A 70,876-nucleotide genomic window follows, 5' to 3' on the forward strand; every position below is an offset into this window, starting at 1 on the left:
GGGGAGGGAAGAACGTGCCGGAAGCTTAGCCAAGCCTGACGGGGTATGGTGGATCTTGATCTTTGTTCACCCCATAGTTAGATATTGTTCTATCCCTGCCCCCCCTTTAATGGAGTCATTGCCTTGTCTCTTAAAGTGATCTCATAAAGGCAGGGGACAAGACAGCGGAGGGTATGAGGACTGTAATTACAGATGGAAAGTCGATAGAAATACCGTTTCCTACACCTTGCCTTCAGTGTTTCCCCTCTGAAGGGGAGTGGTCTTCAAAAAAGCATGAACCCCTTTTGACACCTTCTCTGAACCACACCAATGGAGAATTCATGGTGGAGATGCCACAGAAAGAAACAAACAGATGAGAGATGGCATTCTTTCCTATTCTGGGGACTATCCACTGCTGGGATCTTCGTTTTCCCAGCAAATGTAGCCCCAGGCTGTGGCAGCTGTGAAGGAGTAAAGAAGATTTGCTTCTCTGTGTCAAGCTACACGTAGTCTATTACTGGAAGCAGGAATATGTTTGAGAGCAAGCTGTCATATCTAGCAGCTGGAGCAAAGAGCTTTCAGACCCTTGGACTCTCAACTGGAACCTGCTAAAGCTTTTCAGCATGCCGGCCTTCCCTCACTGTGATTGTTCTCCTGTTCTGAGAATGGCCATAATAAAATTCCCTGGTGCAAAACAATCCCTGCTTCTCAAAGTAAAAAAAAAAAAACCATGGCAGGAGGGCCTTGTGATGTCCACAGCAGCAGGCATTCACCTAATGCCCTGCACTGCTTAGCTAAGGCTCATCCTTCTCCTTTCAATGCATCCCATGCTACCTACCCTTGGAATCTGACTGCTGTGCAGCAGCTCACAACCACACCACAGCTGCTGTCTGAGGAGAAAATGATGTTTGGTTGTAGATCTGCAAAGTAAGGATTCAAGATTACTCCTGGGATGACCTGGAGTGCAACACACAAGCCAAAGAGCAGGAAATTTCAGGTATCAAAGCCTGACTGGGATTTCACCTGCTGGCAGGAGTGAAGTTCCCTGTATGTTATCTTTGCTTCTCTAAGTCACCCTGCCAAGGTCTCAAGGAGTTTGTAATTGCTTGTAGATACTGAAAATAGAGCGCTCCTAATTTTTCTTAAACTAATCTCACTGATACCTATTATGTAAAGAGAACAGAAGCATTTCCAATGCAGAAGACTACTATCCCTGCCTGGTTTGATGTAATAAAATTTCCTTTGATCCGTATGGATTTGTTCTCCGTTTAAATCACTGCCAGTGACACTGAGACGCTAATCCAGGTTTGCAGCACCACAGCTGCGTGCTACGCTTTCGCATTATGCAGAAATGACAGTGCATCAACTACCCCAAGGAAAAGATGGGTCACACTGATAGTGTGCCAAATCAGCTTCTCTGGTTAGGTAGCACTTCAAGGGGCAATACAGTGCAGAAGTGGTCTGCAGGTCTTCTCTCAATGTCCTATCGATGGTGCTTCTTCAGCACCACATAGAAAGCAAGCCGTGTTTGGTACGGTGTGTTGCTGTTCAGGAGTAAAATGCTGTTAAGGAGTGAAAACGAAACTAAAAGGTGATTTCAGGCACTGGAATTTTGACCCAGTTCCTAATGCATATCCCCTTCTACCCACCCACAGGCAAGAGCCAAGCCTTCCTCGGAAATTTCAGAAGAAAATCTCAAGGGTAAGTAATGAAAGCCATCTGAGTGTCACCCAGGGTCAGGTTGGTGCAGCTTGGCAGGGAGGCAGCTGCTGTCCAGGTATTTTCTAGGTAAACCAAAAGCTTCAGCCTCCCAATCTGTCAACACAGGGCCAGATCTAATAATGATCACAAGAGGCTCCAAAATGGAGCTTATGCAGACAACTAAAAAGTCTCTGAAATGCTGGGCCTGCTGTCTAAAATTGCATCTGATCTCACTGCTGGTTTTTGCTTTTGTGTTCAGTTATGTTCTGTTGCAGAAGCACCTCAGAACTGAGCGATCAAGATGTTTCTAAGTGCAGCTGGAGCCACAATGATGGAGCATCCCCCACATCTGCAAAGAGCAGATCCATCAGAAGTTCTAAAAGCAGGTCTAGGGAGCAGTGACAGGGCCAAGCCCCACCACAGGTGTGGTGCCTCTACACATGATGGTTTAAATAAACATGATAGCTGCAGTGACAGATCTTCCCCTAATAGACCGTGGTTCCACAGGCAGTGGACGTTTAAGGCTTGAATTCAGTCTTCTCCTGTGGAAGGGTTTCAAGTCATGCTAAGCAGGGAAGTGCTGTAACTATGTTCCTCCTTCCTAAGAAAGTTCACAGCTATTTTTGGGACCCTCAGCAGGTGAAGCCTCCTGAAACACTTTCTCATTTCCAAGTTTATACAGGGTTCCAGGGCTTCTACTAAGCCGTCGAGAATTAAAAAAGAGCATCAGCTCATTTTCTCTGCCAGGAAATCTAGACAGAAGTAAAAGCAGAGTCAAAAAACTTCTGCAAAAAAGCCCCAAAACCAAACAAAGTGAGCAAACACAGAGTGGTAATTTCTGCATCTGTCTCTCCCAGAATTTGAAGCACAAGGAAGGATGACCGCAGCCAAACTTGGTCCCCTAGCCAGGCTCCCTGAGCAGCAGAGGTCTCAGAGAGCTGCTCCCCAACTCTTCACCGAGTCCCGAATCACCAGAAGTAGTTTCCGGCAGGAGCACGAACATCTCGCACGGAACGCAAGGCGCTGAGGCTCCGGCAGCTTGGCAGCAACGGCAGGGACCGTGCCCAGCAGAAAGCGTGCGGGCGGAAAGGGAGCACCGCGGGTCCTGAGCCCGTCGGCGAGCAAAGCCCGCGGGGAACCGGCACCCGGGGGCTCCGGGCGGCCCGGAGGGGCGGCGGGCAAGGCGCCCGGGGAGCCCCGGCCTGGCGGCGGCGCCGCGCACCGCACGGGCGCCGCGGGAGGGGCGCGGGCCCCGGGGCAGGCAGGGCGAGCCCCAAGGCGAGCCCCCCGTCCCGAGATGCACCCGGCACGGCGGAAGGGCCCGCGGGCGCGACTCCCGCCCGGCCCCGGCCGCGGCCGCCGCCCCCTCCCCAGGCCCGCCCCCCGTTCACGCCCCCGTGTGCCGCGGGGCGTGGTGCCACAACGGGCTGGGCGTGGCGGTGGAGCGAGGCTCTTTATGCGGCGGGAAGCCGGCGGCCGCCGGAGCTGTGCGCGGTCGCGGCGTCGGAGAGGAACGACCCGGGCGGGGGCAGAGGGGGGCGAGGCGAAGGAGAGGAGCCGAGGAGGAGGAGGAGGAGAAAGAAGAGGAAAGCGAGCGCCGGCCGGGGTGCTCCTATTGTTCCGCACCTGCGCCGGCCGGGACACGTGGCGCCGCTGAGCCCCGCTCCTCGCCCCCCGCCACTCGACCCGCACGCAGTCGCCCGGCACCATGGGCAAGGGGGTGAGCGGCGGGGCCGGGCCGGGGCGGGAAGTGGGAAATTCGAGGAGCCGGACCGCGGCCGGTGCCCGTTTCCCTTCGACGGGGCTGCGCTTTGTCCGTGCCGGGCCGGGGCGGCCTCGTCGGGGCGGGTGCGAGGGCGGCCGCGGCCGTTGGCGAGCGGCGCCGGTGCCGCCGGCCCCGGCAACGTGCGAGGGCGGCCGCCGCCGCCCGCGGGAAGGAAGAGCCGGGCCGAGGGCGTGGCGGAGCCCGGGGCCAGGAGCCGGCGTCCCAAAGCCCCCGGCTCCTCCTTGAGGCCGTGTCTCCCCGACCGGGGGCCTCCCGGCCGCCCGCAGCCCCCGGGGCTGGTGTTATCTGGTGGCCTTGCGGAGCTGGGGAGGGAGCGCGGCTGCTCCCCGCGCTGCTGAGAGTACTTTAGACTTTTCTTGAGACACGAGGGCCCGGCGTGGGGGGGGGGGGGCGGGAGAAGGGAAGCCGTCAGCGTTGTTAGGGCTGATTTGCCTGTTGGTAGCGGCGAGGGTGTGATGGGAGGTGGTGGCAGGAGGGAGGCGGGCACCCCCGAGGTCTGCTCTTCATTGGGGTGATAAATTCTCGCAGAGGGCTGTGCCGCGGTTTCTGCCCTGGATCAGCCCCTTGTAGAGCTATAGGGAGAAGTCCTTAATTCAGATCGTATCTTTTAACTGAAGAAAAGTTATGTGAAGGCTGCTGGAGGGAAACAGTGGTGGAAGGCTGTTGGGGTATGCTGTGCTCAAGCACCCGCGTGTGGAGCAGAAACACCTCTGGGCTCGCTTTGATTTTGTTGTGTGTCAGAAAACGAGACCAGTCTCTGGGTTTTGTTGCTTGGATGTTTGTTTTTTTCCCGTCGAATGCTTCCCTGTATATCTTGCGTAGTTGGAGGTGTGTGGATTTGTGTTTGCTTTTGGTTTAGACGCATTCCAGTAAAATTCCCAGATTTCTCTGCTTCCTGAGGGGAGGGTGACCGTGCAGGGCCATGGCAGCGGTGGTAGCATGTTCCCTGCCAACAGGTGTTCTGTGCTTCCCAAGCGCTGTTCAAACATTGACTTGACTTTGCATTGTCCTCATCCGTGCGGTACAGCAGCAGCAATGTTGACATAACTGCATGAGTAGTAGGGAGAGCCGCAAGAACACGGCTGAGTGGACAGCTGCTCGGAAAAGGGGCTTGAGGAGTGTGTGGGGTGGGCTTTCAGCGTTTGTTCTTTGTATGGGGATTCTTTTTCTTTTCCTGAGGAAGTCCTTCTGTTGCTTGGCAGCCCAGGCTGTTGTATTTAAGTCCAGTAGGCAGTGGGTGATGTGGATAGTAGAAGTTCATCTAGGAGATAAAACCCTGAGGAGAGCTTTGGCCGTGTGGGCAGTATGCTGAATCTTGTTTTATCATCGGAGCAGTCTTTGCATTGCTGTGTATGTAGGACTGCGGCACAAAGAGCTTTGGGGGCTCGGCCTGCCTTGGTGCGACTAACAGAAGGTACAAATGCTTTCCAGTGCAGAAAAAGCTGTCTTGCTCCACTTCAGATTTCATAGGTTGCATGGATAATAAAGCAATTAGCCTGCAACTGAAGCGCCGCCACAAGGGATAATTCAGCAGGGATAATACGGCTGCCTCATGCTTTCTGGTAGCAAGTCACAAGATTTTCTCGTCCAGCAGTGAGAATGCATGCGGATAATTGGGGAGCCCCTGGAAAACGGGCCTGTGAGAGAGCGAGGCAGTGAAGAAGGCGGAGTGAGGATGCGACGCTGGACAGCGTGTGCCTGCCCTGACTTAGGGTGCCCAAAAAGGAAACTTCTCTCCCATAGGGTGCATGGGATGGGAGAACAAAAAAGAGCCTAAGTTGTGAGAAAACAAGTTTCTTCTCTCCGTGGCTGTGAGGAGAAGCTGAGTGGAGCGTCTGTTTTACTTTAAATGGTAACAGGGCAAGGGGAGGGCCGTCAGCTGCTGCTATGCAGCCCAAAAAGCAGATTATCCAACAGGGGGGATGTGTAGCAGTGGAAGGCACTCTGGATTTCGTTCCAGTTCAGAGCTGAGTGGAGGCTGTTCGTAGACAGCAGCCTGTTCACTCCATCTCCCTCGCTGCACAGGCTTAGCATGGAGTCGGTGGTGTGTACTTTGGGTCACTTCTGGAGGTCAGCTCTGCCTTAAAGGCCATGAGGAGGGGACGTCCTTAACTCAGATCGTATCTTCTAACTCAAGAAAAGTGTGTGTGAATGCTGTTGGAAACAGTAGTGAAGACTTTTTGAAGCTGGATCCTGTGATCAAGCACCCGTGTGTGGAGCAGAAACACCTCTTGGCTAGCTCAGATTTCCTTGAACCCTAGTTAAGGGTTTTTTCCCCCCTGTCAGAAACTAGGAAGGTTTTTTGCATAATGGAACCAGCTGAGGGGAAATCATGCAAATCAAAGCAATCCTTATCTGGTGCAATTAAAAAAAAAAAATCTTAATATATTACCTTCCCCCTCCCCCATCTTCATTCCTTTATTACTATGGCTATTTTATGACAGTTCACTTTTTATTGCTATTGCTAGAGGATAGTCCTTTTGCCAGAGAAAACCCTGGGCCTAGTCAATGGGAAAATGAGGGGACAGGGGTCTCTGGCAAGTGTGGTGAGCCGTACAACCCGCTCTGATCCTGACTTGCTGAAAACTGCAGCTCATCCTTCACCCAGGCCTTTCCAAGGGGTAGCCTTCACCAGCTCGTCTGGGCTGGGGGAAAGCTGTGTCCAGTCCACTCATCTTGATGTGGTTGTCAGCTACTAGAGATGTCTGGAGTTAGGGTGACTATTTACTGCAGGCGGAGAAGTGAGGAAGGTGAGTCTTTGTAGTTTGCGCAGCACCAAAACGCCCAGGATGAGCTGCTCAGCTGTGGAGGATGACATTTGGAAATCCCTCCCTGCTCTTGGGTCTCCATACGGCTCCAGAGCAGTAGAGATGTTTGTCCCGGAGAGGGCTTAAGGTGTGTGGGTGGTCCTTGTTTTATCCTGATGATTAAAAGCCTGATTAGGTTTACATCTCTTCTCATGGGAGAAGAGCTTGTCCTTTCATCATTTGTGGAGCAGCAGTCTGTGCACAATTAGCAATTACTAACTATTCAGTAAAAACTGCCTCGTACTGTCCTAGATGCTGAGAGTCTGATCAGTTGATGCAGCTTTAATTTTTGATTCAGGATTGGAGATTGAACACAGCTCTTGGGAGGGGGTAAGTAGGATCCAAAGAAGCCATTCCATCCTTTGCTAGGATTACATAGGGTCATGGAACAGAGTTTTCAGTCCAGTAGGCGGAGTGAGTTTTATGACTCATCTGGTTAATATATTTACTGTCTCATAAGGCAGCAGGACAGTAACTTTTCTGTTTTCTCTGCACAATTGATTATAATGACATAAGCAGTAAAACAGACCAGGCCTCCAGAGACTGCATAATTTGTTTTGGCTCTTACTTGACATTTCTTGTTGGATTAGGTGATCTTAGAACAGGGTACTTCTGAGCTTGTCTGCTCATTTGTACCCCTCCTGTTTCCTGGTCAATCATGGCTTGTATTGAGAACATCAGCCATGAATGGCTCAATTAGTCCAGAGCGGAAAATCATCAGCTGTATCTGAAAGACAATAGGATTTTCTGGGGGGATGTATAAAACTTCTTACGCTGGTGTGTACAAATGTTGTGCTTAAGCCAGTGGAAAAAAAATAAATCTTGCATGGAAAAAAAAGAAGCTGCATTGTTGTTTTGGGTGGTTTTTTTTTTTTTTTCCTGAGGCAGTTTTGATGAGTCAGTTCTTGGGCTAAGTCAAGGAACAGGGGTGACATTTCTGATGAGACAGACCTTCCTTTGTGTTCAGGCCATGTGATTAAATCGTGATAAGATGTGGATGTGGAGGACCACAGGCCACCTTCTTTTTGTACAGCAGGAAAAGAAGGGGAGAGCAGGGAAATCCTACAGCACCGAGGTGGGATGGAAACCTCTCTCCCTGGCAGCCCAGCCAGCACAAGCCTTTGTTGAACGGACTGGGCTCATCTTGCAGGAAGGGAGGCAATGGCCCTGGAGGCACAGAACAGGGGCAGGACTTGAACTCTGATGTGTATGTCAAGTTCAGATTTGAATGATGGAGCAGGAAGTTCACATTCTGCATGAAATGATCCTGTAACGAGAGCTGAAGCTGATTCTCCTGACTTTCCTACTTACCTTTTCAGTAAGGGTAGGAGGTAGTACTAAAGCAACAGAAGGGAAAGTATTGTGCTTTTTTTTTCTTTTTAAACTGAAGAATTGCTGAGCTCCTCTGTAAGATGGACTCCATCAAGACCCAAATACTTGGGTGCTTAAAGAAACAAGTAACTCTATCCACTCTTTGTTCTGACTGCAGCTGATCCCTGGGTTTTTTGGCTTTGTTTTTTTTTTTTTTAAAGCAAATCATGCTTGAACAAGGGCAATGAGCCTCTTCATGTTTGTCCACTTGTAGATTGTTTCAGCTGCAGCTGAAAAAAATGAAGCACTCCTATGTTCCTGGATTATTCACTGCCCCCAGTGAGCTGAGTAACTTTATTTCTCATGGAAGTTTCAAAGGACCTGGAGGTTTTAGATCACCCGCAAGACTTTGCCAAGCTTTTCTTGGGGAGAAGGGCTGAAGCTGAAGGTGATGGGGAGGTAGTCAGATGAGGCACTAGCTCCTTCACCCTCGTTAGGAACCATTTCTCATCTCAAGCAGTAATCAAGAGGCATGTGTTTTGCGCTGGGCCATGTTTGGACTTGTCTGCCATAGCTCCAGCAGAAGTCAAAGTTGTTTCCTTCAGAGGCTGAAGGAGAGAGATGCTTCATGGTGGCTTTTTGTGAATTGCCTTGAGGCAAATTCCTGTGATGCTGGAATGCAAGGACCTTGCCGGTTTAAGTACTGTGGCTTTCACTTTTTTAAGAAGGGAAATGGGAGTTTAGGTACAGGGGAGAGAATGTCAGGAATGCTGACAGTCTGTAGTTCTGTGTCCTTTTCCTGGATCAGTGGAGGCAAATAGCTTGGCTCTGCTCCATTTATTAAAAACTGTTTCCATTGCACAGCTCCGTAGTGGCGTGCAAAGCTTGCCTTTGCTGAGCAGGGCGAGGGGAGACTTGGGCGCGTGTGAGATGTGTGACTATGGCTGCAGAGGGTTGCACACGGAGCTTTCTCAGCACAGTAAAAACCCTTGTCTAGATGGGACTGACGGGTTCTCTCAGAAAAGTAATGATATTTCTTCTTTTTCGTGCGGTTTCACTTTTGGTTTCGGTTTCTACTTCTCTCAGAATAGATAGTAAAAATTTCCTGTGCTAGCTGCTCATCAGGATGGGTCTTGGATCCAAACAATGATTCCCGTGTCCGGATCACTCTCAGGAGTCCAGTTCATGGTTTGAGGTGTTCATGCAAAGAACAAGCAAGGCAATGCCTTTGAAACCTTTTCTTAATCTTGTTAAAGATTTGACTCTGGTGCCACTAAGTGCTGTTTCATCTTAAAGTTCTTCTCGGGGATCTTATTAGGTGAAAATCTCATCACATAAAACTTGGCAGAGTGCAGGAATGTAATGGGTTCCACACAGAAGGGAACAGAAGGTTGTCTTTTAAGTGATGTTCTTGTGCACTAATTCATGATTTGTTTCTCCTTAGATGCTTGTTTATGCCATTATGACTAGATCCAAATCTTTGCACGATTTCATGTAGAATTAACCAGAATAAAAGTGAACAAAAATCCTACTGAATAAAGAGGCTTTAAGCGAATCATCTGCTCTGTGAAGTGTAAGCAGGACTAAGCACAGACTGAATCTGCAAAAGTGTTCTGCTGCTTTGTATACCATTCTTGCCGCTCGAACTGCCATAAATTGAAAGCAGATTTCTGTTGTGTAAACTGGCCAGCTAGTTCGCCAAACTGAGAACGAAGGTGTTGGAACTTAGCCCCCAGAATCGACCAGCCAGAGGTACCACCTCTTATTTACCTTCAGCTGATAGGCTGCTCCTCCTCACCAGAGGATGTGGAAGGCTGGGAGGGGTTAATGCCTTGAAGGAAACACAGGTTTGCTCTCAGGAATTGGTTTCTTCTGCTCTTCGTCACGTTTTCAGCTTGAGCCGGGGCTCGCACGTCAAGGCTGCCAGAATAGTGTGTAGCTTGCTTTCCTCCTCGATAGGCTTGCACAATGTCTGGCTCTAATCTGTGTATTGGGGGTGATACTGAGCAGGCTTCTCTGTTCACCAGCTCATTCTTATTATTTATTGTAGTGACATAACTTTCATAGAATCATGGAGGTTGGAAAAGACCATTAGAATAATTGAGTCTGACCGCTAACCCAGCATTGCCAAGTCCACCACTAAACCATCTCTGCAAGTGCCACATCTACACATCTTTTAAATACTGCTGGGGATGGTGACTCAACCAGTTTCCTGGGCATCCTGTTCCAGGGCTTGACAACCCTTCCTGTGAAGAAATTTTTCCTAATAGCCAATCTAAACTTCTCCTGGCACAACTGGAAGTAGTTTCCTCTTGGTCTGTCGCTTCTTGGGAGAATAAACCTGCCCCCACCTGGCTACAGCCTCTTTTCAGGGAGTTGCAGAGAGCCATAAGGTCTCCCCTGAGCCTCCTTTTCTCCAGGCTCAACACCCCCAGCTCCCTCAGCTGCTCCTCATCAGACCTGTGCTCCAGACCCTTCACCAGCTCTGTTCCCTTCTCTGAGCACTCTCCAGCACCTCAATGTCCTTCTTGCAGTGAGTGCCCAGAACTGGACACAGCACTCGAGGTGTGACCTCACCAGTGCCGAGCACACAGGGACAATCCCTGCCCTGGTCCTGCTGGCCACACTATTGCTGACACGGGCCAGGTGCCATTGGCCTTCTTGGCCACCTGGGCACATGGAGGCTCATGTGCAGCTGCTGTTGACCAGCACTCCCAAGTCCTTTTCCACTGGACAGCTTTCCAGCCACTCTTCACCCAGCCCATAGCACTGCCTGGGGTTGTTGTGACCCAAGGGCAGGGCTCAGCACTTTGCCTTTTTAAACCTTGTATTGTTGGTCTTGCCCCATCAATCCAGCCTGTCCAGATCCTTCTGCAAAGCTTTCCTGCCCTCCAGCAGATCAACCCTCCTGCCCAGCTTACTGTTACCTGCACACTGACTGAGGGTGCAGTCGATCTGCTTGTCCGGATCACTGATAAAGATGTTAAACAGGACTGGCCTCAGTACTGAGGCCTGGAGAGCCCTGCTGGTGGCCAGGTGCCAGCTGGATGTAACTTTGTTCACCACCACTTTCTTGGTCCAGCCCTCTAGCTGTTTTTTTACCCAGCACACAGTGCACCTGTCCAAGCCACAAGCAGTCTGTTTCTCCAAGAGAATGCTGCTGGAAGCAGTGTCAAAGGCTTTACTTAACTTTAGGTAGACAACTTTAATAAACTGTAATAATTTTGTCTGCCTGGCAGTCTTGTGTGTGTAGTTCGTATCTACTGCTGTGGAATTTGACTGTAAGGTGTTTCTAATAACGCTGTGTCTTCCCTTGCAGGCTGGAAGAGACAAGTATGAGCCCACTGCTACATCAGAGCATGGCGGAAAGAAGAAGGGGAAGAAGGAGAGGGACATGGATGAGCTTAAAAAGGAAGTTGTTATGGTAAGAGTGTAGGGCACAGAAAGAGCAGCTTTAAGAATGTTTGCTATGCCCAGAGCCCTGTGCCTAATCTGACTAAAAGAGAAACGAGCTGGTGTGCTGACAGCCTGGTGTGACTGAAGGCACTGATCTCCCTTCTCCTCCCCTCTGTCCCCAAGCCAGATGTGCTGTAACTGTTTCAGCATCAAGACGAGCACACAATAGGCCCTGGCAGCATCACTTCTCGAAAGGCCCTTGACACAGAACCTAAGTCTGTGCTTGCCTGCATTACCCATAGCACAGTGTAGATGTATTTCCTCAGTCAGGCGAGCGCACTCTGCGTGGCAGCATTACAGCCTTTATTGTGCTGTCATGTGAGTGGGACTGCTGTTTCCATTCCAGCTGAGGAGTTGAGGCTGTACAGCTCCATTTACTGCTGGCCTCTGCTCAGACTGACCTCAGTAGTCTTCCCTCTAATCGTGTTTGAGGCTGTAGGGAGTGTCACCCATCTCCAGCTGTGAAAGCTGGATGGTGCTGTATCTGTCCATGGGCATCATCTGACTTAGATCTCCTGTCCTCAAAGGTGATGCAGATTTTGTTTCTGTTCTGTGAGTTTGAGGCTGGGCTTGAATGTTTTTGACCCCTCTGTTAGGAAGAGGGGATTCTAAAGATTGCTCCAAGATGACATTCTGTGTTCATTAGTGATGTGTACTTGAAACATCTGCTCCTCCAGTACAGCTGTTTAAGTGAAGAACTGCTCTGAACCAACTTGATCCAACTGAAAAATAGCCTGGCTGTGAATAGAAACCTCTTTGGGGAAAGAAACACTTCCCCCAAAGCAGTGCTTTATATAGCAACACTACTTAAAAATGTGTGAAATTGCAGGTTTAATCTTCTTACATTCCTACCTTCCTTCCCAACTCCTTTTCTTTCGATTCCTCTCTCAACCTCCCAAAAAACCCACCCACTGAGGTTTCACAGAATCTGCTGGGGGTGTAAGGACTGCACTGAGAGAAAGTCAGACTTTTCTGAAAAGCTTTCAAGTACCCAAATAGTCACAAGAATGCTAAAGATGAGACTGTGCTGAACTCCAGAATGAGTTTGAGATTTCTCTTCACAGACAGGATGAACTGGAGCCCTGCTCTCTCGCCAACTGTTACAGATAGGAAACCTGGGGTGGGGGGGTGGAATTGCTGAGCTGTTTTCTCAGGTTCTTCTCTCTTCCAACTATTTCTTGTCTTTCAGGATGACCACAAGCTGAGCCTTGATGAACTTCATCGTAAATATGGAACAGACTTGAGTCGGGTAGGTAGACGTCGTATTCCTTCCCTCTTTGCCCTGACCTGAAAAGAAACAGCCGCAGCTCAGAGCACTTCACAAAGGGAGATCTGGGTGGTCTGATTTTGGTATGGATTTGTTTTTTCTTTTTGTGTTTAATCTCCCCTCCTCCAGTTAAGTTTCTCAGGCTTTGGGAGAACTGTTGAATTCACAAGTACTTCTCTTTATCCTCCCACTGTCGCTGTACAACTTGACTGCAGTACTTCAGTGACTTTGCTTCTGACAAAGTCACCGTTACCTGCCTCTGAGTTGTTCAAGGTCAAGTTGATTCTTGGTGTTCTTTTTTCCCAGAGGAGCATGTAATGAAGACAAATGTTTATGTTGCAGATGTAGTCTAGAGAGTTAGCACATGCCCAGAGACTTAATGATGTCTAGTAGCAGTTAAAATTTTGCCCTTCTGCAGTAAGAGGTATTCAAATGTCCTAGGCTACCTTAGAGTCCAGTGCAGAAGCGCTGCAGTGATTTTACACTTTTGCTGTTGTTTGCTTTGCTTAATGCATTTCTTGCTTGATTGCAAATAGCATCAAGTCTGCTCTTTACAACAGTACAGAGGTTTGCATTTTTGTGTCCAAGATGTTGGCTTCTGAAAACTGAACTTCCTGAAAGGTTGTTCTAACAGGTCATCACTTTTATGGCCTCCAGCTTTCACTTGTTCCATAATTTGATAAGGGTGGATGGCTCTGTACTGTTCCTCAGAGCTCAGAGTTGGTGGCTGTAGCCTTCTTGTCCTGCCCTTCTTTAGTGTTTGTAGGCCCATGGCCTGCAGGCTCCTCCAGTAGCACTCAGCATCCTGTAGCTCCTGTTTTGGCATTCATCTGTCACATCCTGCCCTTGTGTTGTGGAACCCTGGCAGGTTTGGGCACCTCCATTGCCTGTTAGCAGCTCCTTGTTGCTGTGGTAGAGCTTGAACAAATTCAGACCTACCATCTGCAGCTGATCTTGCCACAGTGCCCAGAAAAGGAACATCTCTTGTAGGGTTTGACTTCTGCACGTGCAGCTGAGATCCTGGCTCGTGACGGCCCGAATGCCCTCACGCCCCCACCCACCACTCCGGAATGGGTGAAGTTCTGTCGGCAGCTCTTCGGAGGATTCTCGCTCCTGCTGTGGATCGGTGCTATTCTGTGTTTTCTGGCTTACGGCATCCAGGGCTTGATGGAGGGGGAGCCCAACAACGACAACGTAAGTGAAAATGTCTGGTTTACCTCAAAGGCACGCCAAGCAGCCTGTTGGGCTCAAGGCAGATTAACTTCCTTTAAGCATTCAGGCCAGAAGCTTTTCCCATGAGCACGGGAATTTCAGTGTGTGAGCGTAACACGTTTTGGAGTGCTTCCACATAATGAAAGGAACAGGCAGCTTCCTTTGTGTGGTGTTAACAACGCTAACTTGTGGACAGCTTTTGTGTTCAAAATGTACGGAGACTGCAAGTACCTTCATGCTTGTGATGGGGCACTTAAATGCCAGGCAATTTATTTTGGACAAACTGGAAGCCTTTTGGGCAGATTGTCCTCTGACTCACTTTCTCTGCTCTTTGTAGCTGTACCTGGGTATTGTGTTAGCAGCTGTGGTTATCATTACTGGCTGTTTCTCTTATTACCAAGAAGCAAAGAGTTCCAAGATCATGGAGTCCTTCAAGAACTTGGTCCCTCAGGTATGGAATAAATCATTTCCTTGAGGTCTGGCAAGCCATAGCTTGTTCAAAGGTATTAATGGTTTTAAACATCATCTCCAATTGCAAGGGCCTGGCTGTTAATGTGGGTTACTCGCTCTTAATTTTGAGGGATCTGTGAGACGGCTCCGAGTAACTACGCTAATAGGCCAAGGTAGTTCCTGAAAACCTGTGGGTTCCACCAGCTTTTTAACAATCATAGGACACTTTCTCCATAGTCTGGGCAGTTCAGTGACTGGTTTGATAAGCACTAAAATTTAGATTACTTCATGGACAATCTGGATCATACCTAACTGTCACACTGTCACCTTAGTAACAAGGAGCTTTAATATCAAGAAAAAAATAGTTGTTTTTCTTAAATAACATATATATCAGATATAAGCATCTCAGTACAAGTAGAAACCTTGTAGAAGCATGGCATAACTATTTTAAGTTTCTCAGATGTTTTGAGATCCTTGTCTTAAGAGTTGCTTTTGACACAGATTGTTTCTTCACTGTCTTTCAGCAAGCACTTGTAGTCAGAAATGGTGAGAAGATGAGCATAAATGCTGAAGGTGTTGTAGTTGGAGATCTAGTGGAGGTAAAAGGAGGAGACAGAATTCCAGCTGACCTTCGGATCATATCTGCACATGGTTGCAAGGTACAGTAGTGACAGGCTGTTGGGAAACTTCATTCTGAAGGAGGATGAATTACTCTTCTACGCTGTTAATGGGGGCTGGAGTGGAGGAGAAGGATGGGGAAGTACCTAGTAAGGCATCTGCCTGCTCGTGTATGACACAGTACTCTCTTTCATGTAGGTGGATAACTCCTCACTTACTGGTGAATCAGAGCCTCAAACCAGATCTCCAGACTTCTCCCATGAGAACCCACTAGAGACCAGGAACATTGCCTTCTTTTCCACCAACTGTGTGGAAGGTATGTGTATCTCCTACTTCCCTGAAGTATGAGCAGTGATACTGAGCTGTATAGATAAGCAGTGTGAATACACCACGAGCCTACTTCTAGGCAAGAGCAGGGTGGAAGTTCCCATCAAAGTCCTCGCCCATTCCAGCTGCAGTACTGTTGAATGGGCAAAGGCTCCACAGCACTACTGGGGTTTTTTTTGTTCTTGCTGCTTTTAGAGAAGCAGCTATGTGATGAGTCTTCTAGCCTGCCTGTTCTATTACAAGTAAAAAGTGTTGAAGTGCAGTTAACATGATGTGAGCCATGAGGCAGAGCTGCATGAAGTACTACAGCTGCTGCAGAAAGCAGGAGCCTCTGGGCTTCTGTTGCAGCTCTCAATATGGGGGTGGGCAGTCTTTGTGCTGAAGTCCACCCAGAACATCTCTTGCACACCTGCAGGATATTAAGCTGTGGCTGCTTTTGTTTTCTGAAACCTGTCCCTCCTCCAGGCACTGCCCGTGGCATTGTCATTAGCACTGGGGATCGCACTGTGATGGGCCGTATTGCCAGCTTGGCTTCTGGCCTGGAAGGGGGGAAAACTCCAATTGCCATGGAGATCGAGCACTTTATCCACCTCATCACTGGAGTGGCTGTATTCCTGGGTGTCTCCTTCTTCATCCTTTCCCTCATCCTGGAGTACACGTGGCTGGAGGCTGTGATCTTCCTCATCGGGATCATTGTGGCCAATGTCCCTGAAGGGCTGCTTGCAACGGTTACGGTGAGTGAAGTTGGAAAAAAGATGGAGTTTGCTGCATATGTGGTCCTTAAAGGAAGTGGAGGGCTTTATCTCTCTGTGAGTTCGGAGAGGTGAACACTAAAGCAATGGAAGGTGAATGTGTAGGGTTGGGCTTTATAAGTTCAGTGTATTTTAACTAATTGCCTGAATCAACATCAAGTTCTGCAGCAACTTACTCATAAAGATGGGTCCCTATGTTAGAGCTTTACAGAGATTGGCTATCATACAGCTGAAGTGAGTCCTGCCTTTTTCTGTGGCAAGAGGGGGTTTTCCTGTACAGCCATCAGGGTTTCTACACCCACATGCACACCAGCCCTTCCAACCCTTCAGGGCTGGCAGAGCATCCCGCTGGCTTCACTCCAGCCCCAGCTTTTGGTCCGGGAACTCAGATGTTTTTGTAAGTTTGGTTTCCTGGAGGGGTGGTGGGAGTATCTAGGTGTTCTCAGGTGTATGGAGAGTGGCGGTGGATAGGAGAAAATGCTTCAATGCTGCCTTAGGAAACAGTAGCAACTGAGCCAAGTTCAGGAATAAAAAGTTGGGAACTGGAACCAGGTAAGAGCCTCTAGCAAGAAAGCAAGCTGGAGCTGCTCACTTTCTACCCCAGCAACTTGCAAGCCCTATCACCAGAGCTAATTTTGGCCATCTCATATGTGGCTTGACTTCATCTATTTTGAGAGCCCCTATGATTAGGAGGTGGCAACTTTGAAATGTTAGCCTGAGGCATGTTATTTCCTTCCTAATGCGCTGAGAAGCAGGAGGCTGAAGCCTTTTCTGGAGGTTTTGTAATGAGGAAAATGTTATTTAAACCTAGCACCTGGGCTGACCTGTTGCTGTGTATTTTGCACTGGCAGGGTTAGTAAGGAGATAGGGAATCACTGCAGGGCGTGGAAGCTGGTCGTCATTCGATGTGCACGTTGAGTTGGACGGCAGCGTTATCGCTGCGCAAGTGCACCTAACCTGACATCTTCCTTCTTGTCCCCAGGTATGTCTGACACTAACAGCCAAGCGTATGGCTCGTAAGAACTGCTTGGTGAAGAACCTGGAGGCCGTGGAGACCCTGGGTTCCACCTCCACCATCTGTTCTGACAAAACAGGCACCCTGACACAGAATCGCATGACAGTTGCCCACATGTGGTTTGACAATCAGATTCATGAGGCTGATACTACAGAGAACCAGAGTGGTAAGACTTGCCTCTATGTGCTTGAGGCATCTCATTAAAAAATTGCTTTTTCTGGGCTTTCCTGGACACTGGTGCTTCTAAGAACCTGTGTTTTTAGCTCTCCAGTCCAAGTGATGTTCACGATGCAAGGACTTCTGATGTGCAGTCTAGAATGAGCATAAAAAGAAATTGAAATGACACATAGAAAGCTTTGCACTGCACCATGATTCTGTTTAATCCTTAAACTCTGCATTTGCCTGCCTTTTGTGCAGAATTACTCTATTGGAATTTGAGCCTCTCAAATGTTCAGCCCCGTTTGTTTGTCCTGTAAATAGAAATATTTGCAAAGTAGCTGATTATCTTTGCTAAAATGTATCTTGATGAAATTGCTCAATCTTAAGTCTGTTGAAAGTATGGACAGCAGAAGTGTTGGCCCCAGTAATAATTACCTGAGGCTGGATGTAGATGTAAAGTTCCCATGTGAAACTAGATGGTTGCCTTTGGACAGGGGGTTTTCCCAGAAACATCCAGGTTGTGTTTGCATAGTGCCAGCCATGAGCGTAAGACTTTAGCAGGAAGTTTCTCGTAGTTGATAAGAATCTGAAATGTGTGCTGTGCAACTGAGAGAAATGCTTATCTTTCCAGAACTGTTCAATACAACCAAACTCAGGAGTTTCCTAGCTGCCGTCTACCTTGTGAAATGCTGTGCTTGCAACACGTTATTAACATTTTTCCAGTGGTGCTGCTGCACCCTGCCCTGAACCAGTCCAAAACATTGGGCTTGTTTGCACTGCTTAAAAAAGCCACTTTATTTAACACTACTGCAAAGTAATGAGCTATAAATAGATTTTTTTTGGAAGCCCTAGGCCTGGCAATGGTTGGCTTGACGGCAGTGGAAATAAACCTAGAGGATTTCACTTCATGGAAAGTATGTTAAGTTTTCAGCTATCTGCCTCTTCAATTCATGTCCTTTAAAGCCAGCTTAAGAGCCAGAATGAGAGTGTCTTTATTTAAGCATTGTTCCTTTGGGAGCTGTTTCATCCAGTTCCTGGGTTGATGGATAAAGTGAGACAACCTGGAGGTAGAACCCAGCATCCTTTACTCAAGCCCTCTCAATGAATATTATCTGTCCAAAATTCCTTGGCTTTGTCAGTGTGTCTTCCTGTAGCTGCTGGATATGGCCATTACTGGAATCCTGAAAGCAGAGCTTTCTTTTGCACTGCTGCTGTTCCACCCTCTGGTCTTAAAATAATCAGCTGCTCGTCAAGTATCTGGGAAGGGAAGAGGAATGAAAGATGTAGTGATGTTCTGAGCATTTCCTGTTTCTGAGATAAAGGTTTCTAGCTCTTAAACCTGTGGGATTTTGAGTTTGTGACTTTTTTGAGGGGTGTTTTTTTTGACTTTCTTCCTCTGCCGTCAGGTGCTTCCTTTGACAAGAGCTCAGCCACTTGGACTGCTTTGTCCAGAATTGCAGGTCTCTGTAACCGTGCTGTGTTTCAGGCTGGCCAGGAAAATGTACCGATTCTCAAGGTGAGTTCCCAAAAAAAAACCCCAAAAAGGTGTTGGTCTTGTTCCTCAGCACCATCCCCTCATAATGGTAGTGAGATTATATCCTGTGGGTCACATGGAGCTGCAAAGTAGAGCTGGCTGCCACTCCTCATCTTCTCTACAGTCTAGCACTCTTAGTGTAAATGTGCTGCGGGCAGGGGAGATGGGATTGAAGAGACACTTTTCCCACAGCAGAATCCCTGCCATCCTCTGCCATTTACACTCAGTCTGGGAGGCCAGATATTTCAGACAGGGCTAGGAAAGGCCAGAAAGCTTTCCTAGGCTTTTCCCAGTATCTGGCTGTTTCAGGAATTGCTATCTCTGGCATTTGTACACTTCAGAGCTACAAACACCTGGTGCCGGGGGAAGTAGACATCAGAGCTGGGGGAGCAGTGGTTGTGGGAGACTGGCTAGAGACAGTCTGCTCCCACTGGCAGGTCTCCTTAAGCTTCCAGTGCTGGTGCAAGTGCTGGCACAGCACCAGTTCACATTCCTCCTTCTGAACTGTGACCCAGCCAGGGCTGAAATTAACTGTACAGTGCTTATAATCTGTCAAGTATAAGTCATGTTGCTTAGTAAACTTATTCCCAAGGGTGTTCTGATGCAATGGTAGTAGAGATGATGGAACAAACTATTTTTCCCCAGCACTCCTCTGACTGTATCTTAAGTCTACAGAATGGGAGTTCTTCCTGTTTAAGGAAGGCTTGGGAGAGGGGAGTTTTGAGAAGTCTTTAGATACCAAAAAGTAGTACAGAAATGAAAAAAAAAAAAATCTCACAAAGAGACCAGGAGAGCAAGAAATACTTGGTTTCAATTGCAACAAGGGAAACTCCATCAGGACACTGAGCACATACAGATCTCCTGGGCTGAGAATCCCCATCTCTACCAGTGCCAACCTTTATGGAGAAGGGAGACATGGGCAGATCAAATTTCTCCCAGAGGCTTGATAAACTGGTGTTATATTGGAACTGGAGAGCACATGAAAGAGTTTCTGTGTGCATGTCATCACTCTTCATCTCATATTAGCTGTTCTTCATGGCAAGCAGCTTAGAGCAGTTCTCAAAGCTTACCCTCCAGCCTCACTTGGTCTGGCTGTACCTGGCTGTGACTTTCTCTGACCCTTTAAAAGGGCTTCTTGACTTTGTCACAAGAAGGCTGCTGCTCCCTCAAGATGGGAGGCCTGGCTTTCTGAAATGCAGTGTTTGTTGGTACTAGATAACAGAACTATTTATTCTTTGCTTTCATATAATGTTATGTAGAAGCTGGGACTGGGGTGTGATGAATTCACTCTTAAAATCTGTTTTAAGTATCCAATTTTCTGTGGTTGTATGCTTTGATAGTTGTCTTTTTTCCTCAGCGAGCAGTGGCAGGAGACGCCTCTGAGTCTGCACTTCTGAAATGCATTGAGTTGTGCTGTGGTTCTGTCAAGGAGATGAGAGAAAGGTATCCCAAAGTGGTGGAAATACCATTTAACTCTACCAACAAGTACCAGGTAAGCAGGTGTCCTCTCGAAAGGAGAGCTGCTGTGTGAAGTACTTGTGTAAATTTGCACACAGTGTGCTTCAAAACTTGTTCTGGCACCCAAATCTTGTCTAGCCGTTACTTGCTTGAGGACTGCTCTATAAATCTAAGTTAAGAGCCCACTGTGCAGGAGCTGCACTGACACTAAGGTGTTAGCTGCTGACAAAGGATCAGACATGCTCTCAGCCTGTGTAGCAGCAGTGCACAGAGCGTGGAGTAGCTCAGATCTGGGAAGAGGAGTGAACTGCTGGGAAGTGGCCTTAACAGGTGGCATTTGGATGCAGAAGACGTCATTGCAACACCTGCAGTTACATGCTAATGCCAAAGAATGCAGAGATTCCTTAGTTTGTAAACCTCTTTGAAGTGTGGGTAAATGAAAACTCGAGCAGAATATCACAAATGGCCCTGAGCTGCCATAGTTGCAAAACACTGATGTTGATTACTCGTGTCCTTCACAGTACGTGTTTATAGAACAGATTCATTTCTTCCACCCTTAGCTGTCTATCCACAAGAACGCAAATCCATCAGAATCCCGTTACTTGCTGGTGATGAAGGGAGCTCCGGAGAGGATCTTGGATCGCTGCAGCACCATTCTTATTCACGGCAAAGAGCAGCCACTGGATGAGGAAATGAAGGATGCTTTTCAGAATGCCTACCTTGAGCTGGGAGGCCTCGGGGAGAGAGTGTTAGGTGAGGAAAAGGAGCCACGTTACATTGGAGAAGATTTGTCCTTCATGTTCCCGTGCAGTCCTCGCAGATTAAGTGGAGGGTCACTGTGTTCCTGCAGTGTAACCACAGTATTAAGGTCACTTCAGCAATTCGTGTAGGGACAGTCCTGCCTTCAATCTAAAAGGCAGCCTGCAGGCCTGGTCTCTCCCGGCAGCGAAGTCGCGTAGATCAAAATGCAGCAAAGCGTTTGGGACCTTCGGTGGGATCACGTGGGATTGGGTTTATTCCGCTGCACAAGAACCAGGCTGTGTCTGGGCACCTAGCAACAGCTGGTAGCTCTCAGAATAGGAGCGTGACTCCTGTCTCAGCGGCCCTGGCTAAGCCTCTGACTAAGCTGCGCTGTTATTCTTGTGTAGCTGCTTGCAGAAGCAGTAAGTGTTGGCTCTCTCTGCCTCCTGATGTGTAGGAACAGAGTCAGTGTGGGTCTGATGTGTTACAGGATTCTGCCACTTGGCTCTGCCTGATGATCAGTTCCCTGATGGCTTCCAGTTTGATACGGATGACCTGAACTTCCCCGTAGACAAACTCTGCTTTGTAGGACTGATGTCCATGATTGACCCACCTCGTGCTGCTGTGCCAGATGCTGTTGGCAAATGCAGAAGCGCTGGGATCAAGGTAATTTATCCCTGGGTTGAAAATCTCCTCGCTTCGTACCTGTGGAAATAAAAGGGCTTCCTTGGCCTCCTGTGTTACTGTAATTTGAGTGGATGAAGTAATTGATCAGGATTTAACTACTAGCGGCTTAATTTCTAAGTTAAATACAAATGATTGTGTGTTCATGAACTGAAAAATAAGTGAAACTCCAGACTGCTAGGGCACAGGCAGGTGCTGAGAGCACGGTGTCCCAAAGCACATGATTTGGCTCAGGGTGAGTTCTGCATGTGCCACAGTACTGACTAAAATGATAGGGAAGTGCAGGCTGGAAACAGCTGGCTCCATTAGCTCAACATGAGCAATTTTTGTCTTCCATCCACCTCAAATCCCTCGCATACTGGTTGGTAGCAGGTTACTGCTTGTACCTCAGGCTTGCTCTGTTCTAGGGCTCACGAGGAGAACAAAAGACATGTAGCCTTTTCAGTGTAAGGGACCATGCCTTTTTAGCAGTGTTGCTCTTTGGTCCAGGCAAGGCTGTCATGGCAGTCTGTTTGCATTTCAGGTCATCATGGTTACTGGAGACCATCCCATCACAGCCAAAGCCATTGCCAAGGGTGTCGGCATCATCTCCGAGGGCAATGAAACCGTAGAAGATATTGCTGCTCGACTCAACATTCCTGTCAGCCAGGTCAACCCCAGGTAATGTCTGCTGGGATAGGCCAGAGCTGTTCAAAGAATTCAGCATTTGCCTCTCTCCTTGCCTTGGATAAATCCTCATCATCTCCCCCCTGGATACGAAAAGCTTGGCATTTGCTTAGCTCAGCATATCGTGGCTCTTCAATGTGTATCAAGAATTATGTGAAGAATGCACAGGACTGTCTTAAATGTGCATGTCTTGTGTGTGGGAAGTACTTAGGAGTAAGACTGTAGGAGAGCAGAATGAGCAGGACTTCTGCCAGCTACAGGAGTTGACACTAGTGCATCGCTCCAAGCAGAATAAATGTAAGAAGGGAATTCCTTCCTCTTAAGGGTTAATGCTTGCCTTCATAGCCTAGCTGGGAGGCATCCTCAGAAAATGTGCTTTGGCATAAGCAGGCTGTTTGCAGAATGGCTGGGCTGTCTGCATTGCTTAGCTTGACCCAGCCTGTGTTTGGGCTGGAGGACAGCCATGTAGCTTATGAACTGTGAATAGAGACACCCTGTGAAATGAAATTGCTCGGGGGATTTTTTTGGTTAGGATTTTTTTTTTTTTTTCTTTTTAGGATTTGAGAGTAACTTCAAAACCCAGCGATTCAGGCTGGGGTTGGCTGGGCTGTATGACTGGGCAGGTCAGCAGCTGGCTCTGAGGGTGGGGAAGGAATTTCCCTGTCTAAACTGGGTGATGTCAAGAGCTGTGTGGATAGTCCCCTAGACCTATAAGGGATGGTATGCTGGGCTGGAGAGATGGTATTTTGCTGCAGCATGTAGGGTACCAAACCAGTCTAAATATAACACTGCATGCTTTTGTGGCCCAAGGGTGTAAATTAGTTGGAGCTGGCATGGTGTGAACACCCTGTGAGGAGCCATGTGTCATCAGTCCCATGGTCATCAGTCTATTGCAAAAAGGATTGCCTGCGGAAGACAGAAGCATCTCTTGAAACCTTGGAAGCTAACTACCTGAGCCAGGGGTTCCTTTTTTTTTTTCAGAGAGGCCAACAACTAGTCTTTGCCTTGATGCACTTTAGAAAGCTATGGAGATGATTAATCTGCTCATGAGGTTTTTTGTCTGTTGCGTGATTCTGTTCAGTTGTCTTTTTCTTGGTGTTCCCCATCTCCCTTTCAACCTTTGAGCATCAGACCTCTGTGCAGAGGCTGCCTGGATTAGTATTTAGTCATAGCAGATGTTGGTCTTTCCCAGGAGCACTGAAGAGCCCTATTTTTATGGGGCAAGTACAGCTAACAAGAAATTTATTGTGAAGTAAAGCATACTTTCTCTCGCTTGCAGGGATGCCAAAGCTTGTGTGGTTCATGGCTCAGATTTGAAGGACATGACCAGCGAGCAACTGGATGACATCCTGCTTCACCATACAGAAATTGTCTTTGCCAGGACATCTCCTCAGCAGAAGCTTATCATTGTGGAAGGCTGTCAGCGGCAGGTAAAGAGAGGGAGAATAAGGATGTCAGATTAGAGAAATGCCCAGACAAATGTATATAAACTACCAGGCAGCTCTGCTGTTGAAGTGGTAGGGCTGAGTCTCCTCAGTGCCCTCATCTAAAGGGCCAGATTAAATCTGTCAGCAGCCTTCAGCTGCTGCTGTCAGGCTGCTCTACTATACATAAATCCAAGGGTCTGACAGGAAAACATCTTCAGTTTGTACTGAGGCTTTCTTCTGATCCTAGGATGTTCATTAGTAAACCTTATTCCTACATGCTCTGGATATGCTTGGGAGGGGAGGATCCAACATGTTCATGTATTATCCAGTGTCTCCTTTGGAGAGAGCAGCATGGTTCTCTGGATGAGCCTGACCAGAACAGGGAAAGGGTGAGGGGAGGGCAAAGGAGGAAGTGAGGTTTCTTTACAACAAAGTGAAATAGTTTTCTGTGCTTCATCTGAAAAGTAGGAGAAAGCTTTTCTGCCCAAAACATCTTACATGATGACTTCAGTCTTGCTGTTCCTCTCTTTGTGACTAGGGTGCCATTGTAGCAGTGACGGGTGATGGTGTGAATGATTCCCCAGCCCTGAAGAAGGCTGACATTGGTGTTGCTATGGGTATTGCTGGCTCAGATGTCTCCAAGCAGGCAGCTGACATGATTCTTCTGGATGACAACTTTGCCTCCATTGTCACTGGGGTTGAAGAAGGTGAGTCTATAACTTGTGTGCAGTGGTTGTAAAGTACCATGCTTCAGCATCCCCTCTGAAATAGAGGCATCTGGGAGGCTCTTCTTTGAGCTTGCCTCCATGACGAGAGTTTCCAAGAGTTCCAGCACTTTTCCTCTTACCTTCAAAGTTTTGTTCCTTCCTTTGTTCCCATGGGTGTTCAGCATGACCCTTTGGGATGGGTAAGAGGAGGAAGCAGCTGAGTAACAAAAGCTGCTTTGTGCTGTTGCCTAACACGTGACCTTACAGTCATCTTTGCCAGCTGAGTGTGACATTTTCCTCCCTGATGGAGAAGTAGCTCTCAAACAGGAGCACAACAGAGGGTCCCTCCAGGGGCTCTTGATGATGTGCAGAAACCGTGGTTTAGTATCCTGGTGCTGTATGCAGTGAGCCCTGATTGCTGTGACCAGAAGTGTCACTCTCACAGGTGTTGCTGTGCATGGAGCAGTCTCACCCGTACATACAACAGAGCCCCTTCACAGTGAGGCTGCCTGTAAGCTGCTTGGCTGCCTTCTGCTGACAAGTGAGAGTTACCCTGTCCTCTCTTCCTTGCCCCAGGCCGTCTGATCTTCGATAACCTGAAGAAGTCTATTGCCTACACCCTGACCAGTAACATTCCTGAAATCACGCCGTTCCTGATCTTCATCATTGCAAACATACCCCTTCCTCTGGGAACAGTCACCATCCTCTGCATTGACTTGGGCACTGACATGGTAATGTGGCTTTTTTGTCTCAAAGAAAAAATGTGGATGTTCTTAGGTACCCTAAAGAAAGGACAGGGGGAAGGAAAATGCTTAAATACATTTCTCTAGTGTTCTGATTTAAAGTAAACCACCATCTGATACTCCGTTTATTCACGTTCATCTCATGGCTCTGGAGTCTGAGGATCTTTCAGCTCCCTGTAAGGATGGGGAGGGGGTAAGATCCTTTTGGAATATCACAGCTAGGGCTTTTGGGGAGTGCTGTTTCTACCACTGAATACAGGGGACAGGGAAGGCTCTGTACAGGGGAGAATTGAAACTCTTCTAACAGCAGTCCTGCCACCCTCAGGTCCCTGCTATCTCCCTGGCATATGAGCAGGCAGAGAGTGACATCATGAAGAGGCAGCCCAGAAATCCCAAAACAGACAAGCTGGTGAACGAGCGGCTGATCAGCATGGCCTATGGGCAGATTGGTAAGCTGCTCTGTTTTCTCTGGCACCAGTTTGAACGTGGTGGTAGCAGGGCTGCTACCCTTATCTTGAGTCAGTGACTTGAGTCAGTAACCCTACCTGCTTATTTTGGTAGGGTTGAGGTTTGGGGTGTGTAAACCAGAACCTCAAGGCTGTAAAGAACCTGCCACGATCCTTTCCCCGTGGCTTATAGCGGTGGCTTGTGCAGCTTGATCCATTGAATCGCTTTCACAGTAATTTTGTTTAATTGCACAGCGCTGTAAAGGAGCTGGCTGACAACCAGCTCTCCTCTGGTTCGGACTTGTTCAGCAAGAACATAGATCCCATTGTTGGTTTAATTAGAAGTAAAGGATTCTCTCCAGCGTATCCCTAAATGCACAGCATTAGGAGCCTTGATTAAAGGCAGCTACGGAGACGTGCCCAGTTCACAGGATGGGAGCTCGTGCTTAATTGCAGCAGACCTTGGGAATCTTCTTGACTGTATTTTGCAAGGGTTGGGGGGGGTGGGCAAGGCATAATGAGAATACAAAGGGAGTTTTATCTTGTGTCCTTGAGTCCAGTGCCATCACAGCACAGGGCAGAACTGAAGTAACCCTGTACAAAGTTGGGGGCAGAAGCTGTTAAGCAAAAGGGTTGCAGCTGCATTTGATGTTAGTGTGAACTATTTCTACAGCTGCTGCTTGGGACACTGAGCCTTCCAAGGAGCAATTTTAAAGGTGGTTAGGGTTTCCTGCGAACTGTTGTTCTCTGTTATAATTGCTCTGCACAGAAGCTTTATCACTTTTGCCATCCTTTCTTACCTGATCAGGTATGATCCAGGCCCTTGGAGGCTTCTTCACCTATTTTGTAATCATGGCGGAGAACGGGTTCTGGCCTTCCGGCTTGCTGGGGATCAGGGTTCAGTGGGATGACCGATGGATTAACGATGTGGAAGACAGCTATGGGCAGCAATGGGTAAGTTTTGAGGCCCAGCTTAGAGGCTGCCAGCCAAAACATTGACGCCTGCTGAGCTTGGTGCGAGCACCAGAGAGCAAAGGCAGCAGGTCTGAACGAATGCCCTCTGCTTTGTCTGCTTCCTAGACGTACGAGCAGAGGAAAATCGTGGAGTTCACCTGCCATACAGCCTTCTTTGTCAGCATCGTGGTCGTGCAGTGGGCAGACTTGATCATTTGTAAGACCCGAAGAAACTCTGTCTTCCAGCAGGGGATGAAGTAAGTCAGGTGTCCGTGGAGGATGTAGATGTGGACTCGGTGTTCTCCAGCACACAGCGTCCTAGTCCTTTGTCCCAGCAGGTGTTTTGGCAAAAGTCTTGACCAGACTGCCTTGGTAGTGGGTAAAAGAAGGCTGGGTGCTCTCTTCCTTGTACTTGCTTGTAGACTTGCAGTTGTCAGGCTGAGACACAGAAGTGGTGGCTTCTGTTGGCATTGTCTGTGGGAGCTAGCCCACCTCAAAGGAGACTGACACTCCAGCACACAGCCTTGATCTCTTGACCCTGTACATCAAGAGATATCATGGCATGAACCCCAGCCACCTCCTGAATTTGTGATGAAAGCAATTGCTGGTTGATTTGATCATTAACTGTCTCTGGAGAGACTTAAAATGCCATCCTGGCAGCTCTGCTGTCACCTTGGGTGGATGGCCTGGTAGCCCCCACCTGATGAACTTGTGGGCTGGACTAGAATGTCTGTTTGCATTCCCTCCCATGTGTGGCAGCTAGGTGTTTTTTAGGATGTCATCTCTGAAAGTACTTTGTTCCTGACTTTTTTTCCTGTCTCTTCTAGGAACAAGATCTTAATATTTGGTCTCTTTGAGGAGACTGCTCTGGCTGCCTTCCTGTCCTACTGCCCTGGGATGGATGTTGCTCTAAGGATGTATCCTCTGAAGTAAGTTGCATCATGCTTTTTGTGTAAAAGATTGTACCACAGAACAAGAGTGCTTGGGTGGGGAGATGGACAAAAGTAGTTGTGAACTAGTGGAGCATCAAACCTAGTGTTAAGAGTTCAGGCTAGGGATTGTCTGTGATCTGTTGCTGTCCTGTGGCACACCAGGGTTTTTCTTCAGTGCTTATGAGGAGCCTCCTGTTCAGTGCCTCCCTACAAATCAGCGGTACAACTTCAGCACCAGTGTGCTCTAGTGCATCTGCCGCTCACACTTATTTGCATGGAGTGTTTTTATGGGTAGGGTACTACACCTCTAAAGAAAGCCCGTTGTATTGCTGTAAAGCATAGGCCAGATGAGTCTTGGGTGCTAAAGAACTGCTGATGACGTCTTGTGCCTTTTTCCTGCATTTCTTGGGAAAAGAACAAGTAATAAAGTCTTTTAAAAGCTGCTATGTAGATGCAGATGACCAGTTGATGCACAGTAACTTTCCTAATGGTTGGGAAGGTGCCAACATCTTAACTGTTGCTCAACAGCATTGCAACACTTCATGGCAGGCTTTAGTCTTAAGCCAGAGGACTATTCAAAGTTTAAGTGTCATGAAATCTTCATGGAAAAAAGAGAAATCCTGGTACGTCGTCTTGCATTCCATTCAAAGCGTTGCCTGGAGTTGGGTGCTGAAGTGTGAGCATTTCCTTACAAGAGAGCTGGCCTCTGCCCAGTGCCTGCAGGCAGCTGGATGTTAGTAAATCACGAGGGAAACAATACAGTTCCAGCGAGCAAGGCTCTGGGCACAAAGGTTGTGTACTTAGAGGAAATATTGCTTGATTGGTAGGTGGGGAGGAGCTGCTAGAGAGATGAGCAAAGGTGCTATGACACACCTTGTGTTGGAATTAACGATCCAAAAGTTTATTAATCTATTGTAGCAGAAAACCTGGTAGTAGTTCTTGGCTTGGAGGATTCTTTGCTGAACCCCAGCCAATCAGAACTGGCAAGCTGGGTCACGCCAGCCTTCTTGCATTTGAGTGTGCCATCCAGTCTGAGATGTGCCAGGCAAAGAGCGTCTCCACAGCCTGTGTTCTCACTGTCTCCTCTCCCAAACAGGCCAACCTGGTGGTTCTGTGCTTTCCCATACTCCCTCCTCATATTCGTGTATGATGAAGTCAGAAAGCTCATTATCAGACGCAACCCTGGCGGTAAGAACATGCTGCTCACCTCTGCGTTTTCTTCCCCACCTCTTCGTGCTGCTGAGTTCTCCAGAAGCCCCAGCAAAGCTTGGGGACCCCTAAGCACTATTTGGGGCTTTTGTATTTTTGTTTCCCCCTTCTTCGACATTAATTGGGCAGTTAGTTCAAATTAAGGACTTCTTGCTATCCCTACATTCTCTCCCATTATTTAAAAATACAGATACACTGAAGTAGATGAAAAAGACTGATTAATGCTTGGATAGTTCTAGAAAGCTGGAAGAGGTCCTGAAAGCTGGCGAACATCAATTTGGCACGATGTTCCCATTGTGACAAGTCACTTATTAGCTCAGGTGCTAAGTGCAACTTTTCAAGAACCTAAAAGGAACTCTCAGGAACCTCATGTTTGGTTTGCCTTGAGACTAATTCTGCTTTGTCCCTTCTTTTCCTTTAGGCTGGGTGGAAAGAGAGACCTACTACTAAAGAGTACCTGTAAAACATTCCACGCACAGCCCATGCCACCTCTCCACCATCTCCCCCGTGTGCATACTTCATCTTTGTGAGAGCAGAACTGTGCCTGAGCAGAAGTGAGCTGAAACTTAAAGGAAACATGAAGAAACATGGACTGGAGGAAAAAGCAAGAAGGGGGAGGTTGGGGTGGGGGGAGTGTCCGACCATCAGTCCAGGGGGATGAGAGTTTGAGTAGTTTTATGTGCCTTTATGTTTTTGTAAAAGGAAACCGAAGATTTTATATGTGGATTTTTACAAATAAAGATGGATTATAAGAGGATGCCCCCACATGGTCTTAGGTGGATGTTTTTCTCAAGGCAAAAAACTGGTTCAGGGCAGTGTCCCCACCCTGGCTTAGGGTGTGGTGGTGAGTGCAAGGGTTAGTGTCTGGCTTCCTGTTTTTGTGATAGGGAAGCAGAGCTGCTTGACCCACAGACAACAGCGTGCGTAGAAGCCCCGGTGCGCCGTACTCTAGCTCCAGTGCTTAATGGAACAAACTGTTTGCCAGCACTTGCATCTCACAGCCTAAAGCTCAGGAGCCTTCCTGGCCTCTGAGTGTGCATCTTGGCTTCTTTGAGCAAACGGAGCGTTGAGTGAAGAGCTGGCCTGCCTTAAGGGGCTCTTTGCTGGGTTCTGAGTGAGAGCAGGCTTCCACTCACTGGCACTTGGAATCCAGGCAGCCTGGTTCTCAAAATTGACACTGATTTTCCTGCTTGCTTAGCCAAGCAAGGGATAGTGTTTCCTGGTGTCCTCTGTGCATGGCACTTGCCCCATCCTGATACTGGCTCCTGTGGAATGAGGGCAAGGGCTGATCGTGGATTTCGCATCCTCCATTTTTGAGGAAGGTGTTGCTGTTGTCTGGGGTCTGAGCTGTCTCTGTGAGCTGAAGTGAGTCATGCTGCTTCCCTCTGAGTATCTAACCTTTTTCTGTATGCTTTGACTTACTGTTAATGCCTGTATGGCTCACTTCTGTGAGAACTCTGTGAGAGAGCTGGCCTTTTGCATGTGGGCAGTCACCATGAAGTTAACTATTCATTGCTCCTAGTGCTGTTACGCTAAAGCAAGCTGGAGATGCTTCAAGCCCTGTTCCTGAACTACTGGTCTGTGCCCCTCTTGGATATGTGTCTACCTCTGCAAAGGATCACTAAACCACAGCACGTAAATGCTCTGCAATTAAAACTCCACGTTGTCATCCCTTCTTCCTCATAACTTTTTGGTTTTTTAAGGTGGTGTTTTAAAGCTGGGTCGCTTACCTCATGTACTGAACAATATAAACTCGGAGAGCACTAGGGAGGGGAAAAAAATGAGAAGTTGAGGGTGATGGCAACTGTTTCAATTTGTCTTGGACTCTACTGTGGAACCCCCAGTTGGAGACGATTAAAAATAATAATAAAGTCTTCCAATTGTTGGAGTCTGCCCATGCTAACAGTTGAATTCATGCAACTAGGCGTGAGGTGATCCCAGTTGGGAAGGGGAGATGATGAGCTGCACTAAGGGGGGAAGAAAAAAAAGGTGGGATGTGTGTTACTGGATCTGATGATGACTGAGAAGTGATGCAGAAGTGACACTCAGTCCACCCAGGCGTGACACTTCCTTGACTCGGGCATTACACTTCCTTAAACATTTTGGTCAGTGCCTGAGAACCCACTGTGGTGAAGTTGCAAAATCAGTGTTGGCTGTCAGATGCTGTCAAAAAAGAGAAAAGGTCCTGTTACTCTGCCTGACATTTCAGCTTTTAACAGCCGTAGCAGTGAGCTTCTCACTGAGACTCCAAGGTGTAGGTGAGGAGGGACCCCACTCAGATCATTGAGGCCACAGCTGCCCCCCTGCCCTGTGGCTCCCAGAGCTCTTTGTGGGGCTGTCCTTGTGCTACACTGCAGTTGAGGCTCCTTTCCAGACAGGTCCAACCGCATCTTGCAGGAATGCTTTCTGGCTGCAGTGGCTGCTCAGGAGTTCCACTTCACCTGGACAATCTCACACCAGTCCAGGAGAATTTCGTGCACTTCAGGCTGTTACTCACCAGTTTAGTTGCCAATTTCCAAAAGAAAACTACTCTGAGGCCAAGTCTGGACAAGCACTGACTCAAGTTAAAGGAAAACCTCACCCCCCTGTGGCTCTGACCTCCTTGCCTGGATAAAGGGGCTGAGGGAGCTGTGACTGGGGTGAATGGGACTCCAAAGCTTGGGGAAGGGAGCAGGTAACCATCACCAGGGTTATAGAGAAGGCAATGGAGGATGCTTTGTCAACATTCAAGTATTGAGCAGTAATTAGAGACAGCATTTACAGCGGCCTCCCTTTAGCACACTGAGCTCTCGTCACATGGCTGAGCTCACCCTGACTTTTCCCACCCTCAAAGGGCAGGATGTGCTTATGATGGCAACACCATCTCCTTTAGCCTAAAGTGACATGGAAGATTGTGCATGAGATGCCCATGACTCACCACCCAGCAAAGGAACCTGAAATAGTATCAGTGCCTGAGAGGATGGACACCAGATGTCCGTGTCAGAGTCATGCATAGCCTTTGCTGGGGGTGGGGGCCTGAGGCAGAAGGATGAGGGCAGGGCACAGGGCCAGCTGGGAATGGTACCCACCAGGGTGTGGGAGCCTCAGCAGACCTCTACAGAGCAGTTACCTCGCTCAGTGTTAAGCTCTTGCAGAGGTGGGTTTTTTCCCCCAGTAATCCTTTGTTTTCACAAGATCTGCCAATTAGCAAGAAGAAAGGCACTAGTCCCTCCTGGGGGACCTGCTCCCCAGCATCATTCCTCAAGGGATAAAGCACTTTTCTGGCAGACTTGAAAGCAGGCAGTTCTGAGCCCCTCCACAGTGCTTGCTTGCCCCTGACTCCATGGCCTTGAAAACAGAAGGAGGGTGAGACATCTCCCTCCAACCCATTAGGCCTCTGAACCAGCTGATTAGCCATAGTAGAAAGCAGATTAACCCCAATTACGTGAAAATGTATAAACAATTATATTCAGTCAAGCTCTGTGGATAGGCTTCCCAGGAGTCTGGCTTTGATCATGCATCCCGAGGACCTTCCATAGCTCACGGTCACAGCTCTAAGACTCCATCAGCTCCCAAATTGTACCGATGCTTGGAGCCCCTTCTGTGCTCTCCCACGGTTCCCTGCTGCAGGCTTGCTCAGATCCTGCCTGCACTTGCTTCAGATGCTGCTTTGTGCCTCTGCCTCTCCTCCAACCTCTGCGGCCCTCCTCTTTCCCCATCGCTCTTTAAGCGCTCTCACCCCTCAGAAGGCTGGAAAGAAAATATGGCTGATTTGCCCAGCTCTGACAATAGCAGCTGTAGAATCTTGCATTTATGTGCTTCCTTTCTCTTTAGGAGGCCCCACCTTGTCCTGCATGGTACACAGACCTTTCCCTCTGTCTCTGGGTGGCTTATGCTGCTGTCCGGCAAACAGCCAGCTCAAACAGCCCGGAGGGGAGATCTGATCAGGAAGGAGATACTGAAAAACCCTCCAGGGAAATGCCACCAGAACTTTCCAACCCTAGCTGGAAAGCAGCTGTGCTTCTTAAGCATGCCTGGGAAGGCCGGTGTCACCTCCCAGAGGTTTGCCCAGCCAGCAGCCCCATGTCCTATGGGCTTGCTTAACTGGATCCCTGATGTGCTGAAATAAGCCAGAAAGGCAGGGATGGTCAGGAATTTGTCAGTCCTGAGGAACGGAAAACCTCTCCACAGACACAGCAGCTCGGCTTTTCCCTTTACTGTGGCAGAGGACATTGAACAGCCAGCAGAAGAAAACCCCACAGCTGTTTTTTGAATGTTAAAGGGTAAAAAGAAGGGATTCTTGACAGCGTGTCACATTCATGGACTGGGACCCACAGCTGACAGGAATCAGGGCTAAAAATAGACATCAGTGCTAATGGGCTCGGAGCAGCCTTCGGCGAAGGAGTCCCAAGGTGAATTATGAAATCTAACACGTGTTCTGTCCCAGCAAGTGCGGTTTCTGTTGAGGCTTATTTACTTTGGTCTTCATACCTGCTGGACATAGGATATGAGCGTCGGGTTTCACAACTAAACAGAGCTGGGCCCGATGGGGGGACGGCCAAGAAGTCAACAGGAGCGCTGCTGTGGAGGATGCAGCAGCTCTCAGCAGCAGCACTGGCCAAAGGAGTTCTGGTGGTGGCCCTCGCCCAGACAAACTGACCCAGCTCAGTTGTGACTCCCCTGGGTGACCTGGCTTTCACACAACCCCCTGAAACCCTTCATCCATACAACACCTGCCAGCCTATCCGCAGGGATCTTTGGTGATAGGTATTCCGTGGTGCCGGTCTGAGAGTTTTCATCCGACCACCGCCCTCCTGCCTTACCCATCCCCGTAAATCCGCTCTGGCTGGGGCTGGGTGACAGGGCTCCTTTCTGCTGTGCCGTGCTCTCGACGGCTTCGTCCCGTGTGTGGGAGAATGAGCGGCCCCTGATCCAGGGCAAAAACCAGCAGCACAGGCATGAAACTTGGCAGTGCAAGAGCTATTGTCTCAAAAAGTCAAAAAGGATTTCGAACCAACAAGTTTATACTTATCTGCCCTGCGTATGGCATGGCTGGGGTGTGTTTGATTTGATGGCAGGAGGTTTACCACATCGTCAAGCTACAACCTGAAATGGCTGAGAATAGTCTTCCCACAGCCCCGTGCTGCCCCAGCAGACAAAGCTGGGCCCACGGGCAGAGGAGAAGGGAAAGGGAGTGCTCAGCAGACAGATGGGCTTTTTCTTTCCAGTAGGGTATTTTCTGCTGGGTTTTTTTAAGTTGCGTCTATAGCTAATAATCCGGGGATGATTTTCTGTTCCTTTTCAATGTTTTTTCCCTTTTACAAAATGCTTTCTGAAAGCAAATCTGTGTAACAGCCAGACTGAAACAAGGTTGTCCCCAGCCTATACTTATCACACGTGCTTGCCTGCATGCTCTTAACTTCTCTGCTCTTCCAGGTTTTTTTTTTTTTTAGGAGGCAATTAATCCCCAGAGAGATTAAAATAGAAATGAAGGGAGTTTTTCCTTGGAGCGAACATTTCCGAGTGACCTTCCTTCTCCTCCAGAGTGAAAATTGACCATCTTGGACAAATCACTCCCAAAGCAACAGACACCACTTGAAGGCTTCCGGCAAAGCCTTCTAATCACCTTAGGCCAGGGGTCATGAACAGCTCAGCTGCGCTGCTGGCAGTCAGGGCAAGCTACGGGGAACAGCGTGATCACCTGGAAATAATGAAGGTATGATAGGAAAGAAAACTTAATACTGGGATGACCACCCTTAGGATCTGCTGGGGAAGGTCTATTTTGATCACAGTCAGAGCAGTCAGGGCAGAGTCCTCACCACCTCCTCTGGAAGCAGTCAGATAGCTACAGTTTGCACGAGCCTTCCTCTTTTTCATTCTGGGTTTCAGTGTGTTTTTGTAATCAGCTGCCTGAACTCATACACGTCTCTAAACCCCCGCGCTGGAACCAAGGAACTTGCACTGGTTCCCTTGTCATGCCATGGGTGAGATCCCCAAATTACAACCAAATTTGGGAGAAGCACCCACAACCCCTTCCTGTTCTCTGTGCCTTATCCTTGAGTTACCCCCCACGTGAAGCTCTCTACTCAGTGCTGCATGCACGTGGCTGCTGGATTCTCTGCCAACATCCATGCACCCCCCTCCCCAGAACAGGCACATGTGGTGTGAAACAGCCATGTCAGGACTCTTCTGCTCTTTTCTGTTGTCCTTAAGGATTGTCCTGTATTCACTCCTACTGGAGGAATATTAACACCTGAACACTCAGGCAAGATCTAGCAGCATAAATACATGCCCATAGATGTCTTACAGCTACAGCTGTATAAATACAGCCATATAAATTCTCTTTTGCCTGACCACCTTTCAGGCTTGAATAGGCTTGTCCTGCTGTCTAGGGAGAGCTCACCAACGCTATTGCTCCCAGGGTGTCACTGGGGCTTACACCCCAGCAGCTCAGCATCCCAGCTGTGCCCTAAGGAGGATCAGGGAGCTGGCTCTGGATACGCTCCAGCAGCAGGCTGGGAAGGGTGCAGCAGTCCCCAGGGACAGGGATTGCACTGTATGCCCAGCAACACAGGGAGAGAGATGTATTCTACCCAGAGTTTCACAGAAATTCACTGAATTGCCAGCAGATCTGAGCAGCAGTTTAGGACGTGCCTTTTTGGGCCGTAAGTATGTGATGGTTCACAAGGGGTGGGGGAAGCAAAGCCTCCCAAGCCAGTCTTGAGAAAGACACCCTGCTACAGTCAAGCTTGAGAAAGGAAGGAGTAAAGAAAAGCCTTTTCTTTCACAGCTTCATGCCTATCAAATCTTGAGCAGGAAAAGGGACATCGGTCCCTCTTTGAATTTCAGGCTAACACCAGTGATTTCACCCTAACAAGGCCTGTCCCACCTTCCTGAGGAACAAAAGTGTCTTCAGATGCCATGTGTGTGTGACTGTTAGAAAAACAGCTCTTCACACGTCTGTGGGATGAGCTTCTGCACCCACTGAGTGTGCTGGTGACACAGCTCTCCAGTCCTGCAGAGGTGAGGGTAGGTTTGATGGAAGGAGATGTGGCACGGGCAGGAGAAGAAAAGCCCTTGAGCTTCTGTACAGTGTGTCCCACCTCGGTCCATTGGTTCCCCCTTGAAGCTGTTCCTCCTCCTGGTGCCTGTTCCTGACATCTCCTGTGTACCCTGGACAGTCATGGTGTAGGCTGAGGCTGTTCAACAACCCACAACAATCAACATTCCCCTTTCTTACCAAAAGAAGTGAGGAAGGGGATTTCTGCTTTGCTTTGCTGTGAAGCACTTGGGAGCAGATAGATTTTGCCGTAAATGGCGACCTTGTTCTGCTCTGCGGGGAAAGCTATGTCACCCTTGGCACAGCAGTACACAGCTAGCCAAATTAGAGGTATTCCTCTGTACTCACATCATTCCCAGCTCCCCGGACCTCCCATCGCCAGCCAAGGCCATGCATTAGGGAACGCAGGCCGGGGGGTGAGAGGCAGGAGGGGAAGGGCTCTTAGAAGAAGATCAAATCTCAAAACATCATATTTGCATTCATTAGGAGGCAGTAAAGAAGCTCGACAAGCAGAGCAATTAAAGTTAAGGGTGAGCAACACAGTGTTCCCAGACCAATGTCCTGCCTGCTGGTAAAAGTGGGGGTGCAGTGCGATGCATTCTTGACATTTTGTTCTCCCAACTGATGCCAGCCGAGTTCTTATCAGATATCTCCACGGCCAATGATTTTTCACAGTGGATAACACAACTGAGCTGCATAGGGAATAATCATAAACCTCTGTCCAGGCAACTGAGCAGAATGTTCTCTTCCTGGCCTTTAAATATTTGTGGCTTTACCTTTTCCACTCTTCCTCACTTAATCTCTCTCCTGCCCTGCACATTCAAGGCTCTGACCCGCCCTGAGTTACATGAAGGTAATGAACTTCAGACCAGATCTTTCCTCCACTGCTTGGATCCAGTCTGACCTCCTCTTCCACAAACAATACAGATTTGTCTTTATCTTGAACACGCTCTTTGGTGGTTCCCTGCTGGTCAAACAAACCTTAAATTGCAGGGATGGTACAGCCAGCATGCAGACTTGGGGCTGGGCCAGAGGGGCACAGCCAGAGCAAGGCTGCCATCAGCCACCAGCAAGGCAGCGGGAGAGGCCTTGTTTTCCTCCCGACTCCCCAACTCTCCACAGCAAGAGGATGCCCCCATCCACCTTCTCTACTGAGGAAAGCTGTCTCCAAGTTCAAGGATGCTCCCAGCTTGATGGTTTCCATGAGAAAAAATTCCACGGTTTTGGCGGTGCTGCCCACCACCACCATTTCAGACTCAACGTGGAGATCATCTTGCAGCCAGCAGGGATGCCTCTGACAGGAATCTGACCTTGAGCATGCTGGCCTGACCTCCCAGCAGATGTGGCACCTGAAGCTCCCTCTCAGATGGATTTTGGCTGAGGCTCAAGGCTGCTTTTGCTGCTATTCTTCCTTTATTCTTCCTTTTGAACTTCATGAAGCCGGGTTTGGTGTCCCCGCGCCGTGCAAGAGAGACGCCCTCCTTGTTCTGCTCTGTGTCCAGCTCTCTGCTAAAGCAATGGGGAGCTCAGTTACATGTGCCAAAGCCAGGGGAGCTGAGGATGCAATCCAACTGCTTCCCATTAGATTCTGCACTCCAGGATAAGGAAGCTTTCCAGTAAGCACTCACACCCTGGTGATAACGGTGACAGGAGCGCGCTCCTGCCTGGGTTAACACGTGATGGTACTGTTAACTCAAGCAAGGCACTGCTCTGCCTTCCACACGTGCATACCACAGCTCGAGATTTTTTCAGAACTCCCTGGGAAGAGTCCTACAGATTAGGCAACGAGCAGCATGTTAATTTTGGCCAGGCAGTGCTGGCTTCAACTTACCTTGGGCTGCTCTGCCCTTGGCTATGCGCCCCAGGGGCTCCCCTTTTGCAGAGCCCTCACTGCCAGGGCACAGAGCACACCCCTCTGGGGCTATCAGTGATTCTGGGGCGGTCCAGAGCCTGAGGCTCTGAGATGTCTGTGTGCCACACATACATGCAAGCATTTGCAAACATACACATTCAGACAGACATACCTAAATCTCTGCAATCTGTGCCTGTATTCACGCACAGGACATTACACCGTCACATCGTAGTTGCCCTGCATTGGAAAGCTTCTTGACACTGTGATAGCAGGGTTTCTGGGAGAAGAGCTGTGTAGCAAGTTTCTGAGCCAGCCTAGGCCCTTTCTGGGGTCTTTTTCAGAATAAGTAGGATAATTTCCCATTTTGTCCATTCCTCCATTTTACTGGGAGTGATAGGCATCAGCAGCCACAAACCGAATCTCTTCTGTGCTGCGTGCTCTCCCACAGCCCCGCTAAACTGGAGCCAGTCTCATGCACTATCATATTACAGCATCAGCTGTATCCAGCCATGTTCAGATTTTTGTGGCTTGTGCAGGGCCCACAGGTCTGTGTGCAGTCGTCCTTCATCCACACACACTGCTCTGCAAGTCCCAGCTCCCTTTCTCGCAGTGCTGTGGATTCCCAGCTCTGCAAACAGTTTCAGGACACTGTTCACCCCGGCACAGCCATGTTTTTTGCGGGGATGCACTGTGTTGCTTGGCGCAGCCGGGGTTAGTTCTGGCTCTCCGGCAGTCCTTGTTTTCAGTTCCAGCCATGGGCTGGTCTCCTGTAAGGGAGCTGGCTATGCTCCTCTTTTCCTTTCTCCTCCCCTAAAACTACCAAACCTATCAAGCACATCAGAGCCAGCCACTGTAGGATATAGGACTATTTCTTGAAATATTTTTATTTGCTCACACTTTGTGCAGGCACTGAGTGAAACAGTCTTTGACCTTCCTCTGCTGCTTCCCATAGCCCCAGAGCTCCTCTGAGGCCTCCAGCCTTCTGCTCTGACATTTTCTTGGTATGTCTGGCCATCAGAGATTACTCAATAATTCAGTTATTAATTATTCAGTTATTAATTGCAGGACAGAGGCCTGCCTGTGGTCAATAAGGGGGCACCTTCGTGTTTATGACATGCAAACTCTGCCCCTTCTCTGTCCCAAGAAATCCTTCCCAGCACCTCTAACTGATGGGAACTCTTCCAAACAAAAGCCTGTAAACACAGGAGTGCCAGTTCCCAGCTCCTTGCAATAGCAGGACTATATCTGCCGGATGAAATCCTGGGCAACCAAGTCACATTCCCACAATTCTTCCCTACCTGACCAGAACAAAGATTTTTTTTTTTTTTTTTCCCTGGCTTCTCTCTGGACACTGGTTTACCCTTGAATTCATGCACAAGAGAGATCCTTGAGAGGTTTCTCAGCTCAAGCTGTGCACATCCCAGCTTGTCTCTCTATCTGTGGCCGATCTCTCGAACCTCAGAGAGTCAGCCAGAACTGCCCTGATTTTACAGGAACATGCACCAATGGGAAGGAGCTAACCAAGCAGCTCGCAGGCAGAGACAAAATCTAGGCCAACAGCACGCCTTCCTCTGGGCCATGCAGGCAGCAGGCACATCTGTGATGGAGAGGAGACTTCAGAGAGTGATCTTCACACCTGGATTGCAGCTGAAGAGAAAAGGGAAGCTGTAGCTCAGCACCTGCTTCTGCGCACCAAGCGTGCACTGCTACAGGGGCCACAAGGACACCGGCACTCGCACGACCCTGTGACCTGTCCCCTCTCCCTCACTCCACCAGCTGCCTGGGGCCCTGCAAGTGGGAGCCATAGGATCAGGACTGTGTTTTTCATCCCTTTTGCCCAGTGTGGATGGGTGGCGAGGGCAGGGACAGCTCCCCTCAGCTAGCTCCTGCACATGGAGCTCCTGGCTGGCTCTTGTTCCAGGGGTTATCTAATGGCAACACAAGGTCACCAGCCAGCAACCAAGCGTCACTCCGCAGCCTGGCTTCGTTGCTTGTGTCCCCTGCCAAGACCAGCCCCTGGCAGGGACCGGCCGTGGCCTCTCTCCCAACCCCTGAAGAAACTTACTGGAAGACCCTGATCCAGTGTCTACCCAAGATCCTGGCAGCCTGAAAGAGCACGGTGCACTGTCCCACTCATTTGGGTGGGCGAGACACAGCCGATGCACATCAGTGGTGGTTTAGGTGGTTAACATTGTTTGTTCCTCTGAGAGCTGTGTTGGCAAAAACACTTGATCTCTCTAGCAATATAAATAGGCAGCTGTTTCCTCCAAAACAGGAGGTAAATGGAAGGGAGAGGAGTGAAAGCGCGTGCGTGCATTTGTGGCGCTTGTGCTACGAGAGAAAAAGGGAGAGGAAATGAGGCTTAGCGCAAAGTACAGGAAGTGGAAGAAAAACAGCACAAAGCAAACGTTGCATCCATTGAACGGGGACTTGAATTGGTATCTTGGCTGCTGTTTGACTAACTTATGGTATCACTAAATCCCATTCTCCTCACAGGGAAAGAAGCCCTGCGACTGTGCATTGTCAGTGTGACGGAAGAAACAGCGGCAGCTGATGCCGGTTGGGTCAGCATTCCCCTCGGGCTCACAGAGCAGCCTTTGTTCCCGGCGCCGTGACAAAGGGCTCCCTTCTTTCCTTCGCCTCCCGCAAGTTGTTCACAGGCGTGTTGGAACAGCGCACCTTCTAAGACTATATCGGCTATGGCCGGCATGCCTGGGCCACCCCTGCCCCGTGGGAGGTGTCCCTCTCGTGCGCCGGAGCCTCCGTGGAGGCTGCAGCCCAAGGCTCATCTCCTTATCGCTTGGTGGAGCTGCGTGCTCCCAGGAGTCTGTTGGTAATAAACACGACCACAAGCCCTGAGCCAGCAGGTCCACGGGATACCAGGGACACAGGGAGTGTTCCTATTGCTTTCTTGCTCACCTCTCCAGTTACCCTCAGCACCCCTAGGCTTGTCCCTTGGGCGCTCTGCTCCCCCATCTTTCTTGGCAGATGAGCACTGGGGAAAGGGGGCCGGTGTTGGTGAGTCTTGGCTGGCGTTCATCAGGGTGACCTCCTTCTCCTTCCACATGGAAGAAGAGACTTTGGAAGGCTTGGCCAGTGCCTGAAAAGGGACAAGTTCTGGCTGTTGGTGTAACACCAGCTTGTGGTGCATGCTTTTTCTAGAAGAGGTAGCCTCTCAGCCAGTGATTTTTGGCAAGTGGCTGTGCCCGACATCTGGCAGAAGCAAGGATGCAAGGCACTGTGCTGGCTCTTCCAGGCAAGGAAACCGAGCTGGAAAACACACTTCCCACGTTCAGCCACCCTCTGACTGGTGGGCTCTCTGCCACCCCACTGCCAGGGTGTGAAGGTCTCCACTCCCAGCATCGGCCTGTTGCAGAGGGAGAGCATGCACAGTGGTGCAACATCTGAAGACCTGAGATGTGCTCTCGCACTTGCAGGACCGTTCGATGTGATCCCGGCATGTCCCGTCTGTGCACTCTGAACGGCTCTAGTCTGAGCTATTAGAGTGGCAGGGTTATTCCAGTCACATTTCTCGCGCTCTTTAACTTGTCAGCATAAGGATTTCACCCTCATTATCGTTCCCATGTCCTTGGTACAGAGGATCGAACCTGAGCAGAGACAGACAGAGACACAAAGCAGGACCCATGCCCTGATGCACACAGGCCCTGACAGGCAAAAGGACACATTTAGAGGCAGATACACAGACAGCCTCTTGCAAAGTGATTCTGTGATCTTGCATGGACAAGCAGGATAGTACATGGAAATAAAGACACAGGCAGCCATGTTCTAGTGCTCCACAAGAAACCCAAAGTGTCATTGTCCCCTGAGGGAACCTGGACAAAGCAGTATAGTATATTTAGTTTAGAAGCTGATGTTTCAGTGTCTCCCTTTCAGAAAATGGAAATAATTCTCAGCTTCTGAGAGCATCAAAGAGCAGCGTATGGAGAAGTCCACACAGGAGCCGCTGCTTCAGCTGTAGTTTTGGTGCAAGGAAAGGCCTCAGCAGGAACACCACATGCTGGCCACTGTGTCTGCACACAGGTCATGCCACTGGGAGATGCCTGCAGTCAAGTGATTCCAAATAATTTTTTGGAAGTTTGTGTTTCCAGACCACGTTTATACAAGCTAGCATAACCACAAGGAGCAGAACAAAAGAACATTTCTGAGTGGAAGCTGAACAGGTGGAGTTGACCACATCAGTCACATCAAGGGGCTTGTGACCAATGTTCTCCTCTATCCTTATCCTTCCTGGGAGCTTGCTTTTCTCCTTAGGGCTTTGTCTGATGCCAGGCAACAGAACTCTGTCGTGAGGCCTCCACAGGCAGCACAGAAACACAGCTCAGACTCTCCTCAGGGGCCAGGATCCTGAGGTGCTGGTTTTTGACAGCAGGGGTGAGCCAGCTGATTCCCTATATAGGTAGTGTAAGTTCAGGAGAAAAATGAAAAGGGAAAGGGAAGATAAAAGACATTCTGGGGTGCAAGATATCCTGCTTAACCCATATGTGTTTATTTCCCTCACCCCATGTAATACCGTCTGGAGGAGCTGTGGTAACATCCCCATCTGCATCAGGGAGTGCACAGTGGTGAAAGCTGTGACAGATATGCACATTTTTGGGAAAGTCAGCACAGAAGCTTCAGTATGCTAACAGGAGCCACCCATGCTCAAATCCCAGGAGTAATGAGACCAGGGACTGTACTTCATGGCTCATGTGAAGCTGGGCAAAAAACCATGACCTTGAATCCGTGATGTTTGCAGAGGAGGCGGGGATTGACCTGCAGCAGGAATTATGAGTTGCCTACAGCTTGGCTTGGCTTACATTTCCCACAACAGAGCAGAGGGAAGGGCTTAAGTTTGTTTGAGATTGTTCAAGGGAGAGGGAGAGAGCTTGTCTCCAGAGCTGTTTTTTATGGCATACGTCTGAAAACAGTTTACACGTGGCTAGAAGGAAACTTCTTTGTTATTGTGGTTCAAATGACCTCTTAGTATCTAGCCTCTATTTTAAGCAGGTGATGCATATATGTTCTCATGCCAGTACTCCTCAGCCTTTTAGCTGAAATAGCAGTTCCCTTTCATTGGGGTTTACCCATCTGATGTATTAATAGGCAGCAATCATATGCCCTCTTAACATTCCTTTTGCTAGGCTAAAAAAAGCAAAGGCCCTCTAGACTTCTACCATCACCTCTCTTTTTGTGCCGATCACGCTAGTGCCATTCTTTCCACTTGTTAGAAATTTCTCTCTCCTTTTCCAACTCTTTTGGAAGGTATTTTTCCCTTTCTCCATATCAGCGATGCTTCTTTGTTTTGTCTCTTCAGCTAACATTTACGTTTTTTATCCAAGGTCATCAGTGAAGATATGAAATTAGCTGGTGCCAAACCCAGTCCCTAAGGAATTTCATTAGCAATTGCCCACAACTTTTATGTTTCAGGATCTCTTCATTAAGCAATTTGTTGCCCTCTTTTGAGTTCAAGCGGGTATCCCTGCACTCCACTGCTTTCACAGCTTCCCAAACACCCTCTGTGAAACCCAGATATCTTTCATATACCACATAATCAGTGTTTTAAAAATTATTTATTCTCCTATCCAAATATAAAAATAATAAAAAATACTCTACCTTTCATATAGCCGTGTCAAATTTTGTCTCATTGTATGTGCACTTCCATGTCTTTAATTATTCCTATTTTATTCTAGGATAAAAAGAAAAGATGTTCTAAGCCCTTGGGTCTGTAAGTAACTACCTCCCTTTTTTTGGTCCCTAATTAAATTTAGGTAAAATTGTTGATACTAGGCAACTCTCTGGTCCCCATCCAACCTCCATCTGCACAGGCTGATTGTATATCAGTGCTATCAGATTTACTACTTGATCTGTCTCCAGGATCTTTCTGATCTGAACAAACCTTGCAAATTTTGCCTTGACCTCTGATGAGATTGTTTGTGTTCCCAGAAACTTTTAACCATCAGCTTGTAATCCCCTTCTTCTGCACCATCTTTCCAGCAAAATGAGGCAAAATTTGTGGTTTCTGAAGCATGCCTTGATCTTATCTGCGCTGTACAGAGATCTGATGCCTTGCCTGTTCTTTCTGCCTCTACAAAGAACTTCATTCAACAAATCTGCCAGGTATATCTCACCTGGATTTCTGCTGACTGACGTGTCTTTTTCTCTAAACTTTGTGACCTCTGCAATGTAGATTTCTTTGCTGACCACTCCCATTTTTCACTGAGGAAGTTTTTTCCCCCAGTCAGCCACATTTTCTATCGAGTCTCCTCCTGCTCGTTGTTTGGGAAAGTTAGCTATTGCCATCGTGAGCCTGAATGCCTTCCACATACAAATACTTATGAATTTTAACTCAAATTGCTTCATCACTTCAGTCTTATAACTCCTCTGACCATTCATGTTTGGAGGCTGAAAAATCTTAGCTGTGGCCCCATGATATTTACTCTTCCATTTAAGTGAAATAGAATCAGCCTGTGCACAGTCAAGGTTAAAAGTTATCTTCTGCCACATTGTTCTGCAATGTCTCACTGGCTGTCAAGACCAGGTCAAACACAACAGCAGCTGTGGTTAGTTTGCTGCCTGTTTAGTGAAGGAATGTCAGGCAGTGCATCCTAGAAATCCAAGGCCCAGCCTATGTTAGTAGGATTTTTTTTTCTCCATGTATGAAGTTAAAACTTGTAGTAATGGCAATCCCTGGTTCTGCATATCATTCTAAAAACATAAGAGACCATCATCAATATCCTGACACAACCTTGGATAACAGCAGCAGAACTACAGCTCTTTCTTCAAGGTGATTTGAACCCAGACAAAATCAGTATCATGCACAGGCACTACTGCCACAGGCTCCACTGGCCTTTACTCCTCTGAGCAGCACAAATCTTTCAGACTCAGAGGTCCAGCCATGCCAGCTGTCCATCCAGCCCCTGAAAGTCCTGGCATCCACAGTCTGCATATTGCTCATGAGGTCCTTGGCTCAGCATTCAGGCACTTCCATCGTTTCTCCTCTTTTCCCATATACATTATATAATCTTGGCTAGAGTATAGGTTTCCTGCTCAAATTAGTATTACACTCCTGCTCTCATATGTTCCTTTAGTTGTCACCGTATCTTAATATCTATGCTCTTCCTTCAACTAAACATTGAAAGCCAGGACAGAAACCACAAAATTCCCAACTAAAAAGCCCAGACAAAATCCCTCCTCCTTATGTCTTAGTCTAAAGCCTGTCTCAGGTGTCTCGCTCCCGGTGGTCTGTGGTCTTCCACATGCACACAAGGCCTGCCAAGGAGGGTCCTCTTTCTCTGGATGGCTTCAAAGAGGAAACACACTGCTGGCAGGAGTTCCCAAAGAATCTGTAGTGTCTGGGCTATGGATTTGCCCTTCTTCTCTTAGGACATGGTTCACTGAGGTATGTAAAGTGCCTTGAACAGTATCTGCAGTCATCCTTCTTCCATTTCATTGGGAATCTACCTCCCTCATTTGTCTCAAGATGAAAGGAATCACTGGGTTATTCGCTTTTCCTGACAAATGCCTTTTCAATTCCAGATCCCCTTTGTAACAGGATTTCTCTTAAAGTAGTCCCACTCACACAGGCCTATTTTCTCTGGTGCTTCTGCTGGTCTCTATAGCTTTGTTTTGTCTCTTCCCCTTGCCCTTTGCAGTGGTTCCTGCATCCTCTTCTTCTTTCCTGGTTTATGGACCCATGCTTCCCTGCCATCTGACCTCAATCCATGCCTACCTCTTCTTTTAATTTTCTTTTAGGTTCAATTTTTCTTTCCTTCTTGCTGCTATTCCAGAAGCTTTTTCTTGAACTCCAAATGAAGCAGTTGCAGGGAAGAACTTGCATGTGCCTGATAAACTCTGCTCTGTTTGCTCAGAAGGTATGGTAGGGATGACCTGAGTGCATTCCTCTCTACACTGAAAACCTGAAATCCCCAAAAGAGATCTGATATTTCAGCATCACAGAAGCTGTAATCCTAATTTAGATTTACCCATATCCCAGCTCTGAAGGGGCCTGCTGATCTAAAGCAGCAAAGCAGGCTGTAGCAGCACGAGGCCTGAACACACAGCAGCCTTTACTTCAAGGCAGCAATTACGAGTTTGAATTAAGAATCTGATTTCTCCAGGAAGCAGGCAGCTACTACTGCTTGCATCGTACATCACAGGGACAGAGGTTAAATAACCTCTTCTTCTTGTTGACAGCAGCCAGCTCCAGACACCTCTGTTGCCTGCCGCTTGGTACCACGTGAGAGATGCCAGGAAGGTGGGGAGCTCAGTCAGTGTGCCTCCATTGTAGATGTCTCAGCCTGGCTGTGCTGCCTTAGACAACACAGGTGGAGGCCGAAATGATGGACGTATCTTCAGCGCTTTCATCCAAGTGTTGGAGCCTCCCATCTGAACCACAGCTCGGGCACAGCACTCCTCAGCACAGCCCCATTGGGTAGCGTTCCTTAGGTGGAAAATGTGTGCTTCCTGCACAAAGCTTCCATCCCAGACAGACAGGGTTGTGTTGTCTAAGGTGAGAGACACGATGCTCCCTCTTGCTGAGCCGAGGAGCGAATTGCCACAGCGCAGCGAAGGACATTATTGTCACGGGACCATCTCCCCTCGCCTCCCTCGGCCTTGCTCAAGGTCACGCTGCGTGGCAGCAGCAGGAATAGAGCTTGTGAATTCCAGCTCCTTATCCCACTTGACCCGGAGCCAGGCTCAGCTGGGAAAAAGCAATATCCGTCCAAGCGTGGCGGCGGTGCCCGGCTGTTGCTGCGCGGCTCGGGAGCGGGTTGACATTCGTGCCGAGACCCCCGGCCGCGCACACAATGGGCAGCGAGAGGTGCCAGCTCTGGGAGCCGGAGACCTGGGGACACGCTGTGCTGGAAGCGCTGGGGCCCCATCCAGCTGCACCAGCACTCCCTCGCCCGTGGGACCGCCAGTTCCTCCCTGGGAAAGCAGCAACGCCCAGCTGACTGCGCTCCAGCCCTGGCAGGAAAAGGCCGATTCCGCGGACAATGCCCAGATGGGGTGATTAAACCCGTCCAGCAATGCACGGCCCCACGGGCGAGCGGTGTGCGCGCCTCGAGCACACCTGCGCTCCGGGATGCTTTTTTGTGCTTCTTTTTCGCTACGTTCTCTGCGCTAGGGATGCTTTTTCCTAGAGAGGGAAGGCAGCAGCAGAGTGGTTCCCTCCCATTACCCACCAAGCAGCTTCAGCTCTGCCCCAGAGGCCTCCTGGAGGAGGGTGCGGGGTTGTTTACCCTCAATGAGAGCTCTCAAATCTGTTAGCATGGACCTTGGAGAGCCTGAAGGATTTGGGCACCCAACCACTAGGGAGTAAAATGTGCTGCTGCAACTTCGGTGGAAAAGGTCACGCATCGCAGGCTGCTGCCAGCTAATGAGAAATGAGTCTGGACAATTAATCAATACACCATCTCCTCCGCTAATCATATTGATGGAAGATGAGCTCCATCCCCCAGGAAGGGCAAAGGCCATTGAGCTAAGCCATTTAGCAGCATTTATTTATATCCTTGGTGGTTCAATAATTTGAGTCTTGCCCAATAGCATCAGGCCCCCAAGGGCTGGGTAGAATCGTTCAGTTGGAAAAAAAACCACAACACAACAGGTATTATTAGGCAGAAAAATAGCCTTTTAATGGAAATGAACACTTTTAAGGGAAAACATATTCCTTTTCTCTACATTTCAACCACACATGTACATACAAAAGAAATTCTGAAATATTCCATGTAAATTATCATAAAAATATTTTCTAGGGGGACTACTTAAAATAGTTGTCAAGATCTCAGAACATATATTACTCTCAGTTGCATCAAAATGCCTTTCTGTGGAAGCCTACCTATTCTACTAAAATGGAATTTGTCCCCACTCATTCATCCTAAAACCATGCCCTTCCTCTGGCAGGCACAACCCATTTTGTAAGAATGCTGGCCCCGTAGGTAAGGTGAGTTCACACTTGTGTAATTAAAGCCTGTGTTGAAACACATACACACCAAGGGACAAAGATGATATCATAGCACAGCTGTTTGTGCGACACAGCTGGTTTCCCGGCTTCCTGATACAAATCCTGCTCTTTCTGAGCCGCAGCGAAGCGGGTGGTAAAACTGTCAATTGGAAGTTGCAGATTGTCCCTGCCTGGTGTGTGGTGCTTAGGCTGTCCCTGCAAAAGCTAACAGAGCCCTTCCACTGCACTACGTAAACTGTGGAGAAAGGCACTGGTGCTCCCAAAGAAGCTGTTTACTTACACAGTTGCCTGCTGGTACTTATTTACAGAGTACTACTGACAGCCACCAAATCTGCTTGTATAGCTCTGGAGACAGTTCAAACTCTCTGTTCCCAGACAAGTGATTAATGGTCTATGGAGAGAAGTTGGGACCGAGGATAAAACCGAGCTTTCAAAACAAGAGCCTCTGATCTCAAACTGAACAAACATTTCCCCTTGCCTGTGTCAGCTAGTTTGATTTCCAACAAAAGAGCAGATTGCTTGGGAAACCACAGTCACGCCAATGAATTACTTTCCTACTAGCCAGAGAGAGCCCTCCCAAGCACCCTGTCCGGCTCTCTCGAATCAGGTTGAAGGCAGAGCTCCCTCTGCAAGCAGCTAGTGCAAATGAAGCTCAGAGGTGGGTGTCCCAGCCTCAGACCTTGTAAGGAACAAGAAAAAACTCTTCAGAACCCCACCTCCTTATTAACCCTTATAAATAGCCATGGGGCCAACTTGTGCTCAGAAGATGCACCCAGTCCTGCCTGCAGCAGATCCAAACATGAAGGCATCAAGGGAACAGTTAACTCACCCTTTTGAAAGGATTACAGAAGCCAGAACAGTATTTTCTCACAGTTTGAAAGCAACTCTGAACAGGAAGGAATTAACGGCATTGGCAAAGAGGTGCTCCCTGCAAACAGATCCGTGGCAGCAACACAGTGAGCTCTGCGATAGCAGCAGCCCAAGGCACAGTGTCTGGGTGGTGTGGTCAGGCAAGGCCACCCTTCCCCAGTGCCCTGTTCAAAGAAGGGTGAAATGAAATGTGCTGGGTGATTGTTGACAGCTCTGAAAGCCCGTGGGTTTCAGCCTACATGCACAGAACACACGTGCAAGTATAGACATGCACACACACTCCATATGTGCATGCACACACACTCCATTGTTCACACACTCATGCTGTGGAAAGTGCATCCAGCCCGAAGCCGTTGCCTCAGGCTCTGCCAATAACTGATGGGACCTTGCTGAAAAGTGCTCTAAGCACAGGTTTAACTCTGTGTGAGCCTCTTCCAGCTGAGCCCATGGAGAACGCTGCTATTGTGAGGGCCAGAGCCCTCCTGCCATGCCAGCACACGCAAAGGCTGACGTTTCATAAGCTGCCTGCCATCGGGAGGACAAAGTCCCGTTGAGTGGGCATTGGCTCTGCCTTCCCTTGCAGATAGCAAGGGATCAGCTGAACTCGAGTTTGGCAGCCTCCCATGGTATGGCACAAGGCTAGCCAAGCATGTGAGGCAGGGCCATTATCAGTGCCCTGCTCCTAACAAAGGGAAGACATTCTCTTTCATCTCAAACTAATATTTGTCCCTGTTCTTTCCAAGTAGAGGAAAAAAGACGCACACGGTGCCAGATCTCCTGCTGTGATACGTGCCTCCTAATCTCTGGCTTGTATGGTTACAGGGAGGCTGCAGGCATGGGAAAACACTTAAACATCCGAATCCAGGATAACATCCTGAAATCAAGGTGTAAAGCAGAAAACAATAAATAAAAGTTCTTTGGGAAGGAGGGAAGACAAAATTTCTTCATTCCATGTGTTTTCCCACCACAATGGCTAAGGAAACTAAGGTTTACAGAGGGAAAGTAAAGAAGGCTGGTCCAGTCTCTTTTGGGAGAGAGGTGCTGACAGCCCAGATTCCACATCCTGTTATCTCCTCCATTGCCTTTATCACCAGAGGAAGGAAAGATCAAGTTCTAGGACTTTTCTCAGCACCTTAGTCCTGATTTAGGGCACAGACAAGTCAGCCTCATAAGTTAGCCAAGATACTGAGCACTGAAGGAACTTCTTTCTGCAGAGAGTAATCCTAATTCTGCATGATCTTTGTGTATTTTCTTTATAATTTGAACCTATCCATGAACTAGATTCACTTGCATTTCTACTTAAAAACATTCCACCTGTAAACACTGACAGAGCTAAACTGATCCTAAGTGACGTGATGTATTGGAGACACCCTGCTCCTGCTAGGATGCTGAATATTTTACACAGAGCTGTTCTGGAAAGCTGCTTGCATGTCTATTGGCCATGATGTAGTGGAGATGCTGAGAGTCCTCAAAGCACTGAGCTGCAAGGTTCTGGTTCTAGGCAGGCAAAACAGGATGCCTGGTTACAGAGGGGTTCCTGTTCCTCTGCAAAAGTTAGACCAAGACTCTAATGAGCAGGGAGGCAGGGGAGAGACACAGCTCAGGGGCTCACTGGGAACCGGTACAGAATGACCTGAAGACCACCAGATTGCCCTCATATCTTCAGTCATGTGAACTCTCAAGAAATCTCAGGGTTTTGCTGTGTGTGCTTGCAGCTCCCTGAGTCAGCCAGTTTTGGAAATAGAGGACTAACATTCATTTAACACATTTTGCAGTTAGCTCTTGCCCATAACCAGTTGATGACACATGGCCTCTGAACTGCTCAGAAAGGCAGAGAGGAAAAAGAGAAGAAAGCTCCTGTGTGACTCATGCCAGCAATAAACACAGAGAAGTGGAAAGCAGGTGGACTACAGATACCAAGATGTAGGTTTCAAATCAGTCACAGGTCTTTTGCAACTGTGTCTCCCCTGAACTGGAGCTATTTCACATCCAACCAACTCAGAGCACAGGCAAGGCGGTGGGCTGTGCCCCCACTCCCTGTGGAAGGATGTGCCCTTGCTTGCTTCAGGAGGGAGTAAAAGAGTGCAGGGAGCCTGAAGCAGGCCAGACTTTCAGCTGTGCCTTCTATTCATGTCCAGGCTTTCCCCAGTCTTTGCAGATAGGGGTCCCCTCATATCATCTCCCTGTGGTGCTGTCTGGAGGAGGGGACAGAGTGAAGGAGAGCCGGTGATAAAATGGACCACACAGCCCTGGAGTGCCGGGTGTCCTTTAGCCACTGGCTTTCCTCTCCCTTAGCAGCCTGCTGACCACTCTACAGGTTACTACAGTCCTCTGACACAGCACCTGCACCCCTGAAGCAAAGGCAGTGTTTGGCTGGGTGATCCTGGAGGTGTGAGCAGGTGCCTTGTCAAAGGGATAGGTCAGGAATGCAGAGATACCCAGCAGCACACAGGGGATGAGCCCAGCATCACAGCCAAGAGGTTACGGGGCAGGCTGGGCAGGTGTGTGCAGCCCGTGGGGTCACAGGTGAGGGAGGTGACCACAGCACAGCCCTGCTGTGGTGTGTGAGACATGACAGGGGGTGGGACAGGCCCTCATCACATGCCTCACATCCACCTATGGCTGGGCATCAGCAGACCTGCAAAACACGGCTAGCCAGCCTTGGAGCATGCACATTTCTTGACTCCTCAGTCCATTCCAGGCACTTCTTCTGCCTCCAGGGGACAAGGGTCACTGCAGTCCTTTCACAGGGTGCCAGTGAAGCAGTAGGGAAAGAGCCAAGCTAAACTCTTGAAGAAAAGCAAGAGCCACCACAAACACAACTGACTGAGCCCAGCAGGAGCAGGCGTGTGCTCTGTGTTGTCCCTTTAAATAACATTCAGAGAAGTAGTATTATAAGCCAGTGCCTGCCTCCCAGGAAGCAGGAGACCTGGCTGCCATGGCCAGCCCTGCCAGCTCCTTTGCTTTTTGGCTTTGCCTAGGCCACACGACCTCTATGTTTCTCTTTCCCTGCTATTACAGCATGTGGCAAATTGGAGGGACTCCTTCCAAAACCTGTGCCCTCTTTGAGAGGGCAGCAAAGGACCAACTCAGCTTGGCACTGGCCAGCAAGAACAGGGACAGAAAAAAGCCTGAGTCAAGTGCACAGGCTGCCTGCAGGAGTGCTTGGAGCACAGATCCTCAGGAATTAAATCCCCAGGGAAACAACCACTGTTGCCCATCTATTTACTTCCACTCTGCCTCCACAGGGCCACTGTGCTGAGTGGTGAAAGGCAGAGACTTGGGCATCTGTCTCTACATGGTACCTGGACATTATGGACACAAGCCAAACATCTAAGATACACCTGAGTCCCTGGCCTGACCCATCCCCTGCCAGTATCTCAGCTCCTACCCCTCAGCTCTCCTGCAGCCAGTGGATCCCCATCTGCTGGGGTCTCAGCCCATGCACCCTTTTTACCACAGCACATGCCCTTCATGGGCCTCCCGTGCCTGCCAGGCTGAGCAGCCACAGAGGAGACACGCTTTCCCCTCTGTGTGAGAGAAAAGGCTTCAGAAAGGCTTCACAGCAGAAGGCTTCACACAGACTGGCTCTCTTCTATCCCCTCCCAGAGCTGAGATGACCGGCTCTTTCAGCTAAGGGGACCCTTCCCTGGGTGGCTGGCATTTGGGAATCTCACCTGTAAGTCTTCATTTTTTCCTGTGCGTCAGTCAAACTAATCCCAGTGAAACTAATCACAGATGCTTTTTAAAGTACTGGATGCTATCTCACCAGAGAGTGTCTCCTTAATTGTGTTGCTGTTTGACAGCCTGCCAGGGCCTCGTCCAGGAGTTAATATTTTATCTAGAGGTTCAAGGGAAGCTCAGTGGAAATTGTGCTAGCCTTGAAATGCCAAAGGTAACTTGTAAATATTTCCTTCCGGACCCTGCAATGTTGCTAGTAGAAATGTATTTTCTGAAAGGAAATGGCTCCAGACATAGGCTAACAGCTGGGGAGATTATTCATGGAAATCAGTGCCCCGAGGTTCTGTATCACTTTCATCTGTCTTTCCAAAGCCCCCCACCTTTATGGAGACCAAATGCATCACTCTTCCAGGGAGGTGAAGCGAGAGCAGCTCTCCAGCAGAGGAAAATGTGCTCATCCTGAAAAGGTTTCTTTGTTCTCATTGCACGGGATCGTTTTTCTACTGTGCAGGAGATTTATGTGAGGAACAGCAGTGGCACACAGGGCATAATGACTCCATTTTGTTTAATAATTAACTCACGTGGTCTCTGGGTGCCACGCGTTCCAGCAGACGCTGCAAGGCAGTGAGAGAGCAAAGCAGCAGGTGGGCAAAAAAGAAAAAACCATTTCTCCTCCTGCTCACTGATGTCGTGCTCTGAGCAGTTCTGCAGCCTTCTTACCTGAAGTGTGCTGTCCCAACAGCTCTTAGAATTCTGCAGGCTCAGAGGATTTTACCAAAACATCTGATACTGCGGTGAATTTTTTTAAATGGGGAGCATATAGCAACTATTTCAAAGAGCAAAGCCAAACTATGCAGCAAGGGTGAACAGAAGCCAAAATTCATCTCACTGCGTTTTCCAGCTGCCATTGAGAAACTCTGTCTTTCAACCCATCACTGCTTGGTTTGCAGATGGCCAGGGAATGCTTTATAGTGCAAAGATACATGCTTCAGGAGGATTTGCTGGAAACTTTTCACCAAACCTTTTTCAAATTTATTGCTGGTTCCTCAGAAGCAGATAATTCTTGGAGAAAAGATGTTTTCAAAGAACTTGTCAGCTTGGAATACTGCTGAGGGAATCCCTTTTCTAGGTATCATAACATTTAGACATTTTTTTAAAGAAAAAACAATTCACTGCAGATATACAATACTTAGTCATTAAAACCCAGAAGGCTAGATATAGTAAAATGGTTCTAAGAAGACCATTTTAAGGTTACTGAAATAAAATATTTCAAAAAAGGCTTCCTTTCCCATAGTAAAATATCAATTATTTGAAAGGTTAGAGATTTTAAATTTTTCTCCAAATATGAGATGAACCTCTTTTCACGATATCTCAAACCTTTGGGAAATGGGAAATTATTTCCCACTCAGCCTGGCTTTTAGAAAAGCAGAAAATAGTAAAGTGGAATGGAATTTGGCTGAAAAAAAAAACCACCCAGAAATCCTTTCCTTGAGTGAAAACAACCCTAAGGTGATCAGAAACACTTGCAGTCAAGGCTGAGGCAGCTGTAGTTTGAGCAGCACTTCCCTTCCTGACCAAACGCCTGAGATGCCATCAAGTCCACATTTGCCTGGGACCTGAATTCTGTCCCTATATCTCTGTCTATTTTAAGGCATATCCCGTACATGGTCCTTTCAGCTCCTCACAGTCGGGAATGTGGCTCTTCCTGGAAACCACCTGCTCAGGGAGACAGCTGGGCTTTTACTGAGGGCCGGATCTACGCTGCAGCCCCTCCCAGATGGGTTAAGGTGTCCTCCTCGCAGGGTTTCACAACCTCAGCACTCGGGAGGCACTTTGGTTTGCACAAATTACAACTTATTATCAGCCCTCAGGCATCAGATCATGGTTCAGGTACAACCTGACACCCACATTCTCCCCACCTGCCCAACACGTGTTTCCTTTGCAGGTCTCCTCTGCCCTCTGCACTCATCAGGCCCTGAGCCCTGCTGATAGCTGGTGCCAGGTGACTGCTGCTCCATGTCCTGCGGTGGCTGCCAGCCAAGCTTTGGCACCCTGCCTCTCCAGTGGTCTGAAATGACCTTCAAGACATAGGCTGCAAGGTGAAAGTACACTAGCAGGTTGAAGCTGGTCACTCAACATCCAGGGATTACAGCAAATGAGCAAACAAAGCTGGCTTGATTTGTCCGCAAGACATCCTTGTCTTAAAATCAGATCTGCAAGCCCCAGAGCAGAAGCTAAGAAGAGCCAAGGGCCAAGGCAACCCAAATTCAGAGGGCTGGAGGACTCTCGACTGGGCCACCTGGGACAAGCATGAGAGCTGGTGAGAAGCAGGAGAGTATTATTGCAGACCATGTCTCACTGGAACTAAAGCGTGGATGCCAGTCAGCGCCCTATCTTCTCTCCTACAGTCACTCCCACGGGAATTCTGTATGATGGCATCATCCTTGGTTCAAAGAGGGAGAGAAAATTCCAAACTACTTCGGTTATGGACAGAAGAGATCCTTAAAAATCCTCCCCCAGCTGAATGTCCTAGTAATGTTCTAGTGGTTCCTGAGAGCCCTAATACAGGTTATATGTGCCCCGTGACTGCTGAATTGTATCCTGTTCTTTTACTTACCCTCTGAGCACCTGGAGAACAGACTGGCTGGGGGGATGCACAACTACACATTGGCACCCCAAGATCATCAGGTGGTTGCTTAATTCCTTCAGAGGAGGGTTGAGTGATCTGGGAAGAGGAAAGTGTGGAGGATCTCAACAGACCTCAGGTCCCTGCTTTTTTGCTTAGCAGCGCCACGTGCCTCCTGCAATGCCAGGTCTGTAAAGGTGGTGCCCAAGCCCAGGGCATAGTGAGGAATTATAGCTGAAGTTCTCCCTCTTCAGTCCTTGAACGTGCAAAGGGTGGCTCCACAATTCCTCCCAGGGCCATCCAGCTCAATGATGTGTGACTAACTCTTTCATTGACCAAAGACCAACCACTTCCCTCATGTGACCTTACATAACTGTTCATCTATTCCGTTAATGAATGGAGCTTGAGAAAATTTCCATTGCCTAAGGCCCTTAGGGGAAAATGCGCGAGCACCGTCTCCACCTTTTGTGCGCCGTTGTGGGATTTTCCTATGGATTAACTGAGTACAGTAGTATTATTTCTTGGTTGCTGTCATTGGTGACTGAAATGGTAAGCTAACTGTCGGGTGCCAAGGGGATGGGGAAAAAAAAAAGAAAAAAAAAAAAAAAAAAGAGAGAATCTCTGCCTGAGCCAGATGAAACAGGAGACTCCCCCTGCCAGGAGGAGCAACAGGGACGTCATTGCGTCACCAGTGTGGTCAGGGACTGCACCTATTCCCAAGCAAAAGTTGCTCTGTTTACTCAGCCCTGAGTGGAGCCAAAACACTTCCCAGCTTCTCCTCACTCCCTGCACAGATCCAGCAGTGCCAGCCTGATGGTATCCCAGGGGCCAGACCCAGTCCTGGAGCTGGCAAACAGCTCTCTCAGGCCTGCCATGGTCAGGATGGAGCAGTCTGATGCTGGGCAGCAGCAGAGAGGGGTGATATGCTCCTCTTGGGTATACTGGCATGTCAGAGGTACTCACCCCAGCATTTACAGCAGGCAGGAACTGGAAGGAAGATGGGAATACCCCAGTATTTCTAAAAGCCCCTACCAACGCTTCAGATTTTCCCATTTTTACCACTTCACTGTGGCGCTGCCTAAGATAGAAACTTCTATCGTAAAAGTCCTTCTGCCAGTGGAAGACTGGGTAGGGGAGAGCTCAACCTCTCCCCAAGCAATATCATGAAAAGGTGCTTGCAGGTGCTAGAGATCCACGATTTTGAGAAATAGGATTCATGTTGTTCTCTGAGGATGTACTTTGGAACCGAGGAATAATTTGGATGTGCAACCTGGCCACCTGATAGTGTGGGCTACATATCTCATGGTTTAGGAATGTAGCTGAAGCTAGTAAGACAGCTAGGTTCAACAAGACATGACTGGATTACCATGATGGATGGAAGTGACAGCACTGAAATAATGGAGGATGCTCCTTCTTCAGTTTATGGGGAGAAAATGCAAATGTTTCCCAGGCTTCTGTAATGCCTGGTCTGTGCACATTGATAAGTAAATATTTAACTGCGTAAAGAACATTCCCTTCCAGAGACTGAAGCGGCCAAGTTAATCAGTTCCAGACTATATTCAAGTCATGGGTGTCAAGAGGACAATGCAAGTTCAAAAACCTTGAGGATGTTCAAAGTCTGCTATTACGCCTCAGCAGTTGCTGTGTCTTGCCTGGGATGCTAAAAAGGAGGATATTTTCACCTGCTGAGAAAGCAGGATGATGAACTCGCTCAACATGCTTCATAGGGTGGGGGAAGGGCTGAAGATGTGGCAAACAGGAGTTTGAAGATCCTCTTGTTGCATGCAGATGGTACTTCAGAAACTTGGGAGAGGAGGCTGCTGCAGCAGCTGGACTGGGAGAGCCCTCAGGCGAGTCTGGAGACATTCCCTGCCCTGGCAGCCCATGGGATGCTCACTATCAGGGCTGATGACAGAAGTTGCTGCTGGTAGGAGTTCTCAGGCTTTGGAAAGTGCTCAGTTTCTGCCAGACCTTCCTCTTACACAACATATTTCCAGTTGTTCTTTTATCCAAGTATAGTTTGTCCTCATCTGTCTTTCCCTTACAAAGCCAGTTTGTTTCCTTCAGAGATCATGTAGAGAAGATCGTTAGTACTTACGTCTCTAATAAAACAAGTTCCTACAGATATGATGTGGTTCATATTTTCACATACTGTCTGTAGGGCCTGTGCTGCACTCCTGGAGCATTGGAAAGAGGTTTGGCTTTCAGCACACTTTCTCCCACCAATATGAGCAGTTGAGGAGCTGGGGTCTTGGCTGTTCTTAGCTGCTAATTCACCTCTGACTTCTGCTGCTGCTTTGGAGTTGAGACATCTCTCTGTGGAGAAAAAAAAACACTCCAAGAATATATTTATCTTTAGGTCCATCTGTCCTCTGATATCTTCCCCACAAAACCCCCTGAGGTTCAAGGCACATATTTTCAGTTCCCTGCTGCAGACACTATTCTCTAGAGCCCATTTTGCTTTAAAGGGCCTCATTTAAAGTTGGGAGGAGAAGGGAGGGAAGGGATTCAGTGTCTTAGTCCGTTTGGATTACGGAACCTCTCTGAAGTGCTTCAGCCAAAGCACTCAACATTTACTATTTGGGGTGCTTTTTTGTTAACAGTCAAGTATTTTATCATGAAATTGCACTCTTCGTGTATTGTTCAAAGCTCAACTCCTCCTAGAGAAATGACAAATCAGAATAAAAGTAAATGGCTACAAAATAAAAAAAAAAGCAAAAGTCTGTGTTGCTATTTCTCACTTGGGATTTAAATCCTCTAGACTGAACAGCCCTTACCAGGCACTGTGTAAAGTTTATTCCTAAAATAAGATGACAGGGGTCAGAGGCCCAAGTTAAGCCGATTAGCCCAGCTAAAGCCGTATCACATTGCTACAATGGGGTCATATGATTGTTCACTGGGATAAATATTTAGGAAGCTTCCCAAGGGACAGGGAATAGATGGGACTGGCCACAGAAACCAGGCAAAACGGGCACCTGGATTGTAGCTAACAATGGGTCTGATACCATTCACCTGTCGTAACCCAGGTCAAAAAAAGCAGGGGTGGCTCTGCGATGGGCATTACCTCTGCCGTCAGCTCCCCCTCAGGACTCCGCATCACCTCTGCTGACAGGCAGGTTTTTCAGCAGGCGGGACAGAGAGCTGTCCCTCTGCAGCCACACATCCCCGTCCTGCCGGGCTTTGCCCCCCTTTCCCCGCGGCCAGGGACGGCGCCGTGCCCGCTGCGGAGGGGCAGCGCGCTCGTCAGCAGGTCCTACGGCCTTCCCGTGGGCTTTGACTTTGCCAGGACACCCCGCGAAGGGCGGGAGGCCCAGGAGGTTTTTGGGGGCCCTGACAGCCCCCAAACCGTGACAGTGTGTGGGCAGTATGTGGGGGAGAGTGGTGCTCAGCTCGACTCAGCCCCGGGTCCTCCTCTAGGGCCAGCTTGTACCCTTCCTGTGCTGGGCCTCAGGGACCAGAGAGCCTCCGGGCCCCCTCTCTCAACCATGAACGATGGACAACATCCTGGCCTGAGCCCAGGCCTTCATGAGCACGGCCAGGCTCTGACTCGGCCATCGACTCTCTCACCATGAGGCACTCAGAGCCATGACATGAAGAGTTTCCGAGCTCCCTGCATAACTCAGTGACCAAAATGGTCCCCGGGAGGGCTGAAAGGCAGGAGGGAGGGAGACACTGCCCCAGGGACCACCTTGGAGCCCTGCTGCAGCCCTCAGGGAGGCTCCTTCATCCTGCTGAGACCTAGGTACCGAAAAGCCACAGGAGCAAAGGCAAGGCATGGGAATTTAGAAGGATAAAAATGAAGACAAGGAGGTTGTGGACAATGGAAAACGAGCACACAGCCGTGCTGGAGAACCTGTATTATTAAACAGGTGTGAATGCCAGCTGCCAGCTGCCCTGGAGGGGATGGAGGGTGTTTGTTTTCCACACATGTAAAAAAAAAAAAACCTTCTCAAAAGGTTTTTATAAAACCTTCTCAAAAGGTTTTTACAAAACCTTTCCCCCATCAAACTTTAAAAAAACAAAGCCATCAGAAGTTAACTTTCTCCTCTAACCCCAGTTTTACCAGCTCTCATTTCTTCACTCTTTGCCTTTCCTGCCTTGTTGCAGACTGAGGTTGTTTGCCAGAAAATAAGACAAAGGCTCGTTGCTGCCAGAATCTGCCCTTCCAACAACAAGGAATAGCAGTAAATGAGCAAGTAGGAACACACAGAGCTGTACAGAGAGCAGAAGAGAATGGCTCCTATTATTTTGGGAAGTTGCTGTTGACTTTGAGGCAGGACTCTCAGGGAAAGGTAACAGCTGGTGTTAGACAAATGATACAGCTAGAAAAAACAGAGGAGCTTTTAGACACACAAATCCTTCTCCTGAGCTGAAGCAAAAGGCTGTAAACGTCAGCCTAAGCACAGATTGGAAAAGTTTCCTCTAAGTGTATCTCTCTGGGGAAAAAGGAGGTTTCACAGGGAAAGAACTTGCCTTCCTTCAGGGAGCAAAATGGACTGGATCCTCGATCCCAGCTCTTCTGCATTGGGATGGTGCTTCCCCACCTGTAGAAACCATGGCTGTTGCTGAATCCACCAAACAAAACCTGCTACTGCAATAGCACTCCCACTACTTGTGAAGCATTGGCACATGCTCTGCCCCACTGCATCGCTGCACACGAGCAGTTTGCAAGTGCCACTCAGACACAGACTTGTGAAGTTGAGCTGTGATTTACATTGGCCCCAGAGATTTCAGGTCAGCTTATGCAATTGCTTAATTCAGTCTTAGATGCAAACACTCATTGTATTCTACACACACACACACACACAAAAAAAAAAAAAAGAGCAGTAGGGAGAAGCATCAGGGTTAAGCAGAGCTCAGGAATATTATTAGCGCTAGAACTAGAAGCGGGTGAATTAGAGGAGGCACAGCATGAAAATGCTTTTGAGCTGAGACATGGTAATGGTCAATGAAGCAAACTATGCTCTGCCAGGTTGCAGTATGTTGACTAATGATATCAACATGGCCAAAGGACTGGTCTCATGTACAGCAGACAGTTCTGGGATCTGTACATCTACCTGATTTCAACTGCAGCACCATTTGTCCTTGGGCATGTGTCTTGGCTTTGGTGTAGAGCAGTGGGGCTCACACAGGAGAATGCGCTCAAGTATAATCACGTTGCATGTCACAGAAGGAACCTACCAGCCTGTGGGTGGCAAAATCTGTCACACAATTTTCCTATTGCACAGCACAGACACTTTCTGACTTGCTTTCTCAGACCTGTCTCACCCTCTGCCTTCCCTCTGTCATGAAACTCTAGAGGTGCTTCTCCAGCAGCAACACTGTTTTGTTCAGGAGGGAAAAACCCAGGGCTGATCCACCCTGCTATCAACAAGCAGGTGTCTTGGATAGTAACAAAAGAACCAGCATCAATAATGGAGAGGGGAGAGAGAGATAGAGGTGCAATGAAGTGGAGGGAGAGAAGCCAATCAACCTAATGAAATAAGGTACAAGGTTAGCGAAGGGCTATTTATAGACTCCAACTGGTTCAGCCTTGTGCACTTAGAGGCTGGTTCAAACTGGCTCCTTAACAGCAGTAATAATCATTACCGAAAAGAAAGAGAAAAAAAAAAGTGAAAGCTTGGAAAATTCACTGCCGGAGGTAAAGCTTTAGAGCTGGGTCTGGCTGGAGTCAGAAGTAACTGCATTACTGAGAGATTGAAAGGTTAATAGGAAACCAGCTGACACTGAAAGGGAACAATTAGAGAGGTTAAGGGGCTTAATATTAGATTAATGGTTGCCTGGAGGAGCAAAAGCAGAGATTTCAGGAAAATGGGAGAATGGTGTGCAGAAGACTGTTTTTTTCACGGATGAAGAGTCCCAGGTCTGCTCCTGCCACTCCCTGGATAAACTGGAAGAAGGTGTCTCTGTCATTCCTTGCCTGTCTTGCTCAGTCTCCTGTTTTCATCCTTCTTCCTCTTCTATCTATTTGTCTCTTGAAGTCTCTTTGGGTTTGTTCTCCTCAACATAAGCACTGTATGTGTGGTCTTACCATAGCATTTTCCTTGTGTTCCTCCTCCATCCTCCCACTGTCTCCATAATAAAATAATGCTTAGTATTCCCATGACCCTTCTCATTCCTTTCCAGTGTGCTGCTCTCCAGAGGCAGGGGTGGTGGGAATGGACATTTTTATCTGCATTGCCTGTAACCAGGACTCAATGCTTCATAAGAGGAAAAAAAAAAAAATTGATGAAGATCAGGTGATATATCTGTTCCCCAGCATATTCTCCACAACTAGATGGACAATAATGACACTGGTGAGGTCTGTGACTACATAAGATAAGCTGTTCTCCCTTCCCTCACATTATGAGATGAGTAGCAAAGGATTTGGGATAGACTCATTGCATCTGTTCGGTGCAGACTCCCCAGCATGTCCTGCCCCATTTCCCCATGGTCGCTGCAGGGACACAGTCAGACCCCTGACAGTCCCTGTGCCTCGGTGCCACGAGAGCTTTGTTACATAGCACCACCAGCTGCTGCTTAGGACCATGAACTCCCTGCACCACCCTGAAGGACTCCTGAGACCCAGGGAGAGATTCTTCCCTCCTGCACCTTCGGTGGCTGCTGCACTCAAGGAGCTTCCCAAATGCATGTGCTCCTCCCGCAGGACAGGGGGAATTTTCCCCAAGTGCCTGGCCCTTGATGGCTGCCTCTGTGGTCAAACAAGTGCAAACAGGCTGGATCCATTTTAATCTTACACTGCTTCCCAGAGTACAGCCTACCCTTTGAAAATCTCCACTGCAAGATTAGAAAGCAATGCTCTCAGCATTTCCTTCTAGGGCTGTAAAAGCCAGGCTGGCACTCCAACACTTTGCAAGCGCCCAACAGAAAAGTCTCCTCGTTTGTGATAACGACAGAAAATGTCCCAGCCTAGAGAAGTCGTGGTCATTCATGGAATATTAGCCCCAAAAACTTGAAATGCAGTGTTCTGGCTTAATGCAAACCTCACCCATGGAGTCCTGAGGAAAAAAGACCAAGGAAGCACTGTCTGGCATCAGAAGGCAATTCGAGCTGTTTTTTTCTTCTATCCATGACATCTGAGCACTGAATTCTTACCAGCTGGGACACTGCTAATCAAAAGGAAGATGAGAAAGATGGCTAGAGAAGCATTCTCTGGATGTATTTATCCTCTAGTCTTCTCTTTCAAGCAGCCTTATCTGTTTAAAAGAAATGAGCCTGAAGGGACAGGTCCTCCCTGTCACCTTCCCATTCCACATTGGAGCACTTCCCAGATCTAAAATAAACCTCCCCTATGAGCCTGGTCAGTCACATCCCTGGAGCTGCATGTCTGCTTCAAAAGTCCTGATATACTCTGAGTATTGGCCTCTGCCAGAGCCTGGGGGTACCCATCACCTGCAGCCTGAAACGCCCCAGAGTTCAAAGCAGATTTCAGCAAAGGATCTTGAAGTGCTGTACAAACAGCCATTAATCCTCAAACCATCCCTGGGAGCCAGGCCTGTAATTATTTAGCTCACCATTTATCTCTGGAACTCTCTGTGCCCAGTTCTCCCAGCCTGGGGATGAAGAGAGGTAAAACAATACCCACCGTTTCATAACAAACTGCAAATTAAATCGACTGCAGCTCAGCCGTTAAGGGAAATGTTACCTTTTCCATAATCACCTCCTGCAGGCAAGTGCAACAGCTATTCCTTAACAGTAACAGCTAGGTAAACTTTGACCAAAAAAAAAAAAAAAAAAAAAAAAAAAAATTACAAGCTCTGAGTGAGACAGCCAACAAGTGGCAAAAGATTTCCAAGAGCAGAAATCAGGAATTCTATCTCTTGGTTTCTTGATTTATCAACTGAATTGTCTTTGCTCCACCCTTCACCTCCCTTAAAGATGACCGCCAAAGAAAAAGAAATGCCGCCTGTGCCCTTGATGTGACTTTGTAATAGATTAAGGAGCCTGTAGGATTTCAGGCCAATGGAAAAAGATTAAGCGTTTTTCCACTTGTTTTCTTACATTAGAAATGCAGGTCTTCTGGAGCCTAGAAGTCTCCAGTCTGTCTAGATCATGACAAAACCAGGACCAAAGAAAGACAAGAGGGCAAGAATGGGGTGGAGGAGAGGAGAGGGGAGAGGAGATGGAGCCAGACCCACAACGTGCTGTTTGCAAGCAACAACTGCATAAACACAGTAACAAAATGACGCACAAAATATCAGTACAAAATTATGTGCTATTTAAGAGTTTATTTTCCTGCCGCTCCAGCCAGGGTGTGAGAATCCACAGAGGTCAAACTCTGAGTACCCCAGGAGATCTGCAGAGTAAGAAGAAGAGGAAAAAAGAAAGAAATCCTCATACCTTTTTTTTTCTTTTTTTTTTTTCCTTCTCAAACAGAAGCTTTAACTGGTGTGAGATATCAAAGAAGACAGACCCAACATACAGGAATGAGGAGAACTAGGTAATAAAAGCAGAGCAATAGCTGGCCTTTCTCTGCCTCCTGTGCTGGCCAGATTCATGCTGAGGAATCCCTCGAGGGGAGACGTTGAAGGGAAGGAGCATGGGGATGGGTGGAGTAAACCAGTAAAACAAAAGGCAGTTACAAAGTAAAGCGGAGATGAAGAAAGCGACAGAAGGACAGGGCTGGAGCAAATGTCAGCACACAGAGGAAATGGTCCCACTTCAGTCCAAAAAGCTGAAAGGTCACTCAGATGGTGACAACACTGTCCCTTCTCTGCCCTCTTCCACCTCCCTCCCCTATCTGTTCCAGGGAGGCAGCAGGATCCCTGCTCTGGTCTAAGCCCAGAAGGCAGTAAAGGAGAAATTCAGTCAGTTCCAACTATACCTGTTTAAACTACCTCTGTGGCTGGGAGGTTTAATTAGAGCTGGTCTGCAATATTCAGGCTTCGCACTGCTTTAATAGCCTGGGATCAAAATCTGTATGACCAGAGGATGGAGGGAAGGGCAGCGAGGGGCAGGGGGGGGACAGGGGGGCAGGGGGTGTTGCAGCTGTATTGAAAGAAGTGCAGCTGAACACGTCCTGCCTAGATGGGGCTGAGGAGCACACAAACCACGTTTGCACAAGGGCATTTGATTGCAAGTCACTGAGTACTTCAAGGGCTAAAATCCAATTCAGTATGCAGAAGCCTTTCCTCAGGAAATTTGTTTTCTCAGTTTTTCGCAGGTAGCTCCTCCAGAAACCTCTAAGTACGGAGCATTAAATAATCATCTGCTAAAATTACCTCCCTCCTGTCCAACTACCTGCCAGCAACGCTTCATTGCTATCTCGGTGTATCCTGAAACCAGGAGAAGTCCAAGAACTGCCTGCAGTAACCAAGTGTAAATCTTGTGGCAGCCCCTTCCCTGTGTCAGGACGCAGGTAAATACACTCCAAACTGGTGCCTTGAGCTGTAAGGACACCATTCCCCCATAAAGGAAACTGGAAGGGGTTGTGAGGAGCTCTTTGTCAAACGCCACAGCAGCCAAGGAATTGCTGATCTTAGAGCGGTGCCTGCTGGCCAGTCGTGTCAGAAGCACTTTCCACAGTGGACCAAGTTGCCGTCAAGTCCAGGAAAACATTTCTAGGGAAGAGGTGTATCTCCAGCTCTGCTGTGCTTCTGCCAGAATTCTGCCATACCAAGTTCCCACCTGCTGCAAACGAGCTGTCCTAATTTTGTGAATCAGTCTGGTATTCACTTCTATCAGATTTCCAGCCCCACACCGTTTCTTGTCTTTACTCATTGAGGTTTTATGATTTTCAAGCCAATCACAAGGTAAGTGATGACGTCATTATTTTGGTATAACAGATGTTGTCTTCATAATGCAATTCCCTGTCAAAATTACGGCTTCTCAACAGTGTCATCCTAACAAGATTCTTAATCTGTTAGATATTGTATACCGAGAACATAAGGCACTTCACGTCCCTTAGGGCTTTTGAAAAGGCTGACATTTTACATACCTTTGCCATACAGAAACATGCTCAAAACAGCAAAAATGCCGCTTGTGCAGGCTGGGTGAAACAGCTGCCGAAGCCACTGCTCTTTTACTGTCCTTACCACATGCTGGGCAAAGAAAGGATATAATGGGTGAAACAGCTCTGATCACAGAGGCAGTGTCATGCATCTCGCATGCTTACAAATAGAAAAATACAAAAAAGATGAAATTACAAAGTAATTATCTCCAGAGATACAATGTAGCACTCTTGTGCCAGTATAAAACATGTATATCAAGGTATTACACTGGAATTCATCCTCACCCTGAGGATCTGGAGACAATTTAGACATGAAAAAAAGAATTCCTGAACGTATATTATGAGGGGAAACAGAGTTCTATCAGAAGGTTGGGATTATGTCCCCCTAAGCCCATAGTTCTTCTAGGTGATGACACACACCTCTCCATACACAAACACACACCGACACGGAGCTCTACTCCTAAGGCAGGAATTTAAAATGGCTAAGCCTGGTAATAGCAGAGGGTTGCATCCATCTTCATGGATCTTCCAGGGGCTGAGACAGTACAGCAAACTCTCTCTCAGACCCATGTTTTCTCACTGATGGCAGGTGGGGCAGCCTCTGGTAGAGATTTCCCATTACTCACATTTGTTTGCTGCTTAGTTGCGCTTGAACTGTCAGTCTGACATTTTATATCCTCAACGTGAGCAGGGCAGATGTAGGTGGGAGGTGGGCAGGCAGACAAAAACAACAACGAGGCTGCTAAATGCCTTTCTGAAGAAATGGATATTATCTGTACATCTGTTTGAGCTCCCCCATGCTGTACATAAACCAAAACATTCAGCTGAATATGTATTTAAGGTAAATGCCCAGCAAATGTCTGTGTTGGACTGGCAACTGCACAGATTTCGACTGTCCTTCTGCTTCAGAAGATGAAAGGACCCTCTCACCACATCCACTCCAGCTTGGGAAATGGTCAGATGCTATGATGTGAACATTATAAATCAAAAACATCTGAAAGAAAGTGAATGACTTAAGAGTACATCTCGGGTTATGCACAAAAGCCTATGGGCTACACAAAGTTAATGCAAAAAATCAAATTAAATGTCGAAGCAGATAACTTTTCTACCAAGAACAGGAATCTGCTGAAAATAAAAGTCTATTTTCAGAACAGGGGGATAAAGGGAAGTCTGCAGAAAATACTGAATTCAGCAATCTCTAGTGTTTCAGTGTTTGACTTTGCCACTGCAATGAACTTCTGTCCTAATTTATTTGGTTTCAGAAAGACAGAACAGAAAAACAACCAGATGATAAATAATTATTAATGTGGAGCACATTACTAGTCATTACAATGTTTCGAATCGCCGTATGCATGACACCACTGTGATATCGTAGTGATTAGAAAAAGCATATTATGAGTTCTGGTTAATATATTCCAGAGTTGACCAGAGGACTTTATATTTGAGCAGTGCTGTTCAGCAAGACTCATGATTCAGAGCCATGACGGAGCCTGAGAATTGTAGTCTGGCTGCACTCCATACAGTTATTTATTGGAGATCATGTAACAGTGATCCCAAATTAGGTATTGTTTCCTGTGACCTTTTCACCTGCTAGGTTGGCCATAGGACTCAATCAGGTCCACACCACTGGAAGCCAGTGTAACTTTTCTCAGGATCCTGGCACACTTCAGAGTGGATGTAAAGGGAGATATGATATGCAACATCCCTGGGTTTTTTGTTTACCTTTTCACAGGGAACAAGTGCCCCACCCCATGGGCTGGCCCTCAATCACAAAGACCTTCAACCTCAAAGTCCCACAGCCAGTTCCTTATAGCTTTCTTATTAAATCCAAGTTTTGGTCCATCCTGCCTGCTGGCTTTGCATTACCCTAAATCCTAATGATATTGGTGAGATCATTTCCCCAAGGGTCCACGCCCCTCTTTCAGATGTCCTAAAAGTAAGTTAAAATATTGAATGTCTTCACCAATTTCTAATTTCTCTAGGAGAAAACAACTACACTGGCCCTTGGAAACATCTACAACAAACCATCCCAGATGGCAAATCACCCCCACACTCACCACATGCCCATTGAATAAGTGCCTCCTCCAGCTCTTAATGCAAAGCAGCTAATACGTAGGTGATTAATCTCAAGGAGCCTTTTTCTCTCCCTCCAAATCAATGGACTTCCTTGGGAAGCTTTGCATTCCACACAGCAGAGGGAAACTGGGAATAATTTCCTACACTGCTGGATCTACGTCCTTGCCCATCAGAGCAATGCCACTCAGACACACAGAGCTTCAGGCTGCCTCTTTTTCAAGTGTTGTCTCTCTGAGACAATGCTCTGGCTTAAATGAGAGACACCAGCATCATCAAGGTGATTAGTTTAGTTAAATTAGTTTTTTTGTTTAGCTTGACATTTACCTAAAACGGAGAATTTGCAGCTGGAAGTGAAACATCTGAAAATATAATTTTCTATCAAACCTAGAGGGAAAATGCTGATATCAGCGGAAAGGCATGGCTCCTTTGTTGTCAGGACTGCAAGACACAGCTCACTGCAGTATAAGGCCAGCATTTCAAAAGGTTATTCTGGGATTAATTTATCTTTGTAGCCCTAAAATAGTCTGTTTTGCAGTACTCTTCACAGAACTTCTGGACCTTCTTTGCACTTACCCTCACCAATCACTGATTGTTCTATTCCCTTATGTTCCATCTTCCTGGTCCAACTTTACACTCTCTTCTCCCCTCTCTTCCCCGGGAAGCAAAAAAGGATCCAAACTGCATACCTGAAGCGCACCCAGTGAAAAGGAATGGTAAACAAATATAACTGGATATGATAGAAGAGGAAAACACGTTCTAAATTGGAAAGAAACTTGCAATTCATAAGGCTAGGAATGACTTTTTTTCTAGGTAGAGAGGCACAGCTGCTAGAAAAAATTGATAAGCTTTGTGACCCTCAAGCGTATCCTCAGATATCCAACAGGGAGGAAGAAGCAGCTGCATTTTACCCAAGGTTTATATTTGGGTGATGTAAAACTTCACAGATTAGAAACTTAAACGCGTCCTTGAGCACAGGATACACTGATTTCCCCCACGACTGCACTTGTTAAGCCACATGGGTCAACATGCTGCCCCAAAATCAACTCTACTCACCACCTTTTAAGGAGGAAAATTCCCTTGAGGGCAAAGTTCCTCATTTTGCTACATGCTCATTAGGGTCCCTAGAAATGTTTGATGTCCTTGTACCTACCCCACAGTTCAAACTGGACCCAGAGATGGTTGAGCAGACCCCCTCACCTCGCCCTTTTGCTTTGGGTGTCCCTAAATTACGCTGCTGCTGCTTGAAGAGGATTGCAAACCTGTGTCCCAGCAGTAGGTTGCCACACAGCGTGTGTGTCACCTCCTTGTAGTCTGCCAAGCATAATCAGTCCCTGGTTTTAAGGCACAGATACAAGTCTGCTCATAAGGCAACAATGCTGCCTGCTGGTGTTCCTGCTGTCCCGAGCTTTTGCTGCAGTCCTGCTCCTGGAAGAAAATCCTCTCACCTCTGCTCATGTAACTCCATATGAAGCTAGCTCTTAGGCACTGATGAAGGCTGTCTCACCTCACAGGACTGCTTTCACGCTGGAATCTGTTAGAGATTGTTCCCAACAGTTGCACAGCCAATGCCAGTGTGTGGAAGATGCAGCTCTTCAACCAGCACAGGGACATCCAGCACAGTTGTGTTTGCAAACTGAAAGCTGGGCATGCCAGCACGACACAAAGCTGCACAATTGTGGGTTGAGTTTCATGAAAAAAAAAGGCACACTTTCACATCTACAGCAGATATCTAACTCTGATCTCATTTATTCTGGGATTAATTAGGAGCAACATCTCCTGTGGACATTGCTTTCATAAGTTAAAGCTAGTATAAAGCAAGGAGAGTCAGGACCAAGGAATCAGTGAGGCTGTGTCTTGTGAGCACAAGTACTCAGCAGCAGCTTCTACTCACTGTAAGTTTACTTATTAGCAAAACAAGGTCTTAGACAAGCATGAGGGATGCTGGAGGGCAGGCTCACTACCTGGAATACAGTCAGCATTTCCTGGATTCAAGTTGTTCACAGGTCAAAAATAACTGCATTTTGAGTGAGCTTCTACTCCCTGCTGTTGAAAACTGCCTATTTTTCCATTCACTGCAAAGTAAGATTGGACAAAATCTTTTCACAGAAAAAAAAAAAAAATACTATTCTTTAGTTACTGAGGAGACATATGAAGAGAAGGACATAGGGAATGACACTGCAAATACTGTTGCCAAAACTGGCAGGAAGACAGGTGAATTTATTCTCCTGAATGTCTGACTTCACATCTTTATAGGAAAAAAACCCCAAATCTCCCCCTCATAAAACCCAAAGAAACAACAGCACCAATAAAAGAAAAGCTTCACTGATGTTTTGAAAACTGCAGCTTGCATTTCTACCAGAAATTTCTCATGCACAGAAGAAACTGTGCAAAGTAAAAGGGTAAAAGCCAGCAGTGAGAGACTGTAGAGCCTGTAGTTCTTGGTCTTATGTCAGCCTGCCATGAAAATGGGTTCTTCTACTTCTGATCAAGCTTCAAAACTCCACAAACTATTCGGAAGTCTTCAGGCAAATTGTGGTTATTTAACCACAACTGCTTACTATTTTTGAAGACTGTTGCTTCTTGCTTTGGAAACAATGTCAGTTAGACCAGGTGTCAAAGAATTTTCAAAACCACACTATATGAGAGGTCTCTGTATTGTTTAGTATTGAATTGCATGAGATGAATGGAGACCATTACACAAAGTGGTATCGTCTCTGAGAGCAATTTCAGCCAGTTCCACCAATTATTTTTACACATTATTTTTCACATTGATAACAGAAAACAAGACTTTGCCCAAGCAGGTAAACAAGCTACAGGTTTACTTTTACCACAATAACCATGACAAAGGATATCTTTGTGTGGAGGGTTGTTAAAAAGTTATTAAGAAGCAGACAGCATTACCCTGATAAATTAATTGAAAGTGGAATGAAGGAGGACACTTGGGTCAGGAATACTGACCCCCGAAAAACAACAAATAAACAAAACAAACAAATAAAAAACCCCATATAAAACACATCACTTTGGGTTAAGATCATTTTGAGAGTCAGTTAGTAACTTTTAAGGTTAAATAAAAGTTGCATGTATACATTACAAAAAGGTATGGCAAAGTTTTTTACATCTTGAGTATTTTTAAAATAAAAGTCCTGGTTTAGGGACAAATTTGGGAGAAAATCCCTGAATGGGGTCCCTCTGGGGAGCAAACCCAAACGGCCCCTCCTCCCAACCAGTCTGGCAAAGAACTTCCTCGGAGAAAAGTGGAAAAAACTATTTTACTTAACAAACAAAGTACATACAAGTATAAAGAATGAATAATACGAAACAATAAAACCTCTCGTTCTGGAGTGAGATGGCAAATTGAGAAAGTTCTTCCTGTGGATGTAGGTCGGCTCTCTCTCAGTCTCTCATTAGTTTCAGTTCTTCTGGTGCTGCTGGAAAATGCCGAGCTCCAGGCCCTGGTGGGCCGCAGGTGTAAGCCCCGAGTGATCCCCTGGGTTTTCAGTCCAGAGCAGATTTAAACAGTCCCAAGAAAAAAGGGGAAAACAAATAGTCCAGGGAACTTCTTTGGTCTAGCTAGCTGAAACTAACTAAAAGCAAAAAGATCTCTGTCCTGCAGTCTCTCTCTGCTGAACACCGCTTCTGGAGAAGAATGTGGAGGAGTCCGGCAGTTTTCCCAAAACAAACTCCGCGCTTCTTCTTGCTCTTAGAACCAGTCTTAAAGGTATAGAACTTAACATACAGCACGAACAGAACAGACAGTTGGGGATATAAGCATCATAAAGTCACCTTAGGACATTCCACCCCTTATCCCCATATTGTCAACTTACTAAAACTAATATATATATTTTAGCTTTACACACACATACATCTATATAAAAACAATATGCAATATAGAGCTGCGTACAAACAGTGGTAGTAATATTCAGTGGTAGTAGTATTCAGCACACAGTGATAATTATACACGGTTCTTACCTAACAATCAGATCTCCCTGGGGTACACATTGTGTGGCTCTATCTTTCTGTATTACCTACTATGTGCAACCTGGTCTTTGAGCAAAGACAATCCCACAGATGGGTTTGTCTGTACTTGAAGCTGAATTGATTTAAACTGTCTTCTTTCACAAACTTCTTATATGTACTACTGGGACTTTCTTTTTATCTACTGTATGTAGGGGCTCAGACTGAACAGGGCTTGCTCTGTTGGTGGAATCTCGGGTGTTAACTAACTAACTAGGTGGCTTTCGTTAGATGCTGCTCCTAATTTTTGAATTATGTACTTAGTACTTTTAGGGTGGTTTTTAACAGTCTATTGTATCTTTCTGCTTTCTTTGAAGCTGGTGCATGATAGGGGATATGGTACACCTACTCAATGCCGTGTTTTCTAGTTCAGTTGTTGGTGAGGTTGTTCTTGAAATGAGTTCCATTGTCTGACTTAATCTTCTCAGGGGTACTATGCTCTTAAAGGACTTGTTTTTTAAGGC

At 47.8% G+C, this 70,876-nt stretch overlaps 1 protein-coding gene across 1 annotated transcript; it reads left to right on the plus strand.

Moving 5' to 3' along the window:
- The first annotated feature begins 3,156 nt into the window (after nt 1-3,156).
- On the plus strand, nt 3,157-30,229 carry ATP1A1 (ATPase Na+/K+ transporting subunit alpha 1). Its single transcript, XM_040056474.2, has 23 exons — nt 3,157-3,400; nt 10,904-11,008; nt 12,230-12,289; nt 13,298-13,501; nt 13,857-13,970; nt 14,494-14,628; nt 14,786-14,903; nt 15,380-15,648; nt 16,649-16,847; nt 18,247-18,356; nt 19,732-19,866; nt 20,393-20,585; nt 21,064-21,239; nt 21,781-21,917; nt 23,203-23,353; nt 23,889-24,057; nt 24,634-24,788; nt 25,126-25,249; nt 26,055-26,200; nt 26,327-26,457; nt 27,028-27,129; nt 28,229-28,320; nt 28,763-30,229. Exons 1-23 carry the CDS (start codon nt 3,389-3,391, stop codon nt 28,789-28,791), a joined length of 3,066 nt encoding a protein of 1,021 aa, XP_039912408.1. The 5' UTR covers nt 3,157-3,388; the 3' UTR covers nt 28,792-30,229.
- The last annotated feature ends 40,647 nt before the right edge of the window (nt 30,230-70,876 follow it).

Source organism: Hirundo rustica, chromosome 2, assembly GCF_015227805.2.
Source record: "Hirundo rustica isolate bHirRus1 chromosome 2, bHirRus1.pri.v3, whole genome shotgun sequence".
In the NCBI taxonomy this organism is placed as follows: Eukaryota; Metazoa; Chordata; class Aves; order Passeriformes; family Hirundinidae; genus Hirundo; species Hirundo rustica.

Coding starts and splice junctions, on each gene's coding strand:
- ATP1A1 (XM_040056474.2), top strand. Junction 16,848..18,246: donor TACTACAGAGAACCAGAGTG/GTAAGACTTGCC, acceptor CTCTGCCGTCAG/GTGCTTCCTTTGACAAGAGC. Junction 21,240..21,780: donor GCAGAAGCGCTGGGATCAAG/GTAATTTATCCC, acceptor TTTGCATTTCAG/GTCATCATGGTTACTGGAGA.